At 36.4% G+C, this 71,222-nt stretch overlaps 6 protein-coding genes and 1 pseudogene across 9 annotated transcripts in view; 5 read left to right on the top strand and 2 right to left on the bottom strand.

Annotated features, from left to right (window-relative positions):
- The first annotated feature begins 9,494 nt into the window (after positions 1-9,494).
- On the top strand, positions 9,495-10,388 carry LOC137727417 (protein OXIDATIVE STRESS 3 LIKE 3-like). Its single transcript, XM_088678671.1, has 2 exons — positions 9,495-9,617; positions 9,932-10,388. The coding sequence occupies exons 1-2, from the start codon at positions 9,556-9,558 to the stop codon at positions 10,152-10,154; spliced, it is 285 nt and encodes a 94-aa protein (XP_088534797.1). The 5' UTR covers positions 9,495-9,555; the 3' UTR covers positions 10,155-10,388.
- Positions 10,389-18,208: 7,820 nt separating this feature from the next.
- Positions 18,209-18,924, top strand: LOC137727388 (protein translation factor SUI1 homolog pseudogene; annotated as a pseudogene).
- A 919-nt stretch (positions 18,925-19,843) lies between these two features.
- On the bottom strand, positions 19,844-26,614 carry LOC137729287 (SUMO-activating enzyme subunit 2). Of its 3 annotated transcripts, XR_015952289.1 has the most exons (12): positions 26,063-26,614; positions 25,838-25,927; positions 24,721-24,804; positions 24,423-24,641; positions 23,476-23,577; positions 22,481-22,939; positions 22,088-22,317; positions 21,354-21,447; positions 21,069-21,251; positions 20,861-20,958; positions 20,603-20,727; positions 19,844-20,479 (listed from the first exon to the last, which is right to left on the bottom strand). XR_015952289.1 is itself a non-coding variant. In XM_068468165.2 (11 exons), exons 1-11 carry the CDS (start codon positions 26,093-26,095, stop codon positions 20,137-20,139), a joined length of 1,935 nt encoding a protein of 644 aa, XP_068324266.1. In that variant the 5' UTR covers positions 26,096-26,614; the 3' UTR covers positions 19,844-20,136. The 3 variants fall into 3 exon arrangements, 2 of the variants coding, with proteins under 2 accessions (XP_068324266.1, XP_088533877.1); XM_068468165.2 differs by lacking the exon at positions 20,603-20,727; XM_088677751.1 differs by lacking the exon at positions 20,603-20,727 and having other exon boundaries at positions 24,721-24,824; positions 26,063-26,497.
- A 1,444-nt stretch (positions 26,615-28,058) lies between these two features.
- Positions 28,059-37,594, top strand: DRD1 (SNF2 domain-containing protein / helicase domain-containing protein). The gene is made up of 7 exons (XM_068468809.2): positions 28,059-28,434; positions 28,602-28,657; positions 30,179-30,735; positions 30,819-31,007; positions 31,512-31,661; positions 35,179-36,932; positions 37,027-37,594. The coding sequence occupies exons 2-7, from the start codon at positions 28,612-28,614 to the stop codon at positions 37,028-37,030; spliced, it is 2,700 nt and encodes an 899-aa protein (XP_068324910.2). The 5' UTR covers positions 28,059-28,434; positions 28,602-28,611; the 3' UTR covers positions 37,031-37,594.
- Positions 37,595-38,465: 871 nt separating this feature from the next.
- LOC137729788 (BEL1-like homeodomain protein 7) lies at positions 38,466-44,558 on the bottom strand. Its single transcript, XM_068468810.2, has 5 exons — positions 43,763-44,558; positions 41,954-42,918; positions 40,038-40,417; positions 39,878-39,938; positions 38,466-39,534 (listed from the first exon to the last, which is right to left on the bottom strand). The coding sequence occupies exons 2-5, from the start codon at positions 42,860-42,862 to the stop codon at positions 38,827-38,829; spliced, it is 2,058 nt and encodes a 685-aa protein (XP_068324911.2). The 5' UTR covers positions 42,863-42,918; positions 43,763-44,558; the 3' UTR covers positions 38,466-38,826.
- A 14,243-nt stretch (positions 44,559-58,801) lies between these two features.
- On the top strand, positions 58,802-69,232 carry LOC137729773 (uncharacterized). Of its 2 annotated transcripts, none has more exons than XM_088677499.1 (18): positions 58,802-58,994; positions 59,198-59,258; positions 60,619-60,655; positions 61,136-61,266; positions 61,601-61,693; positions 61,793-61,895; positions 61,984-62,117; positions 64,509-64,648; positions 65,144-65,194; positions 65,274-65,356; positions 65,444-65,498; positions 65,597-65,675; positions 66,059-66,800; positions 66,882-67,095; positions 67,222-67,292; positions 67,743-67,911; positions 68,013-68,142; positions 68,307-69,232. In XM_088677499.1, the coding sequence occupies exons 1-18, from the start codon at positions 58,881-58,883 to the stop codon at positions 69,032-69,034; spliced, it is 3,135 nt and encodes a 1,044-aa protein (XP_088533625.1). In that variant the 5' UTR covers positions 58,802-58,880; the 3' UTR covers positions 69,035-69,232. The 2 variants fall into 2 exon arrangements, with proteins under 2 accessions (XP_088533625.1, XP_068324898.2); XM_068468797.2 differs by having other exon boundaries at positions 58,803-58,994; positions 65,597-65,708.
- A 1,886-nt stretch (positions 69,233-71,118) lies between these two features.
- Positions 71,119-71,222, top strand: part of LOC137727503 (beta-galactosidase 5) — a 6,298-nt gene continuing 6,194 nt past the window's right edge. Inside the window, exon 1 of the mRNA XM_068466354.2 lies at positions 71,119-71,222. This exon is cut by the window's right edge and continues 457 nt beyond it. The gene's annotated coding sequence lies outside the window, so the exon portion shown is untranslated.

Genomic DNA, 71,222 nt, shown 5'->3' with positions numbered 1-71,222 from the left:
ACAATAGCATCATCCTAAATAAATTAGAAAATTTAATACTCTAATCTTTGAAAAATATGACTTTTAGATTAAAATCTTGTGTGAGATTAAAATCCAATTTTAGTCCAATAATACATTTAATCACCTTATTTTATTAATTGTATTTTAAAATTGTAGTTCATTTGTTGTAATATATTTCATTATACAAAATATTACCTTGTGCACGTGTTTTTGTTTCATTTGTCGCAGGAATCTTGGTGTTTACAATAGCATCATCCTAAATAAATTAGAAAATTGAATACTCTAATATTTGAAAAAGATGACTTTTAGATTAAAATCTTGTGTGAGATTAAAATCCAATTTTAGTCCAATAATACATTTAATCACCTTATTTTATTAATTGTATTTTAATATTGTATTTCATTTGTTATAATGTATTTCATTATACAACATATTACTTTGTACACTTGTTCTTGTTTCATTTGTCGCTGGAATCTTCATGTTTACAATAGCATCATCCTAAATAAATTAGAAAATTGAATACTCTAATCTTTGAAAAAGATGACTTTTAGATTAAAATCTTGTGTGAGATTAAAATCTAATTTTAGTCCAATAATACATTTAATCACCTTATTTTATTAATTGTATTTTAATATTGCATTTCATTTGTTGTAATATATTTCATTTCAACTCATATATTAACACTTTTTATTTCTAGTCTTAATGTATTAATTATATATAATTTGTTGTAGGCATAATTTATTGAACAATTATGAAGGCCATAGAGAGAGAGAAAGGTGCGGCAATAGTAGAGAGAAAGAGAGAGATTTGTAATTATGGATGTATGTTATTCCACCCCATTTTGCATTTATTTACAGTAGTAGGGAAGGTTAATTCCTTACCCTTTAGGATTATAACATTTAATAGGTAATCTACTCCTAATAGGAATATAAGATACATTTCTATATATACTAGGATTTACACAATCACATTCATATTCCAATAAGACTGCAACACTCCTCCTTGAGTGTGTAAATACTCAAGTAAATGGCGCATCAAGTCTTCAGTGATGAAGCAAGTACAGTTAATGAAGTCGTTCGCACAATGAGCGAATGCGAGTCTCAAATCAACGGAAGAATGCATAAAAAGTAAAACTCACAAAACCTTTGCTATGGCAAAACCAAGGTGGGAGAAAAACCCATAGACTAAGGAGAAAAGTAAGAAATTGCATTAAGTCAAAACTATACGTATTTTGGACGCAAGTAGAAGAACTTTCAAGGGTATGATCAACCCAGAATGAGTGCCACGTTAAAACCTAGTTAGGTAGCAAAAACCCAGTGGGAAAAATGCTCTTAATTGTAGGGAAAAAAAGTACATTAAGATCAAGTGAGTATACTTCTGGATACTTCCCCTGAGTTTAACATAACTTCCAAATGAGAACTACAAGCATTGCATATGATAGTTAGGCATACCAATTCCTCGGACAAGCTTCTGAAAGGTTGACTTCGGCAATGAAGTCGTTAGAGGTCGGCAAGGTTGTCTGGGATCGGCTTGCATGACTTCAATCTCCTGATGCTCTGCTGATGTAAATGTAGATGCAATATGTCTTGGCGTTGACTTTGTTGATGTATCATGTCTTAATGGGTGGATACATGCGGCATAGTCTTCATGGATCGTCATCGGGACTCAATGATGGATGAAAACACAACAAGTACTTCAAATATGCTCAACAAGAACTCCTAACCATGTCTCACTTATGGCGTAGTGAAGTGAGGTGAGGTGAGTCTTGGAATGATTCGAAGATTTCACAACTAAGGTCATATCGTGGACCTCCAAGATATTGTGATATCCCTAACGGTAAAGACATAACCATTTGGAGATTTTGCCTTGTTCGGGTTCGATAAGTAACATGCGTCAGCATAACAATAAGGCAAGCATCATTTCGAGGATTAAGGGGTTGGATCCGCTCTAGATGCGTTGGGATTTGCCTTCGTAGTACCTTCAGGGTATGTCTTTAATACCAATTCAGTGGTTGCGTGTAGGCGCGATGCTGCATCTTTACCAAGATAAACAGTGAATGAGATGTCATGTCTAAATACAATGAGCTAAGTACAACGAAGCGCAAATTTGAACTTTAGATATGGAATTTCGGATTCCATAACCTCTTCAAAGGTCTCATTTGCATATAACGTATGGACGATCAAAGGTATACTCAAAAGTAACACATTCGGGGTGTAGTTCGACTGGTAGACCAAGGTACCGTCAGAACAACGCTTGAACTTCAGATCAAGGCATAAACGAGTTTTCCTAAGATCTTTCATCTCAAATTCCATCTTCAGGTACGAGGCAATTTTCTTAAGCTCTTCCAGAGTCTTAGTGAGATTCGTGCTAACGACATAAACTGTAACTCTAGCAATTCGGAATAAGACTTCATAGTTTAACATGCACAAGCATAATTTATATCCTTAACTGATCAAATAATCACTTAGACGGGTGTACCACATCCGTCGGACTGTAAGTGAACGCCTCAAAACGAGTTAACAGGGTGTTCCATGGTTTTGGAACTATTTGAACCAGTCCATGTAATTCTTCGGGAACTTACATGTAAAACTCGATATCTATATCCTCATGGAGAAAACACTAACCATATTTCATAATGCTGCTATCAATCACAAGACGTTTTGAGAAAAACCTTGCACTGTAAGGAGTGCATCATATTGCATTATTTCATTCATATCATAACACTTCCTTTCGCACTTGTAACACAATAGGGTTACCTTGGGCAGTGTAGGAACAACAGGTCCAATAGACACTTTGGTAAGAAATTTGACCTAGATTGTAATTTCAGTTGTCCAATCAGTTCTACGTTGCCACTTAATCAACTAAACACTGTTCGATATCGTCGCTTTTCATTTATGTCGATAGCTACCATATAAGTGAAAATATCATCAATGATAATCTCATTTCAATTCCATTTAGCTCATCCAAACTAGTATACTGAACTAAGAACTTCAAGTCTCGGGAGTAATCTGGATTAATCTCATGAGATGGAAATGATTTGAGATAGCGATCAAGTTTAGATTCATTGTTGTGTCATGTCTTCCTCTTCTAGGGAAGTGAATCCTATGAACCGAATGATTTGTTGTGCTCCAGGCCAAGACATATTGATTGGCTATCCGCCGATGTACCGGACCATCCAACAGGGGCGTCTAAACAGTCCAACAAAGGCGGCACATCCTCCAGGGATGTTGACTCGACGTCCGTTAAATACGTCTATCCTTGCGGGCATGTTTGCAACTAGTATATGATCACGTCACTTTAGCTAGATCAGAGAAATGCGTCTGGAGCAACATTATGAAAACTAGAATTCATCACACTTGCTTATCATACTTGTGCGGTATGGGGATTGAGATGAGACATAGTGGGCAACGTCCACACAAATTCGCGTCATTCTCCAGGAACATTGACGTTCTTATCTCCCCCTAACGGAAGGAATACTGTCTTATTAAAGTTACAACCCACAAATAAGTGGTAAAGAGATCGCGTGCAAGGGCTCTAAGAGAGTTAGTGTGAAGAAGAATCATGATTGACAAAAAATACATATCCTTCTTTGAGGACCCATGTTGGTACGTTGTGGCAGTACAACTTGGCACATGGAATGCACACCCAAATGTGTAAATACGAAAATCATCAAGTTCGTACCCAGTAACCAACTGTAACGTCATATAGGTTAAGTGGCAATGGGCCTCAAGGCGGACCAACATAACTGCGTACAAGGATTGCATAGCCCTAAGCAGAAACCAAAAACTTGGTACTTTTACCAAAATTCGGGCGATTATTTAAATTTGCGCTTTATGATCGCTAGGCAAGGTTATTTGGGGTGAACATGGGAATTCAATGTTCAATTATAAACCCAAAATACATGCAATACTTTATCAAAAATCGTCGATATAAACTCTCCGGCATTATTCAGTCTCCCGAACCTTAAGGGATAAGTAAGGTGGTGAACCATTTATCAGCCAGAAGGTTTAGCAATAATGTGTGTGGACAAACATGTGACCAGTTTGTTGATTCATCAACCAAAACCATAAGTATTTATATGGTCCGCATTTTCGTTGGATTAGTCCACATATATTCCCTTGAATCCACTGTGAAAAGAGAGTCGTGTCGTATCTTTTTGATGAATGATATAGAAAATCAATTTCCTTAATGAGCCTGCTTGGCAAAGTGTGCTTGTAGGCACAATATCCTTACTTTAGATAAGGAGATGCATTGTAGCATCATTGTTCGACCTAAGTGTCCCAAAAGGTCGTGTCAAAGAAAGTAAACTGCTCAATCACCAAGCTCCAGGCCGGCCACATATGGTGTATTCCCAGTTGGAAGACAACTCATCAGCCCCAAATCAAAGCTTCAGGCTCATTTTTGGAAGTGGCGTACAGATATTTCACTCTATTTTCTGCAGTGGTTTCATTTATGATCATTGTCATCTCGAATATCCTTAAAAACTCAACTTCAGGGAGAATTTAAGGTCCCTTAAATGGTGATGCAGTACCATTCATACAACGAGGAGCGTGCCAATGCTCTTAATCAGGTTGGATAGACCTGAAGTCATTGTTAGAGATGTGATTTAGGTGTAAAGTTAGTGTGTGTAGTACGCATTCATCCAGACAACTAACTTTCCCACATTCCTACCTAATCACGTGTTTAATTGAATTGGTCACGTGTATTAAGAAACATGATTCAATTAACTCATATTTGAGGACAATATCAATAAGATTATCCATAAGTAAAACATACACCAAACTTGAATCCAAGAACATGGAAAAATGTTCACAAAGTAAACCAAAGTTACTAGGGTGGATTCGGCCAACAAGGCCATCCATGTCAAAATTCTGCTCTTCCAACAATGTTTGGTAGAGCAAAATTAGTTTCACATATTAACTACTAGAATGGTACTCCTTAACAACATTGGTAGGGGCACGAACAGGTGCATAACCAATGATCTATTTCATAAAGACAGAAGTAGATTCTGCAAGGTTAAGGTTTGGGAATATTATCCCTTATTCTTGAAGTTTTAGGTCTTAGGTGCCAAGGATCACACTTCGAGCATGATGCCACACCTTAGCAAGCCCCAATTCTACCATATGTTGTAAAAACAAACTCTAAATTGGATTGTGAGAGAGTATACCGTTCGGTGTATCCCTGCCAAAGCAGTGCATCACCATTCGGTTAGGCTTTAACCGAACTGGGTCGAGCCATTATGTGGACTCCAGCCGAACTAGGTTCATACCTTTCTCTCACATTTGTGGTAGTAATCAGGTCCGAGAATTTGGTAAACTTCCTCTTTCTACACTGCTGTTTCAGGGGCAAGTTAGAAACATGAAGGACAAGAAAAGTATTCTCTAGTCAAAATTCGATCGGATTTATAAACTTCAGAATTGTACTCATTCATGGACGTAATCATGGTGTGCTTCAGGCAATGTCTTTCATGATTAAACGGTCCATAGAAGCGAGCCAAAGAGCCATGGAATCCTCGTTCATGAGGTATTTCCATTTGTAATGCTTCGGGCACAAGTCTTTGAATAAAGATCATGGCGAATGCTTATTCAGCTCCTCCTTGCCTTTATTGGCTACAATGGTTTCTCAGCTTCTTGATAGTCAAGTGGAGATTCACATCTTGTACCCATATAAAGTGGTTTCTAATAGAAACGTCCAAATCAGGGAAATCGAACTTGTGACAGTTTGACAATCCATTGAATTGGAGGGAATAAGATTGTGATTGGTGCTATGGGAATAAATCATCCATACGCATCAAAGTTAGAACATTCGGGTTCTAAGACATGGTTTTCATGAAAAATTCGGGTTTCATGGGTGTATTGTTTTACAAAAACTTCAGGTTTCAAAGGCACTAAATTTGAAACTACAGGTTCAATTTAGTTTATGAACGTTTAGTTCATAAAAGAGAGGTACCTACAAGAAACACAGAATGCAATATACAACTAAGTGTGGTGGATTTGAGGTTCTTCGAGAACTTAAGTGTGAAAGCTTCGTTACACGAAAGTATGTCAACGGTTCAAAGTATAAAAATAAATTATTGAATCGTTAATGTCCAAAAGTGATCTTTAGGTCAATAATTTTGGTTCATTATTAGATTAATGGACTGCATGTCACTTTTAATTAATTCAATAGATCGGGACCAAACAAGGTCGATTGTAGAAGCTAAATAATATTAACATACGGGTTAATACTATTTAGAATGCTAAAATAATAACATGTGGGTCGAAAAAATTACCCCAAAAGATAATTGGGCTCGTGTTAGGTACCTTGAGTAAAAGGCATGGCCTAAAAAGGGGCCTCGGGTGTGAACTTCAGGACACGGGGTGAGGGAGAAACCCTAACCACAGCTGGTTTTCAAGGTTGGGCCTCGAGGATGGCACGGGACAAAGCCCAGCAGATTTACTGGCCTATTAATACACGGGAGCTGGCGTCATGCAAGGACCAAACCCATGTCTATGGGCTGATACCGGAGCAGACTATAAGCCTTAGTACGCGCGGGACAGTAGCCCAACAAGCATGACAGCTTGTTGGCATGGGCCGAGAGCAAAATGAGGTTCAAAAAGGAAAGCTGCAGGCTTCCTTGATGATTGGGGACTAGGGGCCCGATACAACCCAACCAGGCCAAAGGCCTGGGGTGTGTATATGCTCGCAGCAAAGCTGCAGTCAAGGTCCATGTGGGTGCAGCAAAGCCCAGAGGGCTGCTGCCCAGTTTGTGCCGCAATGGGTGGTGCCATACCATTCCCAAATTTTTTTCAACATATGTAGGGTTTAAGAAACCTAGAATTGCTTCTAATTTAATTTGATACTTTGACTCACATATTCCACATAACAATTTAATTGTGCGATGCATGAAACAAATATATATATATATATATATTGGCAAATATATGAACATATACAATATATATATCGGAAGGAAAATAAAAACATAGGGGGGGTTCATGTATCATGGGGAATGTTTTCATGCTTCATGGTTGTTTCAAATATCTTACTTTATTTTAAGTGTACCTGATTGGCAGAAAACAAATAAAAGCCTTTGAATTTGTAGAATATCCTTCTTTGTAAGCCGGAATTGCATCTTCAATGCGTTGAATCACGTTTAACACAGAAAAATTAAATTGAATCAATAGCATGTAGATCAATTTAAAATAATAAATTAATCATAAAAAGAATGATTAAAACGGAATACTGCCCTGATTGAAGAATAAACTCTCTTTAGCGCAGCGTCAGGAACGTGTTGATAATGTGTTGTAGGCATAATTTACTGAACAATTATGGAGGCCATAGAGAGAGAGAAAGGTGGGGCAATAGTAGAGAGAAAGAGAGAGATGTGTAATTGTGGGTGTGTATTATTCCACCCCATTGATCCTTTATTTATAGTAGTAGGAAAGGTTAATTCCTCATCCTTTAGGATTACAACATTTAATAGGTAATCTACTCCTAATAGGAATATAAGATACATTCACATATCTACTAGGATTTACACAATCACATTCCTATTCCAATATGACTGCAACATAATTCTAATTTTCATTTCATTCGTATATTTTATATTGTCGACACAGTTAAGCTAACTTTTTTATATAATATATTATGTTACACTTTGTGTTTTTTTATATAGCTACATTAATTCGTTTAATATATTTTGGTTTAGACATTTAGGTACATTAATTCAATATAATATATTTTTGTACAAACATTTGAGTACAATAATTCATCCTATTATATTTTTGACGTAGCACGAAGCAAGAAGGATACAAATGTAAGCCCCAAAAATGAACAAACAAATGGCTTAAATGGACATATAATACAACTTCCACCAAATAGATAAATTCCAACTACATCTTTTTGTCTTCCGACGGTTCATTTTTTCTTCAATCCATTATGTCATTTGTTCTACATCAATTTCGGTGCAAAATTAATAAATTACAATGCGTATATATTACATTCAAATATTTTTCAAAAAAAAATCAAATATTTAAAGGGAGACGTTGAATAAAATACACATTAAATATTAAAACAAAAACAGATTTTTTTTTAACTATATTATCTACACTAAGGGAGAAGGGTATACTGTTAGGTTTAGCCTCACAATTGGCTAGCAACAATGTGACCTCTCACTTACAAGTGAAAAGGAATACCACTAGACCATAATACTAAGTGACAACAAAAACAAATTTTGACTTTAAATTAGAGTACACACCAATGGACTATAATCAATATGTAATCTAAAACCAAGTTTCAATTAAATTTCAATCTTTTTTAAGGATTTAAGTTCAAAACCCCCTAAATAAATATGGCTCCAAGGAAGGAGCGAGTGGGAAGTCCTTCACAATATAGAAAATAGCAACACATCAAAACGATGCCATCCCACCAAATTTTCGAAGGTACTCCCACTTCGAGTTACATAAATCTTTCAAGGTCCCTCATACACAATTCATTCGGAACCATGGCAATGTGACTTACAACTCTCGTGAGTCCCTATGAATCGACGCCATGAGTGGTTAGGAACAAACCACTCTAAAGATTGTGCACTAATGCTCAACATTTTATGCCACATCGAAGAGTAGTAAAAGGAAAGAACCTATGAACATGTAAAGGTTCTGATGTATTTCATGCTTTCCAATATACTTACTTCTACTTAGAAGCCTCTTTCCACTTTCAAGTCACCTATTTAGAGTTAAACCAACTTTGAACTTAAATGTTGGCCGGTCGAATTTTGAGCATTAACAATCTTGTATTTCCATGCGTTTTCATTGAAAGAACGAGTATACTAGCTTACGCTAAAAAAATTTGGTTCAATAGGTTTTCAACATTCCATACCATCAGTTTAAAATTTTTTATTGCCCTAGAGATAGACAGAAAGTATATATACACATGTAATTATACAATCCTTTATAGTAAATTCGATTTTATCAGTGACTACATTTATAGTAGCATCTGTATGAGGTGAATATTCAAAAACGGAGGTGACAATAAACAAAGACAGCGTTGGGCATTGGGGGAGTGCAAAAGGTGCACCAGCATGGCCCCAATTTCTGAGGGGTCCCCAAGGTTCATCCTCCTACATGTATTACATATGTAAGAGAGTCAAAGAGTGTGTAAGAATAGGATTCCTTCTTCCAACAAAATGGTAGGAAGAGAGAAAATAAGGGTGCGTATGGTGGGCAAGGCCAACGAACAAGAGTGAAGGTAGATAAGGATGTGGTGAGGTTGGCATGAATAACCTACACCAAACACGGTGTGAGCAGTTCTGAGAGGCTCCAAAATAACCCACTTTTATCGAATCCACAACACAAGTTTGCAACCCTAATCCCCATGACGTGTGAGCTCCTATATATCCCCACTGCCATTTATCCATATGTGACCTTTATATACACATCCCACAATTAAATGTTTCCCTGCACACACACACACATATACATACTTCAAACACAAATTGCAGTACGTATGTAAAAACTCATTATAATTCTGAACTTCTTCTTCACTACCTCATTTCGCTTTCTAGTACTGGAAATCATGGAAGATGACAATATGAGAGCATTCGACATGGCGGCGCTAAGAACAAGTCTCCCACAAAAGTAAGAACACATTGTTTTCTCTAAATTTCCATTTTGATTTCGCATTTTTAATGTTTTGGTTTCTCAAAGAACACATTGTTTTCTCTAGATTTTCCATTTTGATTTTGCATTTATGATGTTTCGGTTTCTCGAGGGAATATTTTTAACGGTTAAATTTTATTTGGTACATTGCGTGCACAGATTATGTACTACTGTCGAATGCAATGCACCAGATGTACACAAATTTGTTCTAATACGTGCATGGGTTATAGAAAATATTTTTTATATTTCAAACATGGTTAATTGAATGAAATGTGCACATGTTTGTTTCTCAGCAAGAGAGGGTTGTCAAGGTACTACTCAGGGAAATCGAGATCATTTACGTGCATGGCCGATGTACGAAGCCTCGAAGATCTGAAGAAACCTGAAAATCCCGATGCTAAAAAGAGGAAGAAACATTCTGAGAGGAGGAACTTCCCCGTTCCAGCCTACCCTCCTTATCCTTGTCGAAGAGTTTCTAGCACCACGCAATGTACTGCACCCTGCGTTGGTGTGTGAATAAAATAAATCAACTGACGAACGGGAAAAGCACAATAACATTCTTTTCTGCAATGCTTTGCTGCTTTCCAAAATCTCAAGAGGTGCAGATTTCGAATATCATTCTAAGGATTCATGTGGTTTTTGGAGGATCTAGCTGCGGGAGAACCAGGAAGGAAGAGCTTGTTTTCCCTTTCTCCCACATTGTGTAAATATCAAAGAATTAATTTAAACATATGCATGTATTAGATCTTATTTCTTATTTAATTTTGGTTTTTGTTTTCTATACAGAAAACAGACTTGTGTAATTGTCTCTGTGCTAGAACTTTGTTTGGTGTAATATCTTTGTGATGAAATTAAACAACTTTAAAAATCTAATGTCACATTTTGTTTTCAATTGTTGATGCCAAAAAAACTTAGAGATGAAGTGGTCATGTGGAGATGATAGATAGTGATGGATGCGGAGCACAACACGTACATGGTTGGGCTACATTCATAGAGTTACAGTAGTTCTCATTTAGATAATGTGGTGTTTGCATAATATAATGTCGGTTTAACTCATTAGTGGAATCTAAATGGAGATTAAGGGATTAAGGACCTTAAATGTGGGAAAGGTTCAAAGGAGACTCCTTTTACAAATGAAGGGAGTCCCTCTTGGAAGTAGTTATTCGTACCCACGGGTCAACAAAATATAGGATAGTTTGGTAGTCGAGAAAATTCTAATTAAGTAGAGAGAAAAAGTCTTGAGAAATCTGTTGTTTTTTATTTTAATCAATCAACGATAATTAGATTGATATTCTTTTATATATAAGATAATGGCACTGTCCAAGCATTCTTGTGTGGCAATTGGTTTCCTATTAGTATGTGGCTGAGTATTTAAACATCCAACACTATCAACACCTACAGCAAGCTGAAAGGTGTGGCACACAACTTCATGTTGGATGTGAGAAATTGAAATCGATCAATGGGAGGAAGGTTTGGTGAAGACATCAGTCAGTTGAATCATACAACATGATAGCCTGAATAGACTTACCACAAAGTAACTTGCGTACAAAGGGAAAGCCAACCTCGATATGCTTTGTACTAGAGTGATGAACAAGATTTGCAGAAAGAGCCAGAGCTCAAATATTATCACAAAATATAGAAGTGAACAAAGAGGAAGAATTGTAATCCCTATACACACTAGAAATCCAAATATTCTCAATGAAGTAATAGCAAGAGCTTTTTAGTTTGGTGATCTGATTCTGTACACTAAGATTAGGAGTAACATGATTCGTGGCATCAGTATTAGCAAGCCAGCCAGTATGTTTTTGCAAGGAGTGGGATTGGAAATGGTGGCCACAACAAATTTTTTTTTTTTTTTTTTTTTTAACAAACAATAGTGTTAGTGAGTAAAATTATTGTTGTATGTGGGGGTGGGGGAAGAGAGATCAGTGGGGATCGAATCCACATTAGTGATAGACATGATTGTTTTATGCCATTGCGGTAAAGCGCCATTTGCATCTACACAACACCTAAGAAAGTTTTTTAATAAAAGTTTAACCTTCTATATTAGATAGAGTGAAATAATATGCCCTACATTTTATATTTTTTAGCAAGCTCCTTCATCCTGTCGACGTCTTCTAATTGCTAAATAGCTAGAGGTCGCTTGGTCTCGTGACTTATTGTAGTTTTCTTTCTTTTCTCGGGCTTTTTGCCACTTTGTTTAAAAAACATAATATGACCTACATGACACCAATATGGTGTATATGTAAGCAAAAAGCTTTCGAGTCTTGCGTAAATTAATCAATTAACTTTATGGAATGGTAAATAGTGTAACAATCCGCAACTTCGGTCAATATTTAAAATAAAAGGGTGCAAAATGTGATTTACCTTGAAGAGAACGATATTATTAATAGGTTAAATAAATTAAAGAGAAACCGAAAAAATTCATAGACCTAATTAATTAGAATAACGTGGAGACCAAGCCAAAGACAGCACATGCCACAATCTTGTGGAAAATTTGGCCTTTTTTGTCATATGCACTATACAATAGACACATTGTTCTAAAAATTTTCGCCTAGAGCCGTCCCGTCCTGATTAATCTCTAGACATTTGAAAATTAAGAAATGGCGCTTAAACCTGCTTATATGTCCGCCTAGACCGCTTAGGCACTCGCTTAAATCGCGACTCTCACTTAGACATAAAATTGATACCTTTTGTTTTGCATTTTATTTTATTTTTTTAATAAAATGTAAGAAACTTGTTGAATGCTTGGATGAATACTCATTATATGCTTGTTCCCTATGTTATCAATATGTTCTAATACTTTGTAATCTATATGTCATTTTATTTTGCAAATTAGGTATTCCAACACAATTATGTATTTTTTTTTTAAGTATAAATAGATGCTTATTTATATGATATATAATAAAATTACTTAAATCCCTAGACCCCTGCCTAGACCCTGCCTAATCGCCTAGGCACTAGGCTCCAACCAAGCGCCCGACTAGCGCCTAACATCTTTCAGAACCTTGATTAAACATAAATCTAATTAATTGGATTTGTAGACCAATGTTAAAAAGATCCAAAGAGAGAATTACCGGCAGCTTCAAAGAAAGTTCCTTTCGATGCATAAAAAGCCAATGAGTTTCCTCCAACTCCAAGTTTAGTTCATTTGATGAGATGGTCCGCTATATCTATATACTGGGTGACCATGCTGCATTCAAAGTCCTTTATATTGTCTCACACATAATACTTTAATCATAGATGGAATTTTCCATTCAAATTGGATATTTCTATTCACATATATATTTTTACCTCTCACACACTTTTATTAATTTTTTGTGATTTTCTTCAATTTTTTCGATTTGATGGTTGAAAATTGAGAAGAGTGCGTAAGATGTAAAAACGGATGTGTGGGTAGCACTACCCTTAATATTTTACATTAAAGATTTAGGGTTCTTTCACTAGTAGTACTTAAAATTAAATTTTATACTCAACTCAAAGCCTCATTTTGATTTGTTCTGTTATAGTATCGGATTTGTTATTGCACTATAAATAATAAAGTTTTTTTTGTTAGGCAAGAGGATCAGTGGAAATCCAAGGCACAAAAATTATTTTTATTTTTGAAAAACGCTATTGAGTTTCAGTCCTCCAACAAAAAGGAAACAAGGCACCAACATAATCCCACCGTTCAAGTCTCTCCCCGAAACATTCCATCTCGTCCATCCGCGTGCAATATGCTGCCGCCTTCCATGCCTATACATAGACACCGCTGCCTCTATAATTATGTCATACGCAAATCACCGAAGCTTAATCATCGAACATTCCTTAGTTCCCAAGAAAGTCAGAAACCCTAAACCCCTTTCACCTTTTCGAGTTTTATTCTTGACGTATGTTTGTTTTCTTCGGGATGTGAATTGCGTTGTGCGTTCTCTGAGATTGATGCTAGGAATTAGAGTTTCTACTTTCTAGGGTTTCGCATACTTTTTCTGGATTTTGGTAGTGAAAGTATCTATAATATGTTTGATTGAAATATTTAATTAGGATTACGCTTGTGAATTTTTATTTTCGTGACAAATCTACAGCATGCATGAATAATTTGAATTATGTTCGTAGTGTTTTGATGTTCCTGGTCATTAGAGTTAGGGTTTTTCGTTGGAAGATTTGAAAAAACAAAAAAAAAACCCATGAACCCTTTGTACAACGATTATGTCACAACAACCAGTTACGAGTCTGTCATGAGATGAATTATTTGAATTTTTTTTGGTGAGGCATGATATTGAATTTCAAAGATTGAATTATATTTCACTTCTATGTTCTTTTACAATTGTACAGCAATATGTAAGAGGATTAACCTCTTGCTTTACACCACCACAGCTGGTTTAGGGAAAAATAAAATAACATCCCCTTGAATTAAGGGAGTTGATTAAGGAAGAAAGCACTCTTGAATTACGGAAGTTGTCTGGCTTAGGGAATAATAAAATAACATCCCCTTGAATTAAGGGAGATGATTAATCCCTTGAATTAAGGAAGAAAGTGCGGGAATAATAAAATAACATCCCCTTGAATTAAGGGAGATGATTAATCCCTTGAATTAAGGAAGAAAGTGCCTTCCAATACTCCCCCTCAAGCTGGATCCAGAAGGTTTATGGATCCAAGCTTGGACAGAAGCCATTGAAACCGATGAGAAGCCAAGGGCTTGGTGAAAATGTTGGCCAATTGGTCGAAGCTTCGTGTATACTGTGTCTGAATTACCTGCGACTGCACCTGTGCCCGAACGAAATGACAATCAACCTCAATGTGTTTCGTTCTCTCGTGAAACACGGGATTAGATGCTATATGCATTGCTGCCTGATTGTCACAGAATAAGGACATAGGAAGAGTTGCAGGAAACCCTAAATCACACAGAAGACCCTTGAGCCATATCAACTCACACGCAGTGGAAGCCATTGCACGATACTCAGCTTCGGCACTGGATCTGGCGATAACAGTTTGCTTTTTACTTTTCCAGGTGACCAAGTTTCCACCGACAAATGTACAGTAGCCTGAGGTGGACTTATGATCGATTGCGTTGCATGCCCAATCAGCATCACAATACCATACGACTTGAGTGTTGTCATTCTTCCGCATGATGATACCACGACCCACTGAACCTTTTAAGTAGCGTAAGATTCGTTTAACCAGAGTCAAATGTTCAATAGTCGGGGAGTGCATGAATTGGCTCACAAGACTTACAGAATAGGTGATGTCGGGTCTAGTGATTGTGAGGTAGATCAATTTTCCAACCAATCGCTGATAATGGGTGATATCCATGAGTGGCGTGCCCTTTAAGCTAGGTTTTTGCTTACTGTCAAGAGGAGTGGTGGCTGGTTTAGCATCGCTCATGTTGGCATCATTGAGCAAATCCAAGACATACTTTCTTTGGTTAAGAAACAGTCCCTTGTGTGAGGTTGCCACTTCTATACCAAGAAAGTGCTTCAATATCCCAAGGTCTTTAATTGCAAATCTTTGTCTGAGAGACAGTTTGAGAGTGGAGATCTCGTCAGTATTATCACCCGTAATTATCAGATCATCAACATAAATAAGCACAACTAATGTGCCCACAGCTCCTGTGCGAACAAATAGTGAGGAATCGGCGTTGCTGCTTTTGAAACCAACACTAGTGAGAACTAAGCTCAGTTTGGCATACCAAGCTCGTGGGGACTGCTTTAGGCCATAAATGGCTTTGTGCAATCTGCACACCACATTCGGTTCATTGCTTTGTGGATGCCCTGGTGGCAATTTCATATAGACTTCTTCTTTGAGATCACCGTGCAAGAATGTGTTCTTTACGTCCATTTGGTACATGGACCATCCTTTGTTTACAGCTACAGACAATAACACTCTTACTGTGTTCATTTTGGCCACATGTGCAAACGTTTCTTTGTAATCCACCTCAAATGTTTGAGTGAATCCCCGAGCCACCAGTCTTGCTTTATGTCTCTCAATTGAACCATCTGACTTGAATTTGAGTTTATAAATCCATTTGCAACCTACTGCTTTCTTGCCTGTTAGAAGTTTGGTGATGCTCCAGGTATTGTGTTGATCTAGAGCTTTAAGCTCTTCTTGCATTGCCTCTTTCCACACCTCTTGGCTGTTAGCCTCGTGGAAATTCTGAGGCTCCTGGTAACTGGATATAGTGCTTAGGAATGCAGCATGATTCGGTGTCACTCTCTTGTATGACACACAATTGGAGATGGGATGTGTGGGTTTGTACATAACAAAATCCTGAAGTCTTGTGGGAGTTTTTCTAACTCGCATTGGATTCCGTCGAGGAGCTGGAAGCGTTGTTTCACACTCGTTCGCATCATCTTCATTGTCACAATTGTCATGCAGTGTATCCTCAGAATGAGACCCTTCATTGCTATCTTCATTGGGAGAAGCATCAACGTTGACATAACTGAGCTCGTGTTGATGTGGTTCATCCAGTTCAATTCTTGGTAGTGGGAACACATCCAAGATGCCATCCCCTTGGGCTGTGAGTTCACTTGACTTGCTGAAAAAAGGGTTAGTTTCATGAAATCGCACATCTTTGGACACAATCAATCTCCTTAATTGGGGATTATAACACTTATATCCCTTTTGTGTAGAAGAATAACCAAGAAAAATACATTTGGCAGCTCTAGGATCTAATTTATCTCTGTGAAGAAATTGAATATGCACAAAACAGATGCAGCCAAACACTCTAAGATGTGAGAGGTCAATTTTCCTTCCTTTCATAACCTCGAGTGGAGACTTGAATTCCAAGACTCGGCTGGGTAATCTATTGATGATATATGCAGCTGCCATAACACTTTGAGACCAAAATCTCTTTGGTACATTCATTTGTAGCATTAGTGCTCTTGTTTTTTCAAGTAGGTCACGGTTTTTGCGTTCGGATACACCATTTTGTTGAGGTGTTCCAACACAACTTGTTTGATGCATGATGCCATGAGTGCTCAAATATTATTTCATGATATGGGACATATATTCGGTGCCATTGTCAGACCTTAAGGTTTGAATTTGGGAGGAGAAATGGTTTTTAACAAGGTTATGAAAGTCCTTAAAAACTTTCATAACTTCATTCTTAGACTTTAAGAGATATAACCATGTGAGTCGAGAAAAGTCATCCACAAAAATCACAAAATACTTATAGCCATCAAATGATTCACTAGTTGGTCCCCATACATCTGAATGAACTAGTTCAAAACACTTACTAGTTCTAGACAAGGAAGATTTAAAAGGTAGTCGAGTGGATTTAGACAAGTGACATGTTTCACATGAAATATCATCCTTTCCTAAGTTTGGAAATAGAGTTGACAAAATGGGTGAAGAAGGATGAGCTAAACATTGATGCCACAATTGATTATCTTGAATGTGGTTGAGCTTGGCTTGAAACCCTCTCGGATTGCTCTTTGATATGTAATAGAGACCATCTAAATAAAACCCTTCACCAATCGTCTTCTTGGTGGCACAATCCTGAAAGATAACATTGTGAGGAGAAAAAATGGGTAAGCAATTCAAGGTATTTGTGATCTTTCCCACAGATAGAAGTTGAAATGGGAAGGAAGGAACATGTAAAGCCATTGATTCAATTTTGTCTGACATTAATTTTATTTTTTCCTTCCCTAAGACCTTTACATTCTCACCATTTGCAATTGAAACTTGAGAAGGGTTTGCAAATTTTTCAAATTTTTGAGACTTAGACACATGGTTGGTCATATGATCTGTGGCACCCGAATCTACAACCCAAAAATCATGCAACATATTTATTTTAAGAGCAGTTTTAAAGGCTTTCATGATACCTTGCATGTCCTCTTGGGGTATGGATCTCGTGTCTGCCAAGAACCCTGCAAACTTACCGAGCAATGTCGTCGAGTTCCCTTCTTCTATGCTATCAGCACGATCACTTCCAGCAACTCCTTTCTTGATTTGAAGATACGACATAAACTCGTTCATGAGTTCAGCAGGATTCGCTGTGAAGTTCTTGAGTGGATCTGGCCCATTGGAGGTGGAGGTAGACGCATGATTCGCTCGATGTGGAGCACGATTCATCCTTTGCACACCCTTGACGTCCACCTCATGCACGTTCATGGAGGAAGGCTCCTGTGAGCTTTCAGCTTCGGATATCAGCGGATTGTCTTCAGACATTTTGAGGATTGAACACGCTCGGATAGCAGTATAGCAGACGCAGGTTAATTTTCCTGCTCTGATACCATATTGAATTTCAAGGATTGAATTATATTTCACTTCTATGTTCTTTTACAATTGTACAGCAATATATAAGAGGATTAACATCTTGCTTTACACCACCACAGCTGGTTTAGGGAAAAATAAAATAACATCCCCTTGAATTAAGGGAGTTGATTAAGGAAGAAAGCACTCTTGAATTACGGAAGTTGTCTGGCTTAGGGAATAATAAAATAACATCCCCTTGAATTAAGGGAGATGATTAATCCCTTGAATTAAGGAAGAAAGTACGGGAATAATAAAATAACATCCCCTTGAATTAAGGGAGATGATTAATCCCTTGAATTAAGGAAGAAAGTGCCTTCCAATACATGATGTATGCATGACCTTCCTGACTTCTGTGTATTCATGTTCTTAATCTGTTGGATCGGAGGCGTTGATTTCTTACGTGGTTTACGTGGATTGTCAGTTGAAGATTGCGATGTGAGGAAGGCTATCAAACAGTTACTGTTCTGTGTTGCAGTTTGCAGATTAATTTGTTTAGTTCTCAATCAAGAAAAATTATATGATTGACCCAGATGTTCAGATCGCAACTACTTTTGACCCTCTAGCTGACACCGGAGATATATACGGCACGCCCCTATCTCCTTTCGACCCTTTTAAAGACACTTTTAGAGACACCGAAGAGCCAGATGCGCTCGGAGCCAAAGAGTATGTGCATATTCGAGTGCAGCAGAGGAATGGAAAGAAGTGCCTGACAATAGTTGAAGGGCTGAAGGAGGACCTGGACTTCAAGAAGAAGCTTAAGGATCTGAAAAGGGAGCTCTTCTGCAATGGCAATGTGATTGAGGACAAAAAGCTCGGCAAGATAATTCAGCTCCAAGGCGATCAGCGCAACAAGGTGCTTCAGTTTCTTGTTATTGCTAATATTGCCGACAAGGAGCGGATCAAGATTCATGGTTTTTGAGGGCGCTTGGAGTCACTAGTAGTGTGCTGCTATTGTTTCTTCGATAGACTTCTCTCTCCTTGTAGGAGTTATATTTTGATGTTTGTTTTTGTTAGATGCTTTTTGGTAGTTGATGGGGATTTCAGATGATGAATGCTGTGAGACTTTATTATTAATAAATTTGCTTTTGTGTTTCGAAATCTGTTGTTTTTTGTTTTGGTGTCACCACTGGGGAGAAATCTTCCCTTTGACGGTGTTGTATAACCGGTTACACCTAAGATTTGAAGCAAACAAAACACAAACTTACAAAGCTATATGTAAATTGGAGCATATACAGTTGGTGCAAATTCAATGAGATGAGCAGCAGCAGTATTAGGCTTAATCTCTGCAAAACTGATAACTCAAAAGAAAGCTTATTCAACATGCAAAATACTTAAACGAACGGACAAAGGAGAACGCTAGCTACCTTCCCCTTTTGTTTTCCTCTTTATCGTACAACATGTCGGTTCTAATATGGTATTACAGTTCATTCATTTATTTTATTCCCCTGTGGCTGTTTTAATAAAATAGTAGCTTGTCGTATCTAGCCATGTTATACAAGAACATCAATAGCATCACATGACCAAGTTAGTTCCTTGAAATCCTCATGCAGAAGATGATGTTGCTTTAACATCTAAGTTGTATAATCCCCTCAAATTGCTAATATTATTAGGCTTCACTTTCATGTACAACCACACATACGAGCAATATTGAAAAAGGAGTTCGAACTTGTAACCTCAGGTGTAACAAGGGTGAACGCTCTATACCACTTTGAGTAACAAACCCTTGCCACTTTAAATAACAAGCCACTGCCACTTTCGCATATAACCATGGCAAAGAAAGGCCCGCTTAGACGCGATTGTAAAAGGGGCATAAGCACTTCTGGAGAGAAGCACATAAGAAGCATTTCGCCGTAAACTCGCTTGGAAAATTACTCCCAAGCAATTTTACGAAAAAACACCTCAAATGTTTTCGCTTTTCGCAACTCAATCCTAAATATTTTCCAAATCCATGGTGGAAACTTAATTCATGATGACATAAAAAGGAACTCTGAAATTCATGATTCACTAGTTTAGGTGCATTTTCTAAGTTATGGTTTTCTTCAAGTTACACGGCTAAAAATCTGTCAACTAAGTTAGGAAAAACAAGAAGACGCATTACACTTATAACCACAGAAAAAGGGAAGCGAAAAGACCGCTTAATTTGTACCGGCTCGACCTAATAAACAGCAATTGAGCCAACCTCCCAAAAAGAATCAGTGCTTCTCACTAATGGTACAAAATTAGAACTGAACTGAGGCCTCCACATTAGAGATCCAAGGAAGAACTATTGCAACTTTATCTTCTTGCTGGTGACTGAATCCCAATTATCAAATATGACAAGCTCATCGTCGTCATCAACAAGTTCCAATTTCTCGGGATTTCTTGTACTACTGCCAGCAACACTTGGTATATCTGGATTGACAGCCTCAGAAGCCTCAGACGGTTTTCTCTTCCTTCCAGTAGTAGTTTCAACATCATCAGTCTTTTCAGCCTCCGCAGATGATGATGCATTTGACGTGCTTCCAGCATTTGCAGTAGACTTCTTGTCATCCTGTGCCACTGCGGGAGATTGAGTCCAACCAGATAGAACCATTCCATCGGGTTCCTTCTCTTCATCAAACTCCTCTCTGCACGAAATCAAACTTACATAAATAATCATGTAGATTACATGACAGTAAAGAATAAAATAACATCATCACCCGACCCTATAAAAAAACCGGCAACTGGAATCAGAAAATGCTTCATGCAACCTCAATGGTATACTTGGTTAGGTTTCGGGGGTGGGGGAGCCAATAATGGAAGAGAAGATAAATTGCAGGATGAAGGACATTAACTTCAACTAACACAGCTTCTGCAGCTGCGTGAAGCTTTATTTCTATAAACCATAACAGGAAAATCAGTCATTGCGAATGCTTGTGTCTTAAAGTCATCCATCATTTTGTATGTGATGTTAAGAAGCAATTTTAATGATGCATAGGAGCTTGCAGATCAACTGGATAAAGAACCACCTGTGCTTAATATTGATCTTGCATGATAGTTCTTGCTGAAGATCCTCAATTGTCAGCATGGTCCCACTGGTAACTGGAGTAGGAAGCTCAGACAGCACCTGCAATTTTAGGTAAAAACATTTTAAAAAAAAATCACACAAACAAGACACATGTATCAGGTGAACTTACATGAGCAAGTCTTCCTGAAACACAGGAAAAGAATTCATACCTTATCAAGGTTTGCTGCATAATTTGCAACCATGCCTTCGTCCAGGTCATCACCAACTTCATAAAGAAGGGCTGACCCATGCATAATGAGTGGCAAGCTCATCCCAAGCTTGGCTCTAACAATCTTTTCAACTACATCCCGCAACTTTGTGCGGTGAGTATTGATCTCAAGTGATAGTGGTGTCTGCTTACAATCATATTGCATTAGTGCATACCGCAATTCTACTTTAAATGTCGGCAAAAAAATCCCACAAAGATGGAATTTAGAAAAGAACAATCAGTATACCTCTGAACAGACATAGCAGGACTTGTTAGGCTCAAATGGATCCACTGGCATGAGCAACATTTTTCTTGCTGGATGTTCCAGACAATATGTCATCCTACATAGCCATTCAGATCAGGGTAGAATCAGACCACAAGGAAAAAAAAATAAAGTGTAGGACAAACCGCTGGAAGAAAAAAATAAAAGTAAAGCCACTCCACTGGCTGAATTACCATCATCAATGACATACTGTTCAAATTTCAATTTCCCTAATTGTTAAACTGGTATGACTTCAATCAAACAAATGGAAATTGAAAATGACTTAAAAGTAGGACCCTTCCGATTACACCTATATGCAACCCAACCAGTGCAAATAAAGCAATGACAGAAATGTACTACCATCTCGTGTTCCTGAATTATTCCCATCAGAAGCAGTCAAAGAATTCTTTTCTTCCCTAAACCAATATATGATCTTGGCTCTAGGCTCATCGACGCACATCAACCAATTATAAGTGCATTTCTGTGTGGGTATGTGTGTCGATGCACAAGTGTATTTGTGTGCAGATACAACAATTCAGTAAAAGATAATAGTGAAAAAACCAAGAACAGAAATATTTTCTCTTCACCATTTTGAAATACTAAAATTCAGAATAGCAAATTATATTGAAATAGAACACATTTTTTTAGATGGTATCGAAAGAGAAAGGAGGGAAAAAAAAAAGAGCACTTTTTTTTATTACAAGGGCAATCGCACACACCTATAATTCTTTGTATCATTTTGCAGCACCTTGATTGCCTCAATGACAATCAACCCAGCAATAATAGCATTTGTTGTTGCAACAGCATGAACAATATTACCAGCAATGCCTTTAGCTTCAAAAAGGCTATGCAATGGGATTTCAAAAGAAGCAGCCCGTATATTTGCAGCAGAAGTAACAAATTCTACAGCTAGCTGATCATCTTTATCAAAAGTCAGATTTCCAATCTCCTGCCACCAGTGCCCCCACACCCCGCAAAGATAATGAGAAACAAAAACGCAAAAAAAAGTTAAAAGAGTTCTGAGAACAAAATAAAAGTTATGAGTCCAGCTTGACATATGGAAAATAAATCGTTGTGCAATGACTTTCCTTGCTACAAGAGTTTAAACTAACCTTCTGCCTTTTCAAGAAAAATAGTTTCAAAGCCTCAAGAAAGACTCTGGAATTTTCCATAAGGCTCCATATATCCTGTGGATTCTTCATTCCTAGAGATGCCATGGCAGATACTGAATATACATCATTGGAAGCACCATTCTTTTCCATACTTCCATTCTGTTGACCGAGCCCATTAGGCATGACATCCCTACTATATATAGGCCTTGGTCTATTGCGGTTCTTCCATGTCTCTTCATTAGACAAAGCTTGCTCAATGTTATAACCAAATACATGATCATATATTCTCCTTCCATACTGCTCAATGTCTTCATCATTTCTATGTTCAAATACATCTTCAGCCTGTTCTGATGAGCTAGCACCATCACTAGAACGTACATTCAAATCATTTGCCTGATTCTTATCCCCAAACAACTTTGCAAAGAGAAGTTCCTTTGCCCATACGATACAGTGAACAAACTGCAAAATACAGATTATACAGTCAAAGTCTAGACCCATGGAGCAGGGTGTTAACAATGATGAATATACCATTTTAATTAGTTGGAGGAAAATGATCATCGTCCAATCCGACTAAAAGTTTGTTCCATGCAAACTGGCAAACCATATAATTTAGTTTTCTATTGTATATCTTTCAATATCATTTTTATGGCCCAAAACATCATTCACAATCCATAGTGCTTATACCAATTTCACAACAATCAAATTGCAGCAGCTGCGGCAGTAGTAATTTCTGAGGAAAAAACTAAGCCCAGCTTAAATCTATTAACTATAAATGGTTTCCACAGTTTCTTGGTCCCCCCCCCCCCAATGGATTCCTTTGTCTTTTATTACTCGTGTTGTTTTCTCTTCCAGATTATTCAAGTCTCCAAGGTAGAACTAGAGATGTTTAATTCACAGTACATAAGTAACCAACTATCAAGAAAACTGATTTCCCAATACAAGCCACACACAATTATGCAAAGACAACAACAAAAATAACTATCCATCAACAATACCTTTGATGGAGTACTGGTAATGGTACAGACAGGATAAGTTTTAGGAGCAGGTTTTGGCTGACATTCATAGCACTCTGTTTTTCCCTTCACATGTACAGTCACCTGATTTTAAAGATTCAACAAACAAGTGAAAAGGGGAGGAAAGAATCTTCAAACAAAACCAACTACACTGAAGCATTTTGCAAAACAAATAAAAGGACAAATGAAATAATAAAAATGATGCAGAAGTTTGAATATGCCGGTCAAATGCACAGATGGTTTTTTCCACCATGTGTTTCTAAAAAAAATATAGAGTTTTACATAGTACATAATATATCTCTCCAAAACTACATCTAGCCACACTCAAAAAAAGGACTTGAAACTATTTAACATTATGCAGGAATCACATAATGTAAGACAGAAAATTCATATAGCTAACCCCGTACGATTGGAACAAGGGTAAAGATGATAATGATGACAATGATGACATAGATGATGATTAATGTAACATTTCTATGATAAACTATCACAGACAAACACATAATAAAGAATACTATAGGATCCTTAGCTGATGTAATTATTCAATGAAGCACGTGAATTCTTAGACAGGGAAAAGATAGTTCACTGCATGAACTCAGCTAAAGACATTCCATTATGAAACCCTTTCTGCAACTGCTATGGAGCACTGTCCAGATAAAAAACCAACATGCCAACTACGCATGAAGCAAAGAAATTACCTTTCCCGACCTAGACATCTTTGACATATGAAGATTGGCATCGCTAATAATCAAACCAGTTACAATTCTACAAAGCTCAAGTGATCTCAGATAAAAAATATAAACACACACACACAAGGAACCAGAAACATAATGGACAGACAATAATTTATTAGATGCAATCAATTGACAGACCTAGTTCCAATGAAAAAAATTAGTTTCTTGCCAACCAACTCTAAAGCAATAACTCACCTGTCCAAGGAACCCAGTTGTCCCACTTTCAATCAAGGGAACATCAGCTGCCAAACACAGGCGATTCACATGTCGTCTAGCATCTAAGTTGTCAAGTCCATTCAAGACCACATTAAATTTCTTAAAGAAGTCCACATTGAAGTCAGAATCCTTTACATTGGCATGGTATGAAGTTATGCTTATCTCAGGTCTAAATTTTAAGACAGCTTCCCGAGCAACCTGTTAAAAATATCCATGAAAATATCATACACTGCACACCTTTGCAAATAGAAAGCAAAGATAGATTAAACATACTTACTTTGGCTTTGGATTGCCCAACATGTGATTGTCGGAAGAGGAATTGTCTGTTGAGGTTACTCACTTCTATAGTGTCCATGTCAATCTGCAATTTGAGATAACCAACTGCACAAGTGAATAATAACCAAAAGAAACAAAGTAAACTTGTTCATTCTTGCATATACACAGAACCTGGAAAAAGAATTTGGATTATAATTTAATATCAATCCGCAGGTCGTGAATTGAAAAATTAATAAAGGGATCTATCCAAGTAGTGGTAAATATAAGTCAAACCACCACATCCAAACCCACTATACCATAAAAATGTGGCTTATAGTTCATCTTTTTTCAAGATTGGATATCATATACCCCATCAATTTGTTTAAATATATAGCTTTTCTTTCTTTTCGCTTATTAACCTTTTACACAAATTATAGGATTTCAACCACAGAGCATATGAATTAATCAATGGACAGGACAGCAATGAAGGTACAAACTGAAAAATTAACAAACAATGAAGAAAAATGAATACTTATGAGTAGAACCACTTCAGGAATCGCCCTGACTGGCACTAGTCAGCTACTGTGTGTTATTATAAGTTCAAGTCAGAGGTTCGGTTAAAAATATTTCACTTGTTACTAAAACGAGCAAAAATCCCCAGACACCCTAAGGTCTAAGCCTTAGGTAAGAAGTTGCCACCACTTTGATTCCTGTAAAACATTTGGTTAATTCTCTTCCAATTCTTTGATTAGCCAGATCCTAGATTCTTCTAAGAATGTTATAATTCTTAACAAAACTTTGAATAATCAACAACGACGATGATAATGAAAGAAGAACCAATACTAACTCAACATTTCATCACTTTTCATTCTAATTGACACATGATTACCTGTACAGATAATTCATTTTTAAAAAAGAAAAATTCAGAAGAAAATTGAACTAAATTTGGTACTAACAGAACTATTTTCCCTAATTAAAACCCTAAAAAAACAGCACATAAACTTCAATAAAAGAACATGATATGGGTATAACACATAATGAAAACCCTAGCAAACTACCAAAGGAATAAGAGAATAACAGAAACCCATCCCTTAAAAATCAACAGCAGAAGAGGGAGAGAGAGAGAGAGAGAAGCGCACAATATGAATATCTTGGAAGCCAGAGAGAGCGAGAGTCTTGAGAAGCTCGCAGCCGATACCACCTGCCCCAACCATGAGCACTTTCGCGCCCTGCAAAAAAAAACCCAGAAACATTTTTCAAAAAATTAAACCCAAAACCCACTCAGAATTCGAGCAGGGAGAGACTTTCACAGTTGGGGTTAGGGTTTCAACAGAAATTTTGACAGTTGGGTGCTGCAGCAGTACCTTTACAGCGGCCAAGTGTTTCCGGGAAGCCATGAGAGTTGCAGAAGAAGCAGCTAGAGAGAGAAAGGGGAAGACTGCAACAGTGGATTGGACTTAATAGCACAGAGGGGGAGAGAGGTGGGTGGGCTTAGCTTTTAGATGGGTCTGTGGAAATCGAACAGAGGACGTGGGGGGAATCTTGGAATGGTGGGTTGCGGTCGTGGAGACCCAGGTGGGGAGGTTCGAGGAAGGAGGGCAGTCGAGGTTGAGGGCGCCAAAAACACAGCAAAAAGGTGAAACTTCACAGCCAAAAAACCCCTCCCTCTCTTTCTCTCTCTAGGTTCTGTCTTTCGTGTGAGAGTAATGGAGGAGCGACGAGAGAGAGAGGGAGCGTGGTGCCTGTGGGCGGAGTTAATAAAGTTTGAGACTTTTGAGTCTCCCATCTCTTCTTCCTCTGCTCCCCATTTGGGTTTGAGGGTTTTGTTTGACTCGTTTTTTGGCCTACTTTGCCATGTCTAGGGGAGGATGGTAAAGGCATTTGGTCATCACAACAATGATTTTCCATTTGAATTTGGAAATCTAACAACTAGATGTATCCGTTTATGTCTTGTTTGGGTCAAGTCTTGTATTTGATTACTAATGCTACAAATATGATAGTTTTAGATACAAACGATGAGTTTCGATTTGTTAAGAAAGTCTTAAAGTGAGAAACGAGGTGCTAGAAGTTTCAAATCTACAAAAAGTTGGTAACTGAGATTAATCCAACCTTAACGATAAGCTATAAATAGTAATTCTGGTTCCCGAAACAATAATTTTTATAAAAAAATGTGATAAAAAATACTACAAAAGGCAAACGTGTGCTTGTGTTTTAACACTTCAAAGCACAAAAGCGTATTGTTGATCAATTGTTAGCATCAAACCTCGTTGTAGGGATTTGGTTTTGCAAGTTATCAAGTAATTTTGGTTAAGAGGTCTTCGAGTATAACTATGTCAAGGCAAAGCGCTTGAAGAGTAGGTTTCAGTAACTCTTTACATCTTTAAAGTTCGAACTAGTTGTTGTTATGAATTATGTTTTTGCGTGAATATTTAATGTATAATATGTATGAATGTGGGCTAGTTAATAGTGGTAGTGACGCTAACACTATGCCACTAGCAGCATTAACTAGTCCACACATAATATTGGCTTAGTACTAGACACCTCTACCTCTACCTCCATAGTATACCTTAGAATTAAGGCATGACATCATCAGCTCATATGGGAAAGCAAATTATTATTTTTTTTTAACAATCGATATTATCTACATTAAGGGAAGAGAATGGACTTAGTCTTACAATGGACTAACAATATTGTAATTCAAATTTGCTTTTGGCGAAAATCGAATCTAAGACTTCTTACTTACCTACCAGTGAAGATGAATAATATTAGACCGTAGTACTAAGTGACATTATTATTCTAAATTACATTATTTTAAAATGTAGTCCATTAAATATTAATTTTTATTTATCACCGATTGGCGTCATATATCTATTGCTTGGCAAGATCTCACATATGACCCGTAGTGTTACTGTTACACTCGATAATTTTACACGTATTGAACTGAAAATCTATAATTAAGTTCAAATATTAATAAGGAATGTGATATCCACACACCTCTTTTTACTTCTCCCACACCTTTTTGGTTTTTAACCGTCGGATCGGATGAATTGAAGAAAATCAACGAACAGAAATTAACAACGATGTGTGAGAAGTAAAAAGGAATGTGTGGATAACACATCTCTATTAATAACTGTACATTGTGTCAAGTCACATGTTACGGTTTTGACCCGTACTCTATCATTAAAATATTCATTACATTTTTGCGTAGACAAGCGAAAAAGAGTATAAACAAATTAGGTCACCCTAGCTTTTAACTTTTTACCAAAATTGGCAAAATATGGACACAGGTGTCGTTTCAATTTCAACGCATGCCAAACACTGGCCTGAATCTGTACCGTCCCGGGAGCTGTATTTTCACGTATCCAAACATCCCTCATATCCCTTTGCGGGACCGCAAGTCGCTTTCCGATTCCTTGCGTGACAATGACGACTGCAAGCGAACCCCACCCCACCAACAAATCAAATACCGCCACGTCACTCCCTCACACCTTCACACGGTCCGCCCCCAACACACAAAGCTCCTCTCTCTCTCTCTGAAGCTTTCATTTCTGCATTCCTCGCTGACGCCTGAAGGAGAAGCAGCTGCTGCTGTAAAAGGGTTTGTGTACGGACACTCGTCACGCTCGTACCGACGCTCTCGCTCCGAGAGTCTTTTGCGAGGGCAAGAGGGAGTGGCTGTTTCGTACTCGGAAGCCAAATGCGATTGCTTTTTCCTCTCTAAATTCCCAAATTTAAGGTTTTTTTTTTTTTTCTTTTTCTGATTTTTGCTTCTTTTAATTTGATTTTTTTTCCTTTAGCTCGGAAGTGTTTCCATTGTACAAAAATGGCGATTTTGTCATCTCGGTTTGTCTTTTGGTTAATGGAAGTGACCGACTTTTTGTTTTGGGTTTCTTGTGTTCTCAGTGTTTGAGCCATGGAGTCACCAATTGATGTATCCCCCATTAAAACTACATATGACAGTAAGCTTCTCGCTCTCTCTATACATGTGTGTGTGTGTGTGTGTGTGTGTGTGTGTGTGTGTATCTGGAAATTTGGATTGTTGTGGCATGTGAGAGAAATGCAGGTTGAGCTTGTGACAAACCATTTGTGTGGGATTACATTTTGTGAAATTAACGTTTTGGTTGAAAAAAATTGAAATTTTTTATGCATTAAAATGGGGACTTGAAGATTAGAAATTTGATTACAAAGAAAAATTGTAGGGATTGTTTAGTTATTGTGGGTTATTAGGGTTCTGTAGTTTGTGGTTTGTATTAGGGCTAATTCAGTAGTCTGTGGCTATTGTGTAGCTATTGTTGAGAAACTGAGAAATAAGTTTTTATTTTATTTGGGTTGAGGGCACAAGAAGTGGGGTATGAAAGACATACAGCCTTTGGAAGCGCAACACCTTGTGCAGATTCTGTGCTATCCAAAAAAGAGAACTTGTTCTTCTTGCCAAAGTTATTTGTTGCAAATTACCAAACGGTGTTAGGTCTGCTTCTACTGTGAACAAGTAGTAGCATGCCTTGAAAAGCCCCACTAATGCAGTCTTGAAATTTAATAGTTAAGGTTTTGGGCAAACGTTGTGAATTCCATTCTCCATAGTTGACGTCACCAACTAATAAAATATTTTGTGATTTGTGAATTTTTCATGTTCCATGAGAGTTAGGCTGTATGGATATAATCTAGAAGCTGACGTTCGTATTAAAAAATTTCAGCTCTGATATATTGCTTTTGTTTTCATCAGAAGTTTTCTAGCTTTGAGGCTAGATGTATGTTTTTTATTGTCTTATAAATCAGCTATCTGACTCGGCAAACAAAGAAACATAAATAGATTGATGCTGAACAACAACATATTTTTCAACTTGTAGTTAACTAATATTACACAACTCTTTTCTTCATCAAATTGTTCTTGTCATGACCAAAATATTGAACCTTAGGTCCAATAATGTGTACTCTGCCTTTTAGCTGTCTCCATCAGTCCAGCTGAAACTGAATCTCAGCAGATTGATTTTCTCTTGTTACTTAAATATTGTCAGTGCTGCTATTCTGTCCTACCTTCAAAATATAACAAGTAATACTATTAACCTGGACCTCTATTACCCTTGTGGTTGTGCTACTTCTATGATCGCCTAGAATTTTCGTGCATGCATTGCATTGTGAAGTGTTAAACAGTACGTATACAAGGTTTGTATTGTAAACTTTTGAAATTAATATATAATTCATTTTTTATGTTCATGCATCTTGCATTGCTTTAGGATGCAATTTCTATTAAGAAAGCACACAATATCCTCCACTTATACTCATACAAAAGGGAAAAAAATCCAAGTTTTTCACATATAATTTCCTCCTCTTTCCTATGCTGATGCTGATTTGATATACTTGGCTAGATGGTTTTCTGAACTTATGAGTTTCTGTAATTTGCCTGCTTTCTTTTTCTTCTTATCTTTCGCAAGATCCTCATTTTTATATCTATTTGTATGTTACCTTCCATTTGAGCTCAGGTTTGTATTCCAAGGGGCATAAGAGGATGAAACTCTGTTTGGACGGAAAGAATTATGATGGCTTGGACTTCTCTGTAAGTAAGCATGATGAAGTTGTAGAGAAGAAACCTAAGTCTACTTCAGAAGTTGTTGACTACACTGATCCATTTGCCATACGGAACTTGCTGGAGAGGTTAGACTGTGGTGAATATGGAAGTGTTACAAAGGAGATAGAGGCAGTTCTTGCTAAAAAGACCCAAACTATGGTCCCTTATTTTGCAAAGTATCCTGCACTGGCAAATGCATTCCTGGAGGAAGACAAGAGGCAGAGTAAAAAAGCTCCCAAATCTGAAAATCCACTAGCTAGTGATAAAGTCATTGATTTGGAGGATGACTGCGTTGAAAATAATGCTCCTGCATCACTGAGGCCTGTGGTAATCATTGATTCAGATGAGGAACAAAGTGAAGATCCGAGATCTTATCCTTTCAAAGAGGTTGTCTTGCCACAACCATCGTATTCTTTCCAGGAGGTTTTCTTGGGACAATCGTCAGAACAGAATTCCATGAATAACACAGTGGTATGTGTGCCCTATATATAATATCTCTACTTTCCTGCTCAATTTAATCCTATCTGTCAAATGATTGGTCAACGTATGTTCAGGAAAGGGACTTTTTGGAGAACAGACTTCCAGGTCAAAAACCAAGTCTGTCCAGTGAAACAGGAATCAAGAATCACCCAGGAATTTACGTTGGTGTAGAAGATGATGGTGATTACCAGACAGATGTTGAAGAAGATGATGGTCTGGGAGATATTTGGAATGAAATGTCAATGGGTTTAGAAACTAACAAGGTATCATTTCATTTATGTACATTCTTTACTATAATAACATGTTTCTTTGCTATGTGCATGTATTTTATGTTCCAAATTGGAAAAACATGTTGGCTTGTCACATGTTTGGTGCAGATTGTGTCAGCTCTCTCTGCTTTGCTCGAGCTCAAAGTAACAACTTCCGTCTTTGATATAATAATTATTTCTGAAAAAATAGAGCCACTGATGCTTAATAAAACTCATTTCCCAATTAAAGTGATTGCTCACCTGAACAGAGATTAATGTTTAGGGAGGAAAAAACCCTTAAATATTGAGTAAACAGGATAGAAAAAAATATATCTCCCTGTAAATAGTACGTTTTTGCAAGTTTGTCATCCCTATTCAATTTCACAGGGAAAGTGTCTATATGTCAAATTACTAGTATAAGCATCAGAGTTAAGAATATTTTGTCCAAAAATCTTCGATAACTTTCCAGATTCACAGTTGTCATGATTATCTTATGTTGACAATTGCTGTTTCTGATAGGATGCTGCTGTAGAAGGAATGAGTGGCGGGGAAGAGGAAGGTGACTGTGATCATTCTTTTGTCTTGAAGGATGATATTGGATATGTTTGCCGCATTTGTGGGGTTATTGACAGAGCAATTGAGACAATATTTGAGTTTCAGTATAACAAGGTATGTGCATGGTTAGTGTTCCTTTTTTAAACTTGATTAGATTAAATATGAAAGCACATTTGAATTTTTGTCTTAATGTAAGCACACAGTTAGAATTTGAATTTCTTTATATTGTTTTGGAAGACCGACTTCAACAGGGCTTATAGGCACATGTACCAATTCTCTCTAGGTATCAGTGATAACACTAGAACCAACAGGAAAACAAAAGTTTAACAGCCATTGAATCAGCTTTCTCTTATGACGATTTCTGAGACTGTTATTCGCTTGTGCAGCGTACAAGTAGGATAGGTTGGCCCATTATACGAGTTTAAGTAGGATTGGCGAAATTACCTGTGGGTGGGCACCCACAAATGCATACCCGTTTATCTTGCAATGGGCCCTTATGGATTTACCCAAACCTGACCCATAATCCCTCCACATTAATAAATCATTTTTGTTCACTGGTTTCTATAAATGAAGAACCTGACCCATAATTCCTCCACATTGATACATAAGCCTAAGTATTATCAAAATTCCTTTCTGCACAAAATGAAATAAAAAGGGAAAACGTACATGCAAGAACCGGAACATCTAAGCACTTCATGTCCTCCAATTTGTCAGTTGAATCCAAAGATGCAATCATATTAATTATCTACTGTATTGCATATATAAAGTTTTTCGTTTTCCATCTTCTTTGCCTTATCAATTCAGGCTTTCTTTTTCTGTGAACTCTCCTTTGATTCCTCAAAATGAATGGAGCAATGACGAAATCAAGTCATCTATTACTCTCATCTTCTCAATCCCCTTATTTTGTGAAGGCATGACCAGCCCCTCCCTTTTCTTTTGTCTTTTTCAACTTTTGGCATCCACTTTTGGTTGCTAGAAATAGAGAAGAAGACGCATGAAATTGATAGCATTCTAAGCATTGTTCTAAAAATCTCCGCCTAGCGCCGCCTAGGCACTAGGCGGCTGGCCACCGCGCCGATTAATGCCTGGGCATTTGAAAATTAAGAAAGGGCTCCTAGACCTGCCAAGGCTCCCGCCTAGACTACCTAGGCACCCGCCTAGCTTGCCCAGACCCGCCTAGGTCGCGACTCACTTAAACAGAAAATAGTTAACTATCATTTTGCATTTTATTTTTTTCAATAAATTGTAAGAGACTTTTTGCATACTTAAATGAACACACATTATATCATTGTTCTGCATGTGTCCATTATGTTCCAACACTTCATAATATATATGTCATTCTATTTTGTAGTTTATGATGAAATTATATATATTTAAAGTACATGTAGACACTTATTTACACGAAATATAATGGATGTACTTAAAGGGAATTGTTATTGGCACTCCAAAATCTCATTTGGCACTCCAAACTTTCTATAATTAGAATGAAACGTACACTTGTGAGGAGTGTAGATTGAGATTGTTGGAGTGTTAATAACAGTTCCCTACTTAAATCTGCTTAGGTGCTAGGCCCCAGCCCGCTGCCTGACTAGCGCCTAGCGTCTTTTAGAACCTTGATTCTAAGGCATTTCCCTCTTTTCTTTTTACTTGTATGAGTTTTTCAATAACGTAGGGCACAGCAGCAGAATGCTTTCTTTAAAAAAAAATAGTAATAATTAAATAAATTAATAATTTGGATTCATGTTTCCCATTGTTATTACCAATTCATGCCCTGCTACATCCTGGTTTAATAAAAGTCTCCATGCCAGCCCCAAACCTGATTGTTCTTACCCAAACTCGCCCCTAGTGGAGCAGGTCCCTATGGCTGCCTGATTCAGCAGCTGATTTGACCATCCTTGTATTAGCTCAATTTGAAATTCAGTTTCTCGACCAAAATGTTGCTAGATTGATGTACCAATTCATATAGGAAAAGGAAGCATTCAGCTCCTGTTATCTAGAGTGGAATAGGAGACTTTAGTAATAAAATTCTGAAATGATTGCTTTTTTTTTTTTTTTTTGTGAGTTGAGGATCTATTGTTTCCACATTCCACAAGAGGTGTTCATGGTAACCTGAAGAACTAATATGTTGATCTAACTCATATAACACATTGGTTCTTTTCTAGTTATTCATTATGAATGGTAGGAGCATGACATGTGAATCTGTGGTCTACAACCATGAGTTTGAAGAGTTTGTGATAGTTTTAATCCATCTTGGGAAACACGAAGGTTAATCCTTCTCTTCTGGTCCTTTATGAACAATCTCTCTGGTTGACTATCTGCCTGTATAAAAAAATGTGAACAGGGCTAGGGAATGCGTAAAATGTCCTTGTAGTTGGCAGTGAACCTGTCAATAGGGTTGGTTTCATCTGATCAGCTCTTGTTGGTTTCATTAGTTTATATAGGTCAGGTCCGCTTCATTGTTTTAAACCTGATATGCATCTGTTTGTTTTCGTATATTTTAAACTGAAAAAACCCAAACCAGACCATATATATAAAGTTTTCTAAACAAGATGGACTGAGCAGGAATGACTGACCATCGTGCTTCGATTGGGGTTTCATAATTGTTTGTCCAATTTTTTTTCTTAGTTTCTGAACAAAATTGGTGTTTGTTTTTAGCCCTAATCAATCTAATCCAATCATTCAGTCAATTCAATTCTTTTGGTTCTAGGAGGTTAGGACCAATATTAGGTAGTTGTGCATGAAGAAAAATTCAACGTGACAGGGTTGCATTAGATGAGAAATACCCCAACCTAATCCGATGTAACATGTAGATACCCCTATCTATCAATTGGTGCACTGGATATCCCAGATTCTCAATGAGCCAGCCAATATAGTAAACTCACCATGTGAATTAGTTAACTGGGTAGCCACTTAGTACTACGGTGTAAGTGGTATTCCTCTTCAATTGTAAGTGAGAGGTCTTAGGTTCGATTCTCACCAAAAGCAAATTTCAACCACATTAGAGCATCTCCAAAGGAAACGTCAAAAAATAAGTTAACTGGGTATCCCTATAGGTTTCTTGTCTTTTTTCTTTGTTAATTCTCCCCATGATTTTTGGCACTAGACAACTCCCTAAACATTTTGCAACAAGAAAGCAAACCAAAGGTTGACTTCTCTCTACTTATTATGAAGTCCAATAAAGTCTGTCTGGTAGAAAAACCCAGCATGTATCTCTGAAGGACGTACTCATAGTGTTTGACAATGTTCATAGTTGATTGTGAACCCACCACATTACTCTCTCTTAACCAGGCTCAGGAGCAGTTGAATTTAAATGAGATAACCAGGGTTTTCAGACAAGGAGATAATATTCTGAGAATAGCAACCCAACAATAGTAGATAGATAAATTGTTAGAAGTTTGATGAATTTATAACATATTGGAAGTGATATATTTGTGTTACTGCCTGGTTGAACTTTTTATTTTTGCCCTGAATTCTAGTTTTTGTATTTGCCTCATTGCTGTGGAATCAAAGTCATCAATAAATGGATCACGGATCTGCGTAAACTCACTGGAAGTTATTTGATATCTCAACAGCTAAATGGCCTCTTCTGGAAGCAAGTTTCATAGTATCATTTTTTTTCTGTTTACCTCAGGTCAAAAGGAGTACAAGAACTTACATGCCTGATTCTCGGAATGGCAAAGAAAGAGATTCAGCCGAGATAGATGGATTTAAATTGTCAGAGGATGGTTTGATACTTACTGAGATATCTGCTCACCCAAGACATATGAAACAAATGAAACCTCATCAAGTGGAGGGTTTCAATTTTCTTGTTAGCAACTTGGTTGGTGATAATCCTGGTGGTTGCATCTTGGCCCATGCTCCAGGTTCTGGTAAAACATTTATGATAATAAGTTTCATGCAAAGTTTTCTAGCTAAGTATCCAAATGCAAGACCCCTGATTGTTCTTCCTAAGGGAATCCTGGATACATGGAAAAAGGAGTTTAAAATTTGGCAAGTGGAGGATATTCCATTAATTGATTTCTATGAAAATAAAGCAGACAATCGATCACAGCAGCTGGAGGTGTTGAAACAATGGGTGGAGCACAAGAGTATCCTTTTCTTAGGGTACAAGCAATTCTCTTCTATCGTTTGTGATCGAGAAACTAGCAAGGTATCAACTGCGTGCCAAGAAATATTGCTGAAGGCACCTTCAATTCTTATTCTGGATGAAGGGCATACTCCAAGAAATGACAACACTGACGTGTTCCAATCCCTTGCAAAGTTGCAGACACCTAGGAAAGTTGTACTTTCTGGAACCATTTTCCAAAATCATGTTAACGAAGTATTCAACCTTTTGAATCTTGTTCGTCCTAAGTTTTTAAGAGCTGAAACATCCCGACCCATCATCAAGCGGATCATGAGTAGAGTGCATATACCAGGTGTAAGGAAGCAGTTCAAAGCTGGTAGTGAATCAGCCTTCTATGAACTAGTGGAGCATACTCTACAGAAGGATAATGATTTTCGAAGGAAAGTCACTGTCATACACGAATTGCGTGAAATGACTAGCAAGGTGCTTCATTATTACAAAGGAGATACCCTCGATGAACTTCCTGGGCTAGTTGATTTCACTGTGGTACTAAATCTCACCCCCAAGCAGAAGCACGAGACAGAGAAATTAAAGAAGTTTGCAAGAAAGTTCAAGCAAAATGCTGTTGGAAGTGCTGTTTATCTTCACCCAAAACTGTCCAACTTGGCTTGGAAGCCTACTGATCCAGATGACAGAGTGGATGAGCTCTTGGACAAAATAGATGTGAAAGATGGAGTCAAGGCAAGATTCTTTCTTAATATACTGAACTTATGTGAGTCAGCGGGTGAGAAACTTTTAGTTTTCAGTCAGTACCTCCTACCACTGAAATTTTTGGAGAGATTAGTAGTCAAAATGAAGGGGTGGAGTGCTGGGAGAGAAATGTTTGTGATCTCAGGTGAGTCAAGCTCTGAGCAACGGGAATGGTCTATGGATAGATTTAACAATTCCCCCACCGCGAAGGTTTTCTTCGGCTCGATTAAGGCTTGTGGGGAGGGTATATCGTTGGTAGGGGCTTCTCGACTAATACTTCTGGATGTACATCTTAACCCCTCAGTGAGCAGGCAGGCCATCGGTCGTGCATTTAGACCAGGTCAGAAGAAGAAAGTTTTCGTGTATAGATTGGTAGCTGCTAATTCACCTGAAGAGGAAGATCATAGCACTTGCTTCCAAAAAGAAACAATTGCAAAAATGTGGTTTGAATGGAATGAATATTGTGGTTACCGGGATTTTGAAGTGGAGACCATTGATGTGAATGAGAGTGATGATCCCTTCCTCGAAAGTCCAGTGTTGAGGGAGGATGTGAAGCTTGTGTACAGAAGGTTTGTACTCTTGTACATCTAATTGTCGTTATTGAGTTCCAACACCTAAATGTTTCTGTTGTTATATCCTAACTACTTATTTCTATAATTTCAGGTAGGTACTGCCATCGTCATTGGGCTGACAACTGACGTACAGAGTAGGGAATATTTTCTCACTATACTTTGGTTGACATTCCGTCCTTTGTCTGTTCACATTAGATTTTTGATTTCTGGAAGAATTTCAGGCAGGTTGCTTAGCGTTTATTCGTTAGTACAGGCAGTTTCTGTTTTCTGCTCTTAGAATCAGACTAGTCCCTCTATGTCCACCGGGCAATGGATTCTGACATGTAAAAGTTGTGAAGAACGGAAATTTTGACAACGCTGTTTGAAGGAGGGTGCTTTTCGTCTTCTAGGATACATGAACTATGATGTTCGGTGTGATTTCTCTTGTTCGAGTCTGGTTTGTACCGCTGCTTCATTTTGGGGGCTAAGCATTCTGCTTTTAATTTAACTGATCTTCAAGGAAATAGAGCAATTACAGTTAGTGTATATGGTTATGCTAGTTCTGGACATCTTGCTTTGAGTTCAAGAAAACCAGACAAGCTTTATTTATTTTTAGTCGCTCGTACTTCTCATCGTTGGGCGTTGCACCAATCAACCGGAAAAATGTTACTTTCGCTCAACAACTTTGTCACTGTCGAACAATGGCTAGGTTCGTGTCACTTAGAATTGCTTGCTCTCTCACCACCAACCCGCATACCCACATGTCCAATGCGACCATTTGCCAGATGACCATAGAGACTGAAGAACAATGATATTGGATACATGTATTAAATAATGAATTCTTATGTGGGGTGTAAGTAAAGCAAATAAATGTGTGGGAGAGAATTTCCGCTTGGTTGGATACTTTTGTGACACATGGGCTACTTTATCTCTGCGGTCCTAATTGGCTAAAATGATTCACTTTTGATATTTGGTTTTTGAAATGAAATATCGACGACATGTCAATCACATATCAGAAAACATAACGATGATAATAACAACGATATGCTAGAACCAAATCATTTCCTAACAAAATAAAAGGCTAGGCTAGGAGGAACCCACATTTCCTCACCCTTTCCATCTCCAAAAACATTTTTCTTGTTTCCAACTTCCCCATCTCTTTCTCCATCTCCATCTCTCCCTTCCAACTCCCTTATCTCTCTGTTCATCTTCTTTCCCATCTCTCTCACAACAGTTCCTCCTCCATCTATGTGATCTAATCTGAGGTTGGGGGTCTTAGATGATGGTCTAGTGAATTTTACTATGTTACGTTGCCCTTCAAGAATTCAGGGGTTTAGCCAACCCATGATTAGAAAAGGGAATACAAGCAACAGTTTCAGCCACAAGATGCCGAGACAAAAGAAGGGCGGATTCTTGCATGTCACCGGAGATATATTCTCGTGTGAGTACCCTCATTCACGGCGACATATCCCCGGTAACACAAGTCTTTCTTCCGAAGGGAACGAGACCCCTCTTCTTGCCCCTAATGAAATTGACTTGGCAACATCGAAATAACAGGCGGACAACTTTCCAGCAAGCTTTATTACGAACTATTCTATTTTCTTCAATACCATCAACAGAGTTTGGCACTGATTGTACATTTTTCCCTTCCAACTTACTAAACAAAGAATATGTATCTCATCTTTACAAATATGCTGACCTTCAATCAATTTCTTCATATATTACAACTGTACTAGTAGTATGTTTCCAATGTCTGGCGGAATGCAACATTCCTTTTCACCATTTGCATCGCAAAGTCGAATGTTCCTCAACAAGCAGTCGAAAGCCTATCGCTGTCTGTTTTTTTTTTTTTTCTCCCCCGCCCCAAAAATAGTTTGGATATAAGTAATGTGGATATGCAATGAAGCATCTTTCACACTACGAAATCATGTAACAGATGGGAGGAACTAAATCTGTGTTGCTGCTGGTTCCCGGAATCAAGGCATTCAAAATCTGCTGTCTCAGATCCTACGGAAGAAGCTGCAGGGTTGTATAAATCGTCCCCTCTCACAGAAACAAACCCGTGATGAGTCCCACTAGAGATGGGTAGGCTACCGCCACCGTCACAATGCTGCAATCCCAATGTCAGAGAAACCCCACTTCCACTTCCAAATCTCCCCAGCTCCGGCATGTGGTATGCAGCAGCAGCTGCCGTAAACCTCTCACTGTTCCTATCAGTCTGAACATTTGCATCAGAAAAGAGACTCGAGTCATCCATACCAGGCCTTTGCCCCTCTCTAAGCTTGACGAGCCCGTACTCAGCTTCAGCTTCATGACGAGTCACATTCTGGAAATTGGCATATCCAGCGGATCCAGCCATTTCCACGTCATGGAAATGGTCAGATTTGGAATCCATAAATTGTCCCGTGCTGAATTTCTCAATGGCTGTCGAACTTGCGCTAGGTTGCATACCTTCTACTCCGTCTTCCATGGTCCTCGTGTTGTCACCTTTTTTTGTTTGAGGTGTATTCTCAGATGAAGAGTTGGAGTCCATCTCAGCATCACCAGCCTCTTCTTTGTACATCTCCTCAACCATGGGCTTCCAAAGGCGCACTCGTGCATTGATAAACCAGTTTGAGACCTGCGCCGCAATAAAAGAGTACACGAACTTTCACATATCGAGTTAATTCAAATTAAAAATGTAAACATTTGTACTCAATAATCGATTTTTGTTATGAATTATGCAGCATTCTTGTAGCTGCAAGAACCTGCAGAACGAAACAGTTATTCCTTTTCCCGGATTGCTTTGTAGTTTGCAATTTCTTTCAAGCTGTACATTCCATATCCTAATTCAGCAGATTTTGCGAGGATCATAATGTTATACGTATTGAAGTCAATAAAGATAAAAGATCTTATTCTCTGTTATGTATGTATGTGGTGCCTAAGGAAAAATGCTATGTAAAACATGATTACTTCGTCATTACCTGACTTCTAGTCAAGCCTGTCTGCCTTGCTAGCAGGATCTTATCAGAATCCTTCGGATAGCTGGAAAATATCAATATTAACATGAAATTACGTCAAGAACTGATAATCGATAAAGTTTTCGGAAAAGAAATTGAGAAAAGGGTTGAAGTCAGGATTTACGGATGAAGGAAATGCTCAAAGAGCCATGCTCGCAGAATTGAGACAGAGCTTTCCGGCAAACCTCTTTGTGGTCTCCATGCATGTTGTTGCATCATGCCAAGCTGCTGAAGGGCTCTCTGCTGCTTGAGATGCTGGTCCACATAACGGAGGCGAGATATTCCAACTCCTTTCATGCTTCCTGAGGCACCTTGCTCCCCAAGGCTTTTACGGGTTGCTCGTATCTGCCCTGTGATTGCATCATGTAAGCACCGAAAGTGACGTGAAATAGTCTGCAGGGCAACAGCTGTGTACGGTTTAGCTGACCCACTTCCCGCTATCGCATCAAATGACGATACAACAATCTGCATCTGATGATAATACTGCTTGTACCTTCTGTCAACCTGTGATTGTGATATAAACACCATTACACCTCATGGGAAAAATAGGAGCTCCATTATATCAGACAAAGGCCTACGAGAAACAACCAACCACAACCACAAATTTCTACAACATCCTCAAAGAAACAATGATCGTAGAAATATTTTCCGTAATCATTAGCTGCTCCAGAAGTAAATTGCCTCAATTAACAGAAACGAAAACCAGAAATATAATCATTAGCAACTCAGGGACCATGGAAATTCTGGCCTCAAATAATGGCGTTGTCCTTCTCCACTCGCATCAACAATTAACAATGGTACCTTCGGTCAATTCTACATCTTATATTGTTTCTGGTTCTTAGCAGAACAGGGTACTTGCGTCAACTGTCAACATAGAAGGATCACCTTGATGTTCCATCAGAGTCCGTAAACATACGGGGTAAGAAAATAAGGAGAACAATAACCCCAATATTTCATTGAGGTCAATTTTACTTCGCATCTCCCCATTTTCTTAGCAGAATGACTAGTATATGCAAATGCCTTCAATCAATGGTAGAGTAATTGTTTCATAAAATGCTTATCGACATGTCAACTAAACAGCCAAAACCTATATCTAAAACACCTTTTAATGATAAGCTTGAGATAAATCAATAGCCTAAACTTATTTAGAAATCGCACATGAGGATGCTATGCTTCATTCCATAGCATCTCGTTCAATTTATTAGACACCTAGGAAACCTAAAGAATAGTTGGAATATATTCCGCTTGGAGATATTCCGTTGGGAGAAAAATTGAGAGCCCCAACTATTTCACATGTCAAACACAATGCAAGGCTCCAGGTGCTTCAACTGGAAAGATGGAGGATCAATCAATTGCCAGTGTAAACATCCCTTAAACATGAAAGGATATACTCAAAACTTTTGGAAATTCTTGAAACTTTTTCTTCATTAAAATATGTCTGAATCGAAGAACAAAACCGTAATGGAATCGTTACCAGATGTTGGTTTATCTATCGATGCATCACTGTATGACTACATCATTAATTGATCAGTTTCAGTTGGAACAATCAACAATTGACACAAGCTCAAAAACGAAACCATTATGCATTTTGTTTGGTTTTGCTTAAGTAGACTGTTATTGCATGTCTTGATCCTTTTGTATTTCCTATTTTTAAAAATTAAAGAAACATATCACCGATCATTTCCGTCATTATTGTGAAACCAGTAACTAAGAGCCTAAGAGAACAGAACGATATCATCAACATAAAAGCATACTGATGAGGCGATCACCGACAATAAACATGCTACATAATATCACCTGCCTAAACATGCAACACATCACACGCATAAGAAGTAACACAGACAGGTGATGTAGTCATCTAAACAGCAATCAAAGCAATCATCACAGTGTAGAAAGCGCGAAGACAAAAGGATAATGCCAATCAAATTTGCAACTAAAATTGATTTAAGCTCTTAACATTATGACAAACTGACCAGACAAGCAAGATTGATCATATAATTAACTCATAAAGAGACAGTAAACTATATGCATTGCTCATACCTCATCTAGCATAGACAGAAGCTTCGTCAACTTGCTTTGCAACTCTTGTTTCTCGGCATGTGAAAGCTCACACGGTGAGTTACTGGCCGGCTCTTGAGGGTTTGTAGATACTCCACTCTCAAGATCATTCTTTGATCCATCATCTCCTTCCTTGAAACTCTTCTGATGATTGTGTGTGCTTTGGTTCTTCTCTCTATCATGCTGCTTCAGTGCTTTCTGGACATTGACGATTTCATCAAGCAGTTGTTGTGCTGCTTTGAGGTATTTGTTATGGGGAATGGTTCTTGCCATAGTCGACATCCCATATGGAGACAAATCCCCTTTACTTGAATCTGGATTGCCTCCCGGAAAACCAGATTGCAAATATTCAACATTTCTTGGCTGCTCATCTCTAAAAGAACCATTCCTACCGTCACCCTCACTTGAAACGGATGCATTAGGACTTAAGAATGAAGCAAAACCCATATTGTTATTCCGGTACGAGATAGAAGGCATTTGCATTCCTGATGGGATTTGTGTACTGAGGCTGAGGGACAACCCCTGACCTTGCAAGTTGTGTCCACCATGAAGAATACCTGAAGAAGTACCCATGGGGTGCGTAACTAGCATCTCATTTCTACCCTCCCTCCATGGACTGAATCCCTGCTCTCCAACATGCGCGCCACCAAGATGCGATAGGACATCATGCTGCTGCTGGTTGGAATCTGAACCCCCGACCGAGGAGCCTAAGTTGTTTTGCTGCTGAGAACTCCCAGCCAATGCGTCCGAGTATGACCCAGAGTTCATATACATCATCATGTTACCAGAGACGAGAGGTGCTTCTGGATAAGAACTAGGCAAAGGTTCCCTTAAATAGAGCATTGGCGTTGCATCTTTTTGATTATTCGAACCAGTATAGTAACTTGACATAGCTCTCTCAACCCCTTAACAGCTATATGAGCCCAATTACATGCTCATCCCGAACACTGAAAAAATGAGTAGAACTTCCATCATTGGCAAAACCGTACCATACTCGAAAAACTAGCAAGTTTGCAGGAATTTAATTGTCACTGTATTATTTATTACTCACTCACACCAGTATAAGCCAATGCATTAAAGCAAAGTGCTCAAGTCTCCAATGACATATACAGAAAAATTTACTGGTTGAGATTCCACTTCCAGGCAATCCTCACAGAAGAAAATCAATTCACCAAAGCAAAATTTACTACCAAGTACAAACACACAGAAGCTTATAATTAATGCCCAACAAACAGCTCATTTAATCATCCAAAAAGCAATCTTCGTATGCAAGAACTTAACATTTACGTATATGATGCTGACATATGAACTTTTTAGGTTTCTGGCAATCAAAGGATTTATACAACTTTTTCAGTTTGAAAGCTTCCAATTACATCATGATTATTAATTACATAGAACTCTTAAAAAGAAGGAATCTCTCTCTCTCTCTCTCTCTCTCTCTCTCTCTCTCTCTCTACACACACACACACACACACACATATATAGTAGATACATGCAAACAGAATTCAGAAATCAACCCAACAGAAGGAAAAATTAAACATATAAATATAAATTAAGAACAATATATTTAGATAAATTGATGATAATAACAATAATAATAAATCTGCTAACTCTGTGTATTTTCAGAAAAAGAAATTACTGGATCATCATCTTAACAAACAGAAAGAGAAAGAGAACAACAGAACCGAAGAAAAGGAGAAATTCATGAGTGAGACAGACAGAGAGCAGCTAAAAGATGATTAAAGCCAGGAAAAAAAAAAATATATATATAATGGAAGAATAAAAAAATACCTGGAAACCCTCAAGAGTTGTGGGTTGTGTGGGGAACAGAAAAGTCTTAGAGAACATCACCCGATCGTCTCAGAGCCAAACTTTCCGATCCCAACAACAACAAGTATATTATTTATTTAACAAAAAAAAAAAAAAAAAGATATTTAGTGTGTTGGGAGATAATTGAGAGCTTTAAATTTCTGCTTTTTTGCAATCATAGATATTCTCCATCCATCACTGAGTCAAATTCAAACCCCACGTGAGACTCGCACGCACACATACACACACCCACACAGAGAGATAAGTTTTTCAGTATCTACTGAGCCACTCAAGAAAAATGATGACTTTTCTCTCTTTTTCCATAAATGGGGTTATCTTTTTTTTTCTTGGGGGGTGGTGTGTAGGCTTTGGTGGGCAACACTGCTTTTCTAATAAGTGCTTTTGCTTGAAACCCAGTTGGGAAAAGTGTTGCCTTGACTACTTGCTGCTTCTGCTTCTGCTTCAATTCAACAATTGAACTCAATGGCTAATTGCTTCTGCTTAACTGGTTTGGATGGTGAAGATCAAGTGTTTGGTTAAGGAGCTCAATCTCTAACCACCAGTTGGTGGACCTAAAACCCTCTCTTAAACCCTCTCCCCATCTCCTCCTCTCCCACCATCTAATCTCTCTCTCTCTCTCTCTCTAAAAAAAGTTTATGATAATTCTATCTAACTTCAACCTGTATTGGCTGTCTCTCTCATCCCTTTGAGCATGGAAGGTCTGGGTTTGCTGCAATATCCACCATATAATCATATTCTTTTCTTTTCCTCTTTATTTTTTTATTTCTATATTTTGTCCTTACCTTTTATTCTAATCTCTTTTAACAAAATATTATATATTTTTTTCTTTTTGAATTTATGGAGTGCACCAATAAGCATTAGGCGACCTTGATTGTCTGACCTTTCAGTTTTTATACATATTCATTTTCTTCTATTTGTGTGATCACGACTAAGTTATATTAATATTTTATATCACTATTATTCTTTGTCTTATTATCTTTATAAAATAATTAATATAAAATGTTAATATGACTTAATCATAACCACTCAAAATAAAAGCGGATGAGAGTCTATGAACTGGGTGGGCACAGAAGCCGGTCCAACATTAGGTGCCAATATCTCTGTATTTGACGTTTTGTGCCAACTAATGTGTGATTTTTGCACTGGTGGTCCTGCCATCTTTATGTATTTATAGTTGTTTCCCATATTGTTGAGGTATTGCACACTTGTCACTACCCTCGCACATTTGTCACTGCCCTCCACATTCTCTTTTGCATAATGTGGTAATTTTTGTTCAATTGATGGGGATAAAATTTAATTTTTTCAAAGATCTCTAGACCTGTATATGTATGTATGTATGTATGTATGTATGTATGTATGTATCGAAGGACAAATGTCAGATTTATTGATCAAATTTGCATAAAATGTTTTCAGACAAAAATTAAATTGGTATGAAACTCGTCATTTACGAAATTAAACTTTTCACTTAAAAACAATAAAAAATATCATTAAATTATAGTACTAAATGATAAAAATATATTATTTTTTTAATATTGATGATTATTAATTTTTTAAATGTGTAACTATAAATCTAATCAATTATTGGGTGGAAAGGATTTTAACTTAAATACTCTCACATTTACAATACGAGTAAGATTGTCGTCTTTCCTTCTAATTAAAAAAGAAACTAAATCTAATTATTTAGACAAAAATTACCACATTTTTATTGTAGCTACTAGAGAGAAAAATAGGGTCGGGCCTTAGTCGGTGGCAATTCTTCTTAATCTCTTTCCTCTCTCCCCTTCAAATCCTATCTTCTAACTATCTTCCTCTCTTGGTTGTAGTCACCCTTTCGTTCTTATGACATTAGTCTTTATTGTTTGGACACTCTCTAGCTTTGTCGAGGAGAGACTTTGTAGCAAGTGTGGATTACTACTCAAACTCTAATCTTTGACTAGCGGGTGGTGGTTTTGCACACATGGCAAAGGATTATAACAAGGAAGTTAGACATTTTTTTGAAGTTTACTCTTAGTAGTGCTATCTTCGTCGGCGATTACAAGATCATCTGAGAGTGATGCATTCTTTCCTCATGGTGCATTTATTGTAATCCTACCATTTACAAGGTTTAAACCTAAGCAATTGTGGATCTTCCGTGGCTAAGCAATTGTGTCATATTCTAATGAGTTTGTAATTGCAAAGATTTAGCATTTCTTTTAACTAGTGTGTTTGACCTACTTGTTAGATGTAACATATTTGTTCCTATATACGTTCTTGATTGTTTTTAATAAAATATCATTTGATCTAAAAATTTATTATAAAAAACATAAAGGATAAATATATTGAATGTCAAGATAATAAGTAAAAGTAATTTGCATGTTGCAAAAGCATATGCTTCATTTTTACCCAAAAAGTGAAAAATTAGGGCACATGAACATTTGATATGATAATGTATGTAGACATATGTAAGATGGCACTTGCCAAACCCACTAATATATGTCACACCACACCTTTAGCTTTCTTTTTGGATCTTTTAGATGGTAACAATGAAAAAGGCATCTCTTTTATGTTTTATTAGGAGGAGAGAGTTAAGTGAGTGGACATTTGAGATCATTAGAATGAAAAGTACAAACTTTTGAAAACTAAGTGGGACTATTTACTTAAATGTCATCAAAGAAAATGATTCCGATAAATAAAGATGAACTTCGGGTTTTATTTATTTATTTTTTTGTTGGCCAATAATTTACTTATGTCACCAAAGAAAATAATTCGAATAAATAAAGTTACTTAATACTACGGTCTAGTGGTATTTCTCTTCACTTATAAATAAGAGATTTTATATTCGATTCTCTCCAAATACGAATTTGAATCACGTTATTGCTAACCCATTTTGTGAGGCTTACCCCACTCCCCCACCTCCTTACAGCATTTCCAACCCTAAAAAGCCCATCGGGCAATATGCAATTCAATCCTCCCAAGTGAATAATAACTGTCTTTAGTGAACAATAACTGCCCCAGTGCATCTCCATCGCTAAACTAAATAGCTCAGCCAATTCGTATTAAAATATTTTATTATTTTATTATTTTATTATTTATTTTTAATTTCGGATGATTATAAAAGATTGGTAGAAAGTATTTGAAAATATTGAAATGTGGTGTAAGGGTGTAAGGTGGAAGAACATGGTTAGGTATTTATAGAAAAACAATTATTATTTTATATATTTTTTGTAATTTTTAATTAATTTTTTAATTATAGCTTATGTCAGCCTTACGTCACATAGCCTAGGGGCTAGGCTAGTCGGTTTTAGCCTGGGTGAGCAACTAGGCTCCCCTAGAGCCCAATGAATTGGAATGGGGTGGATGAGTTTTGGGGGGAGGGAGGGGATTTAATTCACTATCCCTCAGGAGATTTGAGAGGGGTGAAAGTGCTCTTAGTATAAATAATATCATTTGCTTAAAAAAAAAAAAAAATTTTTAACTATTGGAGAAAAAATAATTCTTCTAGTGCTCAGTATAATTGAAGTGCAATTGAAGTGCTTCTTTTAATGATACTTCGTACTTTAGAGTCATAGGTAGATTACGAGTTCTATTCTCTGAATTTTTTTAGAGCTATTATTTACCATTTCTTTAGAGAAGTGATACGTAAATTAGTTTGTTTTTCTTTATTTGTGAATGATGCCTTCATGTGGCTTCATAGTTAAGTTTTCAGTCTTATGGTGCTATTTTCAACCATATCTTTGAACCAATTTTGATGGCCCATTAGCAAATTTTGCCTTATTTGCTAATTAAAATAATAATAATAATATCAGTAAAAAAGAAATTTCTTATAGACTTTCAACATCAACAATGTATAAAACAAATGTGAGAGGTCTCGGGTTCGATGTTCTGAGCTGATGAGTCTGCTTAACTATGGCCATGGGCAGGGTGAAACTACCCATAGCCTCTTCGGGGCCAAAAAATGATGGATAAATGTGGCTTGCCACCAATTGTCCACCTTTTAGAAGGAAAAAAAATCAACCAAAAAAATGGTATTAGATGGGAATTCATATGCTTTCAATGTTAAGTATACCTATTTTGAAGGACCTCTAAGTTTGTTTCTTTGTATTTGATTATCTGTAAAACTTGGTGCAAAATTTTTGGCCGAACTAGCTCAAAGGCAACACCTGCAGCCCCCGAATCCTTAAACTGAAACACAATATGAAAATAGAAAGAGACCGTTGTCGATATATATAATATATATGAAAGATAATGTTGTCAACTAGTAGATACAGAGGTCCTGTTTGTTATAAAGAATTATACATGTGTTAATCGAACATGTCTAAAGACTCACAGAAGCATTTCAACATCTCTCTAGCTACCATCATGTAATTCACCAGTCCCAATAATTGAATCCAATACGATCCATATGAAATACGAGCCTGTAATTCATCCCAACCACTGAGTCAATGATTTATGAATGATATTGTCAATAAACTTGCTTTGAATGGTAGTAAACTTGTACTCAGTTTTCAACTTTTCATATACATAAGGATTACCAGACGCAAAGGTAACAATCAAAATGCAACATACAAGTTACCTAAAACCATGGTACATTAGTCACTTAATATTACGGTCTAGTGATATTCCTCTTTACTTGTAAGTGAGAGGTCTTAGGTTCGATTATCGCCAATGGCGAATTTAAACCACATTATTGCTAGCTCATTGTGAAGCTAAGCCCACTCCCTCATTTTTAGTTTAAATAATAGCGTTTGTTAAAAAAATAAAATAAAATAAAACCATGGTACATGAAATAGATGCAACCATTTATTACAAGATTTTGAAATTAATTATTTTTTTTTTTTTAACAAAACAGAAAATTTGCTTAGTTGGATTGAAATTCAACTAACCTAAATTTATAAGCAAATATTCAAGATTAAACCTAATGATTGACTATAAAAAAATTGGTCTTAAATATGATTAACCCTTTTTAATTATTTGTCACTCATATGCACATTAAGAATAATAAAGAAATCAATTAATTCTAACCCGTGAAACCTGCGTAATAATGATTTTGGTGGGTTGGTTTGCCCATTTTCTTGACTGGCAATGCGTTACAACAATGTAAACCTGAGCCTATTGGGTTAGCCAACAATTTGGAGTCTAACCCAACCAACGGCCGATGCCCACCCTTAGGCTCAAGAGTTTTTTTTTTTTTTTTTTTTGAATAAACGATATTATTTACACCAGGGGGAATGATGGGTTTAACCTCATAATGGGCTAGCAATAATGTGGTTCAAATTCGCTTGTGGTGAGAATCGAAGCTAAAATCTTTCACTTACAAGTAAAAAAGAATACTACTAAACCATAATACTAAGTGGTTCATTAGGTTCTTTTTATTTCGTTGTTTTTGTTGAGAAAACAAGCATTACAAAATACATGATGCCCTACGCAGCACAAGAGTGTTTAATCACCACTCACCAGAGGCTTTGGTTATCAAGGAAAAGCCTTTGAAAATGGTTCCATTATTTATTCTGCATGCCTATCATGGTTTAGGGTTTAAACTTAAGGCTCATTTGTCTATAGACATGTTGTGAACACCACATTAGCTTGTGTTTTAATCAAAGGAGGGTGGAGTTAAATACGACTTATGAGAAAGCGTTATAGAATGTTAGGAACAGTCATTCACATGTATATGAGTGATTATCGGCTGTTGATGCATGTGAATCTTACAATACAGTAATGATTGACAATCGGGCATGCACGTGTACGAGCAATTGTCTTTAGCAGCACGAATAGACATTATGGCAAATTGTAAGTGTGACCTATGCAAAGCAAAATCAACCATCATACTCTTCCATTCTATTACAAGTTCCAATTTAGTTTGGCTTGCAAGGCATGTACTTAATAAAATGTCGCAGTTTCCCAAAAAACCCCTAATAAGGCAAAATTACAAATTAGACCCTATATACAATTGAATTATAAGAAAAATTAATGAAAATGACTTCAAAACTTTACATTTTAACAAAATATCATCTAATAACTTTATTTAATCATAAGGACAAAAAGAACAAAAATAAAATATAAACATGTGTGCCCAGAGCGCGTTAAGTTTCATAAACAATGTAGTACCGTTAAGTTTCATAAACAGTGCAGTACCATTAAGTTTCATAAACAGTATAGTAAGTTTCATAAACAATGTAGTACCGTTAACTTTCATAAACAGTGTAGTACCGTTAAGTTTCATAAACAATGTAGTACCGTTAAGCTTCATAAACACTGTAGTAAGTTTTATAAACAGTGTATTAAATTTCATAAACAGTGTAGTACCGTTAAGTTTCATAAACAGTGTAGTAAGTTTCATAAACAGTATGGGTGAGGATGTGCGGATCCCACTCGTCAGTTTAGTTTAAATTTTTTTAATATTAAAATTATGTTTTTTTCATTAAAATTTAAGTTCTTTTATCATTTTTATTAAAGTTTAAGGGTTTTTGTCTTTTTCATTAAATAAAGTTATAACATGGTTTTTTGTTAAAATAAACTTAGCTCAAGCCCTTTTCATAAAAACCTCATTGTTATATTCACACATCCCAAATTACTTCCTCTGCACTCTTTTAATTTTTTAATATTTTTCTACCAAACTGAACTTTCAACTTGTTTAAACTAAATTAAACAAGGTGAGTATAACCCACATTGCTGGGCTTACAAGACAAATAAACCCAACGAAATGCAATAATTGTAACTTAACTTGCATAGTTCATCCAACAACTTCATCTAGTGAGTTTTTCTGTTATGCACCCTGTTTGATATTACATCATTGATTGCATGTTCGATCCTTCGTTATTTCTTTAGATGTCATACACTCGAAGCATAAGCATGATAAAATTTTCCTCTTCTCAATTTAAAAATAAAAGGGTAGTTTGGAAATTACGAAAAGTTTCTAAGGTGAGGTGAGGTCAAACACTCCGGATCTTTTCCATCAAAGCCATCAAATTAAGTGATCTAAATTCTTGAAGTTTGATCAAACGGCGGAAAATAGGGATCCATTTAAAAGTTATAATAACTTTAACCGTTGGATGAAATTTCAAGATCTCAGATCACCTGATTTGATGATTTTGGTGGATCTCTTCCCATACAGTTGGTGTCAATTTCAGCAGCCACTGTCTTTTGGCAGCGAAGGCAGGGGAGCCGTTGTGGTGAAGGGCAGGCAGGCAGGCAGCGCAGGACACGGCACTGGGCAGCCTTAGGATTGGGGAAGCTGGGCAGGATCTAAGGCTCAATTAACGACAGGCGTGATCGGATGAGAGGTGTCAAGAAAATGCCGAGAATCTGTGTCGTTCAGAGTAGACTCATACAGTCATACGTACGTAGGGTTGTATTATATGGTTGAGATCCAACATGAATTTCTGAGTCAGGAGTGCGCGGACTAGAAATTTTGATAACTCATTCTATGGTTTCTATGAATCACATTTTGTTGGATCATTTCAACAAAATAAAATTTTGAATGATCTGAATTTTTTTCTTTCTTCCTTGAACAGTCATTTTTCGGTCTGTAAGTTCTGAATACAGAAACAGAAACCAAATGCGCAAATAACAGAATCTCAAAGAACAAAAAAAACCAAATGCGTAATCATTTTTGTTGTAGTTGTAGGTCATTTCCTAAACCATTCCATTTTCTATTTTGACCCATTGTGTTTCTGAATTTTTATATCAAATGTAAAATTAAATTTACTTTCACATGCAAGTTGCAACAGAAATTATGCATGTATGTCTTTAATTATTATTTTTTATACTATTTGCGGTATTATATTTACTATTTGCTTTTCTTTAAGAAAACTTGAAAAGTTTAATGATGAAGAAAATTTGTTGGACAATGCCCATTTTTTATTCTTTTTAGTTTCATGATATTCTATCGTTCTAGTTCTTGCCCATACTATGACAAAGAAAACTCATAAAAAATGTAACCCTCCAATCTAACAAGTTTAATATTAATTTCTAGAAATGAAGATAATATTAACTAAATTCTGGATTTTAAGTCCCGTCTTAACTATTGCAATTTTAGGTGTTAATGTGCGTTTTTTTCTGCTAGACATTAAGGTGAGTTTATGAGGGAAAAAATGGAAGAAAAGTATGAAACAAAAACTTGAAAGTAGAACAACTAAAATTTGCTTCTAGCATCTTTTCTCTACTTTTCTACGTTTCTCCTTTCTCGTGTGCATTTTATCTTTATTTTTAGAAGAAGATAAAAAATGAAAATGATATAATTATCAACCTATGAACGCATATGTGTGATACTAATAGCAATCCCCATAATTTGAAATGTGACAAAAAAAAAAAACAAACGGTCCTTTACCACAGAAATGGAAGGGTGTTGAGTCGGGCATGATGACGTGGGTTTGAACCCTGTCATTGACTAATCTAACATTTAATCTAATAAAATCTATTGTTTGAAGAAAAAAAAAATGTGAGAAAAATAAATAATATTTTGGAAAAAAGTCTTAAATAAATGTGTCACGATCATCTTATTATTCATATTTGTCCATCTTTTTGACATAAGTCATGAAATGTATGATATGCATTAATATTCTAAAAGTGGCATAATCATCAACCAAGTCCGGCATCCTTCGTGTCTTCCTTCACAGTCTCAAACAAATGTGTCAATTATTAGATCATATGGACTTCACCTAGAAAAAGCTTCTAGTTAAGTTGAATTAGTTACATGATTTTGTGTTTCTCAAGTTTAGTTATGTGACTGCATGTTTTAAGGAAATAATAAAAATGTAATCTTTTTGTTCTCCTACACACCCTTTGTTTAATTATTTTTGTTTGATTATTATTGTCAAAGATAAAAAGGATGTGTACGTACATGACTAAAAATTATGTGTACAAAAATCAACTTTGACATGTCTTATTGTTAAATGATAAAAATGTAACATTTTGTTCTTTTACATACCATTGTTTAATCATTTTTGTTGTTTTTAGTAAATTTATTCAGTCTAACGATGGATAAAGATAATTGTGCTAAAAGACTAAAAGTTGTGTGTGAAAACAGCTCCTCGTGTTTTATTGTTTGTTGTAGTGCTTTGGGTTCTCTCCTTTGTGATGAATTATTAGATCAGATATTTTTCACCTAGAAAAAGCTTTTAGTTAAGTTCAATTAGTCACATATGCTCAAAAAGTTCAATTAGTTACATGCTTTTGTGTTTTCTCAAGTTAAGTTATGATACTGCATGTTTTAAAGAAATAAAAAAAAAAACGTAATTTTTTTGTTCTCTTACATATTTCTATTTAATTTTGATACATTGCATGCAAAATAATTCAATACATGCGCATGAGTTATAGAGATTCATTACACATTTGAATTCATAAACTTACAGTGTTCGCTTATGATGCTCTCGCCGGAGGAGAAAAGAGAGAGTTGTTGTTCACACTAAAAAAGGTCTTCATGTACCCCAAATTTACAAGAACACACAGAAAAACCTGTATAGATCGAGATGAATTTACAAGATAGCATTTGTTTACTGTTAATAACAACACCTTAATAGTATGATCATATTTTCATTGCCCGTAGTTTAGAAAGACTATTGTAAGAATAATGACTACTTCCCGACGCAGGACAAAATTTGGATATCTCTAATTACTTTTCACAATTAAACATCATTTCTTCTTTTAAATTCACCACAACCAGAATAACTCAAACCTCTTCCTAGGTCGATCTCTCATGTTTGTAAAGAATTCGACCTCGACTTCATCTTGAATTGAAGTTGATCTTGAACAAAGGCTGAAAAGTCATAAACCTTATCTTGTGGGTTATTGGCCAACGCTTCACTGTACTTAGACTGAATGATCATGAAATCGAATGTCGTAGATGAGTTTAGCCTAGCATCATGATACCCTGACTTTGCTTTGGTATAATTCATATACTTTATTCCCACTTTGGTTGATTGCGACGTATCAAAATTTACTTTGCCATCGACAATCATGATATTCATAGAATTATATGATTTGGCCAGAATTAGAGATCTTATCGCTCACAAATAGTTCATACATGAACGCACGCATATTTGCTTTATGATCTTGCGATCTATGTTAGCTGAGGGTAGCGATGGTTAACTCTCCCTTTGTTGTACGCCATCAAACAAGGTGATCCCAACTCGGATAACAACTAATGCCGAAATCAACAAGAATATGAAGAAACCTAAAATTTTATTTGATAATATGAGAGATTATGACTACAAATCTTAAAGTTATTTGAATAGAAATAATAAACCCTAATTTGTAGGGCACCACTGAATTTTTATTTTTATTTTTTTTTATTAAGAAAGGAGAAGACACCATTGAATTTAACTAAACCTAAATAACAAAATTATAAACCTAATAGGATGGTGGATTGCACAAGTGGAAAGGGCCTTCCTAGTCAACCCATTACGTCCCAGGTTCCAATTCTATCCTTACCATTTGGTGTAGATTAGTGAAAAATATCGGTTGTACTAAAAATTAAAAAAATAATAATCATATTAGAAATAATATCCTAATAAATACTCATTATGAAATTAAAAGTAAAACAAGATGCTTAATTCTAAATCCTTACAAAAGTAAATTGTAATCGCAGGTAATATTTTTCAAGCTTGATTGTTATTTTGTAAACTGTGAATATGCTTGATCATGATCGGGTAAGGTGTAATTCCCAACTAGTCTCCTCTAGACAGAAATGGATGAATAACAGTGGTTTGTTACCAGTTGTCCTCCTTTTTAATAATTAAAAAAAACTAAAAAAAAAGTGGTACAAGTGTCCTCCTACATCATTTTTCTCCTTTATATTTAAAAGAGCTTCTAAGTTGAAATACCCTCTCTACTAACAGAAAAATATCATGATGCCCAAAGTAAACATGATTTTTTTTTTTTTTAACAAACGATAGTATTTATACTAAGAGGTAAGGAGTGAGCTAAGCAACCTAACTCTATGGCGAAGCAGCGAGGGTTGTCTGAAGGAGTCAAAAGTGGCGGTATTCTCTTCCCAACAACTTATTCTATTCTCCAAATTCCTAATCAACGTAATGCACTCGCTCACCTTCGGGTGAGAGAAAATTTTGAAATGAATCAATATTGATAAAGAGTTAATCAATGATACCCAAACATGTGTACTTGTTTTGAGTGCCTACTTATTTTCCATCGGTATCTTGACATGAAATTTTGTTTTTAAGGCATGGTGATGGTGTGCATGTATATCAATAATGTTATTAATTTATTATATTTCTATTTATAAAGTTTTAATAACATTTCTTGTGGATGTTATTCATGCAATTTTGTATGTATGTTGGTTGAGTCATTACACCAAACTCTAATTATTAAACCCCATGGGACCCCGCCCCAATTGACACCAGTCTAGCCGGCACGCAGGTCTCCAGCATAAATAAACCAAATGAAATCCACAAAACTAAGCTGGTTTTATATGTAATTATTGATTGTTTAACTTGCGATTAGCCACCTTATCCTTTATTATACAACATATTAATTAAAAATTAGGAGATTTAATAATAACAAGGTGCCAACTGTTATCAGGTTTGTGGATGATGATCCTGAATCACCTTTGTAAGGATTTTAGAGATTTTCACATTCTATTTGTTAATCATGCATTGTGTGACCAATTTTTATTAGGTACAGTTTGTATTTAATTTTAAATAAAAAAATTTAAAATAATTTTTTTACAACACAATGTACGATAAACGAATAGAATATGAGAATCATGACAGAATCCAAATCCCTAGTTTGTATAGCTCAGTTGCTAGTTGTAGAATAACTTAGTCTAGAAAAAGAATATAATAATCAAAAGCCAGTGGAATTTGGCTTGGCCAGTTGACAACAACTGTTTGGATATTTCTAAACTAGGTGACACGTGGAATTATGATGGAAGACCACAAATAAGATTTGTGGTAATAAAGTAGTAGTAGTACTATGGATTAGTATGGATTTAGAAATAATAAAGTAGGGCATTTAAATATTTTGGTTTGTTACTCTTTTAGGCTTTTAGGGTCATCAGAAATGTTGGATGAATACGACAGGTTCAGAGTTTAATTTGTGAATTAAATTTTAAAAAAAATATTATTGTCGTATATTTATGTGTTTAGCAATTAGCGTATGAAACAGAGTTTTAAAATAATTTATTTGAGGAGAATTTTAATTTTATTTACAAGTTGTTATCAAGGTAGATTTGTTTTTATAATCAAAATTAGACATGGAAAACGAGTCTTGTTTGTCGTACTAGTGTCGTTTAACATGCCATGTCGTGTCAACCCGTTAAGTGAATGGGGTTTCAATAGGTGACACGATAACGACCCAATTTACTAGTGGGTCTTGCCGTTTCGTTCAGGTTAACGGGTCATGCAAGAAATTGTTATGTCTAATGTATAGATATGACAAACGATATCTTATTGAGGTTTTAATGAGTGACTAGATACCTGACTCGTTAAAAGGTTGACTTGGAATATATTATTTTCCTGTCAGGTTAACAAGTCTTATAATAAATTGCCAGACCTAATAAAAACAACATGCAAATAGTAGATTGAACTATTAGATAGAGCATTCTTCTTTAATTCACTACATCTCGAGTTCAACCTATCTCTCTCACTTACTTGAGTGGTATTAAATGGGGGATGCATCTTAGCTTCTTATGTTCAAATTCTAGCACCTCTGTCGGTAAGAAATGAACTAAGAAAATTATTATTAAAAAATAAGATGTTAATGACACTCTAAAAGTTTCATTTTTAAATATATAAAAATGTAAAAAATACCAATTTTCATATAAATAAATTATTTTTAGAAAGTCAACAATGACACATTTAAAAAAAAAACAACATTATCTAAACTAAAAATAAAAGTTTGGTAAATCTCATAATAAACTAGTAATAATGCAGTTTAAAACAACGACACCTTATTAAAAATTGAGTTTCAACATTCAAAATGGTGTTTTGGAAAACAAAACTGGTGCTTGTGTTGTGTGGCTCACGAAAAAACCAAGAAAATAATAAGAAAAAGTTGCGTATGTAAAGGGTAAAACAGCTTCATTGTTCACTGTTTATGACGTCATCTATGACGTGAATAAGAGTCCCCACCACACAATGTTTTGTGGGTCCCATATTGGACGCAAAAGTCTATTAGGCTTTTCTTTGTCTCAGGTTTCGTGTCACCACTTTTTTCGTTCGACGCATTCGGCCCATTCGGACATTTGCAAATTTCCTACCTAATCTTCAGCTTGGGCCATCCTTTAATTTATTAATTTTCTAATTCCCTATGATTAATAAAATAGTAAAGAGCGTAAATGCCTTGGAGATCAAGTGAAAAAGAGCATTCATCTATTAACTCGAGAGTCGATAATATATCTGATCAAGTAAATAGGGTCTATTAAAAGTCACTTAGTATAACAATCTAATGGTATTCCTCTTCACTTATTAGTGAGAGGTTTTAGGTTCAATACTCGTCAAATATGAATTTGAACCATATTATTGCAAGCCCATTATGAGGCTCAACCCACTCTTTCCTTTTTAGTGTAGAACATATCGTTTGTTCAAAATAAATAAGTTACATATGATGTTGTTTTCGATCAAAAGTTTGTTTTATCGAGTATATTGGTCTAATTAATTATTGATTTTAAAACTCATTTTGTATTATTCTATGCTTTACTTGTAAGAGAAGAAAATTTTTGGAAAACATTAAGTTAGTCGGATGTAAACTTAGCACTATGCAATACACTATCTCTTTCAACAATAACGCCTAGGTATTGTTATTGGCACATTAAAAAAGTCAGTATATACTCATTTTAAGTGTATTTTTAATCTCATAATTTTATATATTTAAGGTGAAAAATAATTTTTTTATCGTGTCGATAACAATAAAAAATAATAATTGCATATGATCCTCAAATAATATAATTACATGAAAATATTTGGAGCCATGGACCATGGTCCCATGTTTATTTAATCACGACTCACCATGTACGTGAAAATAGGTAGACAAAGGACTTGACCGTCACAATGTTTTGGTTATTAGCTTGTAAGCTGAAATTTTTGTACACGACAATGTTTTGTGTTATTTACTTATTTGTACCACATGTTTCAAAGTGTCTATATAAGGTAAAGCACGTGACACCACCTAATTTAATCCTCATATTTAAAAGGGGAAGAACTCCATTTTTGTAACTCTTTCTCTCGGATAAATTGGTGTCCATTAATCATAAGTACTTCAAAGATCATGTAATCAATTTTCCCAGAGGATAGTGCTATATACGATCATTGTTACCTCCCACATGTCCTTGTTAATGTTTTGTCATCGATCTTCTTCAATTTAATCGATGTGATGGTCGAAAATTGAGATAGGTTTGTAAGAAGTGAAAATGGGTGTGTGGATAGCACTTATCATCATTTAACTACAAAAATCATGGTCATCAACCGCTTTACTATAATTCAATAGTTAATTGGTTTTAACATATTTGGACCGAGCCAAATTAGCTAGAACAATGTGTTCTTTTCTCTGCATATAAGTTCAAATCTCCATCTCCAATTACAAATAAATTCAATGTACAATATTATTTATGGATGAAAAATAGCTTCCAAACGGACTTTAAATATGTCATCTAGAGAGCATTACAAATGACTAATGGTTTTTGTTATGAAATATGAGTGGAGTAATTGTGTTAAGACGTGTATAACACCACTCGTTTTAGAAAGGACATTGCGGCTCGTTTCTTGGAAGCAAGAACTCTTATGTTCTACTTATTGCCAACCACAATCCGACATGTATGCAGAAATAACTCATCAAAAGCACACAAAGGACAAATTACTTCACACAAATTTTTAGGATGTAAAACTTCTAACTTCCAAGTTCCTCAGAGAAGAAGCGTAGTAGTATCCTTTCACATACCATAACCAAAAGTACAAGTCCTGCTCTTGTTTTAGGCCCACTTTAATATCCACCCAGTCCAACACCATATTGTTCATGGGCCAGGCCCAAATTTCAACCTCAACCCTCCTTAACCCTCTCTGTCCTTTGTTTCCCTCCTGAGGTTTTAGGTCCAAAAGTCCATAGCTGCTTCCTCCGTTGGTGCACTCTCTCCAGGCAAAACAAAACAGAGATGGGGAAGAAGAAAAGCAAAGATGGCGATGGCGGCCGACCGAGAACCGAAAGCGAGCACTCCCCCTCCACCATCTTCGTCTCCAACCTCCCCTTTTCTTTCACCAAATCTCAGGTGCTCTTTCTTGTACCCCCACACCCCCAGTTTTGTGTTTTTTCTTTCTTCCTTTACTGAAATCGAATCACTCCAATTAGCTAAATTGTTGAATTACAATCTGTTCATACGATTTCTGTTCTAACTGGTGTCAAATTTTAATTTTCTGCTTTGTTTCGTAATGCAAATTTCTTTAATTTGTTTGTTTTTCCTTTGAATTTCAGCTGGAAGAGACGTTCAGCGACATTGGACCGATTAGGCGGTGCTTTTTGGTTATGAAGAAGGGTAAGCCGAAAATGTTGCAAAAAATGGAACTTTACTATTTGATTTTTAGTTCTGACACTGGTGTTTTTCGGAGAACTTTTGCTTGTTTCCTGTTGTCTTGTTAATATCTAATTTTTGTAAAGAGGGGGGGGGGGTGGGAGGGTTGTGTTTCTAATGTTTTTGGATAAGTTTTCTGCATCCCATGCTTAGATTTGTGTGGCTTTGTTGGAATGGTAATTATCGGCCCGCGTTGTATCAAAGCCACACCATCTGCAGAATATACTTCAAGGCAATGAATAAGGCTCAGAGCTCAAGTTTGATTACTTGACAAACCCCCAATGTAGTAGCACACCCCAAAGAATGATTAGATTTTGCCGTGTTGAATCACCACAACACCATTTTCAGAAAGCAATGCTCCCTTGCTAAAACAAGGTTTTAGAACTGACAACATGTCCACCCTATATAACCCCCTGTAGTATTTGTTAGCACTTCAAAGGAAAAGAAACCCAAAAATAGAAAGGAGATTCTCATACTCATTGGAGATCACTCCTCTCACTATATTCATAGCGGACCCCATCTCTGTGCTCAGAACAGTGTAAATTGAGCCTTATTCAAGTTGGAGAGGGAGATTGGAGGGTCTGCCACCTATTAACATCTCTTCACATACACCCTTCGTGTAGATGTTATGCCGGGAGGTTTTTGTCCTAGAATTAATTGCAGCTAGAAAATTTCCCTAGCTTGAGGTGATATTTGAGTGTTAACTTTATAGGTACGCCCTAGCACTGGAACTATACTTACGTTAAGAAGGGCATTATATTCAAATGCTTTTTAGGAAAGAAGAGTCTTAGCCGATCAGTTGTATGGCAAGTTTCCTCCTAATCAGCTTTGACCCTTGCCTTTACGTAAGGATCACAGTGAGTGGCCAACAATAATATAGGAACCTCCATGAGCACAAAGAGCAATTCCTCCCTCATATTGAACTAAAAATCATAACAGTAAATTAACTCGACAAAAAAAAAAAGAAGAAGGAAATCTCTCTTCAACCGCCATTATCAGGTAAAGTAAAATCACTTTGGGTATGAGGTACAAGCATGCTTTAAACAAAAACAACATGAAACAAGTGAAAGAAGTGATCGAAAAATTATTAGTAAAGTGTGTGTCTTATAAATTATTTGCTATGAGGGATTGTGGAAATGATTGAATACAACAAGAAGAAGCTTGATCAATAACTTGTTTCAAAATGAGATTTCATGTGTCATATGATTTTCATTTCCTAACATTGGTTATCAGAAGATTTTTTATTATTGATTTCGTGGATTTAACCTGGTTTTTAACAGTTAAGTCAAAATATTTCTAATTCGTCTCATTACATTGTTTACAGGGTCAACTGAGCACCGTGGTTTTGGTTTTGTTCAATTGTAAGTCAAGTTCATTGTTTTTCCCATATTATGGATCATTTTTTTTATTGTTATGTTTCCCAAGTTAGTCTAGTTTTTTACTTTGAATTAGAAAATCATGATGGCCACTAGTAGTATTCCTATTCAACTGTAAGTGGTAGGTGTTAGGTCCGACTACCGTAGATGGTGAGTTCAATACCACGTTATATTTTTTTTCTGTTGTCAAGAATACCACGTTATTATGATGTGCGCATTGTGTGGCCTAGCACAAATCCCCCTACCCCTTAGTATAAAATGTTGTTGTATGAAAAAAATCATGAAGAATAAGATAAAAAATTTTGTTTTGAAATTTCTTGACATGTTTTTTTAATACTAAAGGGTTTATTCAGGAGTTTTACTTAGGAGATATTGCAGCAATATGAGCCAATGAAATTGAGTTTGTGGTTGCAACTTTTGAACACTTTTTTTTTTTTTTTGGTTGTATTTTGCATTGATTTGTAGTGCTGTCATAGAAGATGCTAATCGTGCTGTTGAGCTAAAGAATGGTTTGTCCATTGGAGGTCGAAAAATTGCAGCTAAACATGCCATGCATCGTGCTCCGCTTGAACAACGAAGGCCAAAGACTAATCAAGGTTTGTATGTACAATTAATCTGAAGAGCACATGAAATGAAAATATCTTATGGTCTGCTTGGTAATGTTTTTGTTTGTAATTAAAAATACAGAAGGAAAAGGTAGAAGAAAGTGATAAGAAAGAAAGATGATAGAGTTGACGAAGAGGGGACTAAAATACAGAGACTTATTTAGAAAACAAAAACTGAAAATAGTTTTAAATTAATTTACTTGTGCATTCTCCCCTTCATTTCTCATTTCTTTTGCATCTTTCCTCTGTTTCCAACAGGTTCTTAATAGTCTTAGCTACTTCTTCCGCAAATTTGGTTTGTTTTCTTACTACCTTTTGGTTTTAGGAATTGACGTGGATGAGATCTTGAAAACAGAAAATGACATTGATAGTGAAAATTCCCAAGGGGAAAAGGATGCTTCAAAATCTCAGGAAAGAGGTCAATAATCTTAACATTTGAATCCTGCTATTGTAATCACCAAAAAAAAAAAAAAATTAGCTATTGTAAATTTCACTCATTTTGCTTAGCTATTTGTAGTTGTTACTTTGGAAAAAAATACAAAGAAACCCGTGAAGACTAGAAAGACCGCAGCACTGAGTAATGATCAAGTGGCAAAAGTGGGTGGTTCAGAAAAGCAGAGGTAGGTAATTTTGAGATAAGAAAGTCAATTGATAGCATCAGTTTCCAGAAATGCGTTTTGATGTACTTAATCTCTTCTTGTTGTGTAGGGTTGCTAGAACTGTCATATTCGGTGGTCTTCTTAATGCTGGTATGGCAGAAGATGTTCATCGCAGAGCTAGGGAGATTGGGGACGTATGTTCCATCACTTATCCTCTTCCCAAAGAAGAGCTTGAACAACATGGTAAGGGAATTTTCTTTCATTTTGTTTCTTCCCCTGCCACTACCACCTGCAAGTTTCTTTTAATTTTCAAATTAAATGGGGTTGGTTTAATATTTTGAGTTGAAACATGAAAATTCTTTTCCTTTGTCATTTTTTTTGTTTAGCCATTGTCGCTGGTGGGTGGGTTGGTTTAATATTATGAGGTGCAAACTGTTTGATTTTGTCAGTGTTTTCTTTGGCTTTTGTTGCTGGAAGTTATTGTTATGGAGAATAATACTGGCCATTCCTGTAAATTTTTTACTTCGTATATTATGCTTTTCCCAACTTATTGGCATTGCATTCATGTAAACAATTGTTGGTAGTTGTACAACCGTATGTACGTTACACACAAACCTCTGAGACAAGATTCTTTTTGCTGTGTCTCTTTTAAATTTTAATTCATTGGAATGCATGAAGCATGGACAAGCACATGGAAAGTTGCAATATATATATATGCTGTACAATTACTGATGCATGTGTAATTTGTGTGATATACTCAAATGTATTTCTTCATATCCATATGGAGGCTAAACACTAGGATTTCCCAGTTAATGTAGAACACGAGAAACATAGAAAACTCATGCAGACTGAAGAATAAAATATGATTGTTTTGAACCAAAAGGAAGGACGGTCAACAAGCATAACGGAATTCTAGGATGAAAAAATAAAGGGTTTTTATCACAAATGGTCCTTTATGTTTTGGCAACTCATCGGTTTAGTCCTTTATGTTTCAGACTCATCAGTTTGGTCCTTCATCTATTGCTTTAGTCAGCAAAATTGTCCCTTCTGTCTACTACCGTTAACAAGTTCGCTGGGTACTGATGTGGCATTTGTCTGGGGCCCACAAAACAAATTAAGACAGACAAAACCAAAATAATATTTTTTTAATAAAAATTTAAAAAAATTAAAACGTTGTGCTTCTGAGGGGAAGAATCTGATGGAGACATCCATCCCTCATTCATCACAATTCCATATCTATTGTTTCATTCTTCTGTTGATAATAGACTGCATATTTTTGGGACCATTTGTATATTAACACTGGGTCATACTAGCAATCTAGCATGCTAGAAAGAGACCATCTACAGTTTACTGCTAATTCGTTTGGAGTCCATGATTTTGCTTTTGCTGGAGAAATGCTTGTCCGTGTGTATATGTATACACAGAAATTATAAAGCTTTGTTTGGTTTTTTCTGAATTAAGGAAAAATAAAAAAAGGAAGCCACCTCATTCCCCCTCTCTGCAAACCACGAACCACACCATTCCTAACCCAGATTTCGCCCCACCTTTTCGCCAACCAATATACCCCATGTATTGAGAAAGCCTTCAATAATAGGACATTAGAATCGCCCAGATTGACCCGCCCTCTCTCCCACTCCCTCCCTCTCCGGCTCTCTTGCCGTCGCCCCCTCCCATCCACTCAGATTTCCCCGTCCCCAACCCACTCCTTCCTCTTCGTTTAAATCTGTTTCGGTTTTCAAAATTTTAAGGTATTTTTTAAATTCTATACTATTTTTGAACATTGATTTTTTTTTATTTTATATTTTATATTGAATACATGTGGCATCACATGATTGATTTTGTGGGTCCCATGCCAATGCCACATCAGCACGCTAGTCACTAACAGACCTTTTAACGGAAGTACTTGGCAGGGACAATTTTGATGATCAAAGTAACAGATGAAGGACTAGACTGATGAGTTTGAAACATAAGGGACCAAAGTGATGAGTTGCCAAAACATAAAGGACCATATGTGATAAAAACCCTAAAATAAAGGAATTATTGGGAATATGAAGACATGCTTATATTCATATGGACAATGATGCATTTGAGGTGTTGATCTTGTCCCCACTCCCTCTGTCATGCTTCTCTCACTCCCTCTATCATGCTTCTCTTAAACATGCTATTCATCAATGTCCTAGATTCCTTTTTCATTTGTCTTTGCCTTTGATTGCTTTTTATTTCTTCATCATTTACAAAAGCCTCAACATAATGTAAATTTTAAAGAGTACCACAATTGTCCTCCTTTGTTTTCAGTCTATATCTGACTTTTCTGTCTCGCTCTCCTTTGCATATGACATTTAAATTACAAAATGGATCGGCTCTCTTGATAAACTAACGTTTTAAGTATCTATGATTAAGTATAATTTGCAATTTGGATGACTTGATTTAAATTTACATAATCAATACTCACATGAGAGTTGTTGCAACAAACTACTCTTGGGAAACACTTGATACTTTTAGTTTGGCTGTTGTAGTTGATTACATGCTTTCCTAATTGGAATTTGAAACTTCAATGTTACTAGACAGACAAAAGTTGTTGTGTGCACTCATTTAAAAGTAAATTTGTCTTCACCATATGTGGTGGTTTTTCAGGTCTTGTGCAAGATGGATGCAAAATGGATGCTTCATCTGTACTTTATAACAGTGTCAGATCAGCTCATGCTTCTGTTTCTATGTTACACCAAAAAGAAATAAAAGGCGGCATTGTTTGGGCACGTCAGCTGGGTGGGGAGGTAAATTATACATGTACTGCTTACTACAATTTCAAGCTGAATTGATCTAGCTTATACATTCCTTAATTGACTTTGAACCAATTCATGGAGTTTCATTGCTTCATTGTTTCAATGCAATTTTGGCTTTGGATTCTTCCCAGTTCAAATTTAGTTCTATTTGAGCTTGGCTACGGTTCAGTGAAAAATAAAAAAGATGATGCAAGGATGTAATATGTTTTAGCATTATCTGTTAGGGAACTACAGGGATCAGAAATAAAAACAAGTATACATTATACTAACGTTGATAGGCTCTTACTTTGCAGGTCATGCAAGGACCAAACCAGCATTTAGATTTATAAGAGAGAAAATCCAGATTTTTTGTTGTTATTCAAATTAGTCATTTACGTAGCATTATGGGTTGTTGCATTAGTGATGTTATTTTTGTTATTCATGTTATTGGTGGTGGTGGTGCTATTATATTGCTTCTAAACAGCTGGATTCTTTTTGTTCGGTCAGGGTTCCAAGACTCAGAAGTGGAAGCTCATTGTTAGAAATCTTCCTTTCAAGGTTTTTCGCTCACTGTATCTTCATATGACATTTTGTTCGTAGGAGAACTTAAACTGATAGTTTTCTTACACAAACGCAGGCCAAAGAGAATGAAATAAAAGACATGTTTTCACCAGCAGGGTTTGTCTGGGATGTTTTTATTCCACATAATCCTAACACAGGGTATATTACCATTGTCCAGTATTGATTTTCTCAGTGAAATATCATGTTCTCTATTTCTTCATCCCTGTTTATATTCCTTGTTTGCAGGTTATCTAAAGGTTTTGCATTTGTCAAATTCACAGGCAAACAGGATGCGGAAAATGTACATTGAGATTCATGCTTTACTTTTGGAGTACATAATGAAACCGTGGGTTGTTGTGCTGAGTTACATGAGCTAACATTTTTCCTTTGCTTTCTCAGGCAATAAAAAAGCTAAATGGACAAATGCTTCATAAAAGATCCATAGCTGTTGACTGGGCTGTTTCAAAGAAGATATATGGTAGTGGCAATAATGCCCTTGCTTCAGAAGATGGTACTTGTTATATTGCTGTAACTTCTTTCTCATTTAGCAACTTTTGTCCTATTGTTTCATGTAGAATCTTGGAATAATAATCAATAGTATCTGAGTAGTCAACTGACGTTTTGTGTTTTTGTACTTTATGAAATAGAATGATGATGATAAGATGATTCACAGAGTGTCTGATTAATAAAATGCATTTAATTGTTCATAGTTTTCGAAAAGATGCCTTTACACTCCTGATTTTGAGTTACTTCGTGATATTCGAAATCTTTTTTATCTTGAACGATTTTATTGATAAATATGTACTTCATTTTTAGTACTTGCTTCTACATTATTATGATGTTAAAGCTCTGATTTTACAGGACAAGAGGATGAAAGAAATGGGGAAAGTGACAGTAGCAGTGATGATTTTGAGGATGATGCTGGGGATGTCGGTAAAAAATCCCACCACCATGATGGAGTAGACAATGCTCTAGATGACAACACTGCAGAGAAAAAGGATGTCCCTACTGAAATTAATTTTGAAGAGGAAGCAGACATTGCAAGGAAAGTTCTAAAAAACTTCATCACACCCTCTGGTATAGCAACTCCTGATGATGATTCCACGCTGCCCAAAAGGAATAACGAGTCATCTATTGATATGTCTGTTGACAAGCCTAAGAAATTGTCTTCTAAGACTACAAGAGCATCAGAGATTGATAAGCCTGGAAAGAAAAGCAAAACCACGGCATCAAATCTTATCGATGAATCTGTTGATGAACCTAATAAGCCTAAGAAATTGTCTTCTGAGATTACAAAAGCATCAGAGTTTGATAAGCCTGGAAATAAAAGCAAAACCACGGCATCAAATCTTATTGATGAATCTGTTGATGAGCCTAATAACTCATCTCTTGAGACTGCAAAAGCATCAGACGTTACTGAGCCTGGAAAGTTAAGTACAAGCACGGTACCAAATCTTGAACAGGCGGACAAAGTAGAAGATTTGCATAGAACAATTTTCATAAGCAATCTTCCTTTTGAGATCACTAATGAAGATGTCAAACAAAGGTTTTCTACCTTTGGGAAAGTTGACTCTTTTGTCCCTGTCCTTCATCCAGTCACCAAGTATGTTCTATTTGTAGTTTGATATGATTCCTCCTGCATCCTTTTATGTTTGAAACTACATCTGATATCATGTTGTGGCAGGCGACCCAAAGGATCTGGCTTTCTCAGGTTCAAAACAAAAAATGGAGCCAGTTCTGCCGTTTCAGCTGGAAATGCGGAATCTGGCTCGGGAATTACTCTGAAAGGTAGACAATTAACAGTGTTGCAGGCTTTGGATAAAAAGTCAGCTCATGATAAGGAATTAAATGTGGCCAAGAAAGAGGACCTAGACCACCGCAATCTCTATCTAGCAAAGGTTATTTCTTCTACAAGCCTCCTCCCCCCTTCCTTCTTTATTTTGATTCTACGGTGTTTTGTGTGTGGTGATTATTTGAACGGATTGTCCTGAATGGCTGGCATTTTCTTTCGTCAAAATTAACAGGAAGGTCTTGTTCTTGAGGGAACTCCAGCTGCAAAAGGGGTTTCAGCTAGTGATATGTTGAAACGCCAAATGTAAGTTTTGCTTATATTTTTGTTCGCTTGCATATTGCTTATGCATACTTTGTCCATTGGATGCTTGGAGCACAGTTCAATTGGTTCTCACCTGATCGTCTCCGGACAAAATCTCTGATTAAATTAATACAATCTTTTGTAATATCATTTTCCATTCTTGGTCCTTGTAGGTATTTACATTTTGTTACTAACTTTATAGATTTTTTTTTTCCTTGAAAACCATTTGTATGGGTTTTCTCCTGTTTTATAGTTCTCAGCCCGTATTAAAATTTTTTACATGAAGTATAAACCTTGTAAAACTTCCACAAGCTTTAAAAAATCTGGTAATTTGTCAAGAAGTAACATCAGACTCCATAGCTTTTAACAGCGAATGCTGATTATTCTGCTGCTACTTCATGATGTTTCACATTCCTTTGGGTCAGGTTTTAATGATTTTCTGAAACCATGCAGGGCGGAGAGAAGCAAGATGTCGAAGCTTCAATCTCCAAATTTTCATGTTTCCAAGACGAGAATAGTTATAAAAAATTTGCCAAAGTCCATGAATGAAAAGGAACTAAAAAGACTTTGTACTGATGCAGTTACCTCACGAGCTACAAAACAAAAACCTGTTATTCGACAGGTTAATTAGCAGTTAACTTTTGTCTGTATTTGTTATGGTTTTAATCGTTTATTATGTTTTAAGAAACTTTCCCTTATTTATATTTGGCATTGAGCATGCAGATAAAGTTCTTGGAGGATGTGAAGAAAGGAAAGCTTAACACAAAGAATCACTCTCGTGGAGCTGCTTTTGTTGAGTTTACAGAGCATCAGCATGCACTTGTGGCCCTGAGAGTTCTGAACAACAATCCTGGTAAGTTATTTCTTCAGCGGAATTGCATAATTCATGTTGACATAAGACACCGGTGATAGTAAAACTTTGTACTGCAGTCTCAGTTCCAGTCCTTTTATGTTGGGGAATAGATATTGAATGCATTGAATCCATTGTGTTGTAATTTAATGTGATGCAACTTGTAGAAACTTTTGGTCCTGATCATCGCCCAATTGTGGAGTTCGCACTGGATAATGTCCAGAAATTGAAATTACGAAATGCTAAGATTCAAGGGCAGCAGAATGCAGCTCGTCGTAATCCAGGTGTACAGCAAGAGGATGGCTCAAATAGACCAGATGCTGATCCAAGCAAGAAGTTCAACAAACGGAAACAAAGTGTTGACGAGCAAAGTCTGGATGAATCAATACCAAATAAAGAAGATGAAGTGGAAAACAGGGTTGGTGATGGAACTGCCACGGACCAATTGAGAGCTTCTAAGAGGCAGAAACAGGGTCCGTTCGGAAAGGAAAAGAAGATCTCATCAACAAAAGTATCAGGAGGCTCAACAGAGAATTTGGAAAGCTCAAAACATGAACCAAACAATCATCAAGATGGCGCGAAGCCTGGTGGTCGTGGGAGATCATTCGGACGTGAATCCATGGCCATTGATGCACAAAAATCAAAATCTGTGGGAAAGGCAAATGTACAACCTCAAAAGAGGAAGCTGCAAGCGCAGAAAGAAGTAGAGGGCGGAGAGAATGAAACGAGGAGAAAAAGGCCAAAGAAAAATAAAGACCCATTAGGGCGGGACGCTGTGGATAAACTCGACATGCTGATCGAGCAATATAGATCCAAGTACTCACAACGGAGCTCCGCCCAAACTGATGGCGAAAGGCAAGGTTCCAAGAAGCTTAGAAAATGGTTCCAATCATAATTTTTTGTTGAAGTTGTAGAATTCCATGATGATAAATCTCTCAAGAGAGTAAACCGTAAAACCAATTGCTGGATATGCAGTTGCTATATATTTTGCTCGGTGTTTAAGTTTGGACAATACTGGTTTAGCATGAAATTTACATTTTTGTACTTTTAGGTATTTGATTACAGATTTTAACGGAAATTGTGTGCTTTCCGATTCTTTATATGCAAGTAAACGCAAGAAAAAGTTAAGAAGTGAAATGATTCCATTCAGATGTTTTGGTAAACAAAACACTACGGTGCTACCAAACAGACCCTTATCAGTTTACTATGCCAACTGTTCAGCTGATAGGGTTTGACAACTTGCTGTCTACCACTACCTAGTGCAATGATGAGTGATGACAAACAAACAACTCCTAGTGGGAAACCAAGAAAACAGGACATAAGGCGGCATGTAGGGATGGATACCGCGGTTACTCTCTCCGTTAAAACTTAATGGTTTTGGTTAATCGTTTGTACATGTATGCTCTCAATAATATTACATTTTTGAATTAAAAAAAAATCATAGTTTAACAAACGCAGTCCTCATGTGTACAATTACGGAGAGAAAAGACATGAAACACGGACAATTGCAAATAGTTAAGAGCGTTTGACCATGCAATTAAAGTTTTACGCTCAATCAAGCATATGAGTATTGCTTGTAAGGAAAATAGGGGCACTTGGGTCCAATTGTTATTCAGAGGAATGCAGAAAATGCATGCAAAGAGCCAAATTTCCCTTTTTGTTTTGTCCAAAGAGGCACACTTTCATAGGCAAAAGGGACCAAACCAAGGATCCTATGTCCCAACTTTTTGACTCCGACAAAGTTAATTAACCAAGTTAGGATTAACCACTCCTAATTGACATCAAATATCAATGACATGACTTGCTAACTATTTCAATTTGTTTTCTATTTCTCGACGTTATTAGATGAGTTATTATATATATATAATAATAATTATTATTTTTTTTAGGATTTGAGTGGTAAAAATCACATCAATCGTATCAATAATGTACAAATCACAAATTTTTTTAAAGGTATAATATCGTCATTATTAAACTTTCATCCGGAAAAAATTGAGTTAAAAATTTATTATTAATGAAACCATCCTGTTACAAGCAAGTTCTTCTTGTGAAAATTCAGAATTATTGATCAGAAAAACATTAAGAAGTTTTATTAATATCTTTTTGTTCTTTCTTATGGCAGACGCGGCCATGGCTTTTTGTAGTTTTGGTACTAAAGTTGAGAATCAGATGCCACCTCTACCCTGTCCCATGTGTTTCCTTGAGAGCCACAAGCACTAAAATTAAGATTGGCTTTTGGAGGGAAACAGAACCATTGGATACTAATCTTAAATTAAATTTGGTTTTTGGAGGGAGAATTTATTTTTTGAGATTAGGTTTTCCTTCCTCTTTGTGGAACTAGAGAGCGCTGAAAAATATACCCCATCTACTTGTAGTGTTCTCAAAATACAAGTCGGGACACTACGTATCATAATAAAAGTAGAAAAACACAAAAAATTACATCCCATCTACTTATACTATGACATCAATAATGTACTCGGCTCATATTCCGGGTACATGACAAAATGTCTCTATTTGTGCGAAAGAAACATTTTCATTATTTCCCCGGCAATTAAGGACTTTTTTTAGTATAATGATATATTTTACACAAAAGGAGGGAGAGTTCGGCTAAATTATATAATGAGCAACCCAATTTAGTATCAAATTCACCATCCATGAGATTTGAATATAAAATCACTCACTTACAAATAAAGAAAAATATTACTAGACCATTTTTTTTTCGCGAAAGAAACATCTTCATGATTTCCCTTGTAATGAAGAACATATCATGGGTACTTTTTTTTTTTTTTTAGTATAACGATTTATCTTACACTAAAGAAAAGTTACACAATGGTTAATCTAATTTGGTATCGAATTCGTCACCCACGAGATTCAAACTTCAGATCTCTCACTTACAAATTAATGATGAATATCACCCGATTGTAGTTTTGAATAACATTATCAAGTACTTTTAAAATATCCCAAAATTATTGTTTCGTTACAATTTCCAGCATGCAGCCAGTAGCAGAACACAGATGGGTTGTGTTCTCCAGTCCGGTCCATATCACACCCATTGCGCTCCATACATTTTTTGCCCAAACGCA

Source organism: Pyrus communis, chromosome 10 (genome assembly GCF_041283825.1).
Source record: "Pyrus communis isolate YQ-2024b chromosome 10, ASM4128382v1, whole genome shotgun sequence".
NCBI classification, from domain to species: domain Eukaryota; kingdom Viridiplantae; phylum Streptophyta; class Magnoliopsida; order Rosales; family Rosaceae; genus Pyrus; species Pyrus communis.
This window is presented reverse-complemented; position numbering and strand designations above follow the sequence as displayed.

Coding starts and splice junctions, on each gene's coding strand:
- LOC137729773 (XM_068468797.2), top strand. CDS start 58,881: ATGGGGAAGAAGAAAAGCAAAGATGGCGATGGCGGCCGACCGAGAACC. Junction 62,118..64,508: donor AGAAGAGCTTGAACAACATG/GTAAGGGAATTT, acceptor GTGGTTTTTCAG/GTCTTGTGCAAGATGGATGC. Junction 66,801..66,881: donor GTCCTTCATCCAGTCACCAA/GTATGTTCTATT, acceptor ATGTTGTGGCAG/GCGACCCAAAGGATCTGGCT.
- DRD1 (XM_068468809.2), top strand. CDS start 28,612: ATGGAGTCACCAATTGATGTATCCCCCATTAAAACTACATATGACA. Junction 28,658..30,178: donor CATTAAAACTACATATGACA/GTAAGCTTCTCG, acceptor ATTTGAGCTCAG/GTTTGTATTCCAAGGGGCAT. Junction 31,662..35,178: donor TTGAGTTTCAGTATAACAAG/GTATGTGCATGG, acceptor TGTTTACCTCAG/GTCAAAAGGAGTACAAGAAC.
- LOC137727417 (XM_088678671.1), top strand. CDS start 9,556: ATGGAAGATGACAATATGAGAGCATTCGACATGGCGGCGCTAAGAACA. Junction 9,618..9,931: donor AGAACAAGTCTCCCACAAAA/GTAAGAACACAT, acceptor TTTGTTTCTCAG/CAAGAGAGGGTTGTCAAGGT.
- LOC137729287 (XM_068468165.2), bottom strand. CDS start 26,095: ATGGCTTCCCGGAAACACTTGGCCGCTGTAAAG. Junction 22,318..22,480: donor TTTTCTTGAAAAGGCAGAAG/GTTAGTTTAAAC, acceptor CACTGGTGGCAG/GAGATTGGAAATCTGACTTT. Junction 21,252..21,353: donor CCTGCTATGTCTGTTCAGAG/GTATACTGATTG, acceptor GATTGTAAGCAG/ACACCACTATCACTTGAGAT.
- LOC137729788 (XM_068468810.2), bottom strand. CDS start 42,862: ATGTCAAGTTACTATACTGGTTCGAATAATCAAAAAGATGCAACGCCA. Junction 39,939..40,037: donor TTTGAGCATTTCCTTCATCC/GTAAATCCTGAC, acceptor GATATTTTCCAG/CTATCCGAAGGATTCTGATA. Junction 39,535..39,877: donor CAGGCTTGACTAGAAGTCAG/GTAATGACGAAG, acceptor ATTGCGGCGCAG/GTCTCAAACTGGTTTATCAA.